General features: G+C 41.9%; 10 protein-coding genes and 1 pseudogene across 12 annotated transcripts; 6 read left to right on the forward strand and 5 right to left on the reverse strand.

Moving 5' to 3' along the window:
• Positions 1–1,242: 1,242 nt before the first annotated feature.
• LOC126076923 (histone H2B type 1-C/E/F/G/I) lies at positions 1,243–2,199 on the forward strand. Its single transcript, XM_049885631.1, has one exon. The coding sequence runs from the start codon at positions 1,285–1,287 to the stop codon at positions 1,663–1,665; it is 381 nt and encodes a 126-aa protein (XP_049741588.1). The 5' UTR covers positions 1,243–1,284; the 3' UTR covers positions 1,666–2,199.
• A 6,188-nt stretch (positions 2,200–8,387) lies between these two features.
• On the reverse strand, positions 8,388–8,784 carry LOC126076945 (histone H4). Its single transcript, XM_049885668.1, has one exon. The coding sequence runs from the start codon at positions 8,760–8,762 to the stop codon at positions 8,451–8,453; it is 312 nt and encodes a 103-aa protein (XP_049741625.1). The 5' UTR covers positions 8,763–8,784; the 3' UTR covers positions 8,388–8,450.
• A 5,813-nt stretch (positions 8,785–14,597) lies between these two features.
• Positions 14,598–16,192, forward strand: LOC126076784 (histone H1.4-like). The gene has a single exon (XM_049885363.1). It carries the CDS (start codon positions 14,664–14,666, stop codon positions 15,303–15,305), a length of 642 nt encoding a protein of 213 aa, XP_049741320.1. The 5' UTR covers positions 14,598–14,663; the 3' UTR covers positions 15,306–16,192.
• On the reverse strand, positions 15,448–15,839 carry LOC126076851 (histone H3.1-like; annotated as a pseudogene).
• Positions 16,193–16,438: 246 nt separating the features above from the next.
• Positions 16,439–17,759, reverse strand: LOC126076825 (histone H2A type 1). The gene has a single exon (XM_049885451.1). The coding sequence runs from the start codon at positions 17,719–17,721 to the stop codon at positions 17,329–17,331; it is 393 nt and encodes a 130-aa protein (XP_049741408.1). The 5' UTR covers positions 17,722–17,759; the 3' UTR covers positions 16,439–17,328.
• Positions 17,760–18,017: 258 nt separating this feature from the next.
• LOC126076880 (histone H2B type 1-C/E/F/G/I) lies at positions 18,018–32,589 on the forward strand. Of its 3 annotated transcripts, none has more exons than XM_049885567.1 (2): positions 18,018–18,438; positions 32,520–32,589. In XM_049885567.1, exon 1 carries the CDS (start codon positions 18,049–18,051, stop codon positions 18,427–18,429), a length of 381 nt encoding a protein of 126 aa, XP_049741524.1. In that variant the 5' UTR covers positions 18,018–18,048; the 3' UTR covers positions 18,430–18,438; positions 32,520–32,589. The 3 variants fall into 3 exon arrangements, with proteins under 3 accessions (XP_049741524.1, XP_049741515.1, XP_049741533.1); XM_049885558.1 differs by lacking the exon at positions 32,520–32,589 and adding an exon at positions 28,186–28,204; XM_049885576.1 differs by lacking the exon at positions 32,520–32,589 and adding an exon at positions 22,707–22,722.
• Positions 26,303–26,824, reverse strand: LOC126076893 (histone H2B type 1-C/E/F/G/I). The gene has a single exon (XM_049885588.1). It carries the CDS (start codon positions 26,775–26,777, stop codon positions 26,397–26,399), a length of 381 nt encoding a protein of 126 aa, XP_049741545.1. The 5' UTR covers positions 26,778–26,824; the 3' UTR covers positions 26,303–26,396.
• On the forward strand, positions 27,054–27,782 carry LOC126076843 (histone H2A type 1-B). The gene has a single exon (XM_049885472.1). It carries the CDS (start codon positions 27,122–27,124, stop codon positions 27,512–27,514), a length of 393 nt encoding a protein of 130 aa, XP_049741429.1. The 5' UTR covers positions 27,054–27,121; the 3' UTR covers positions 27,515–27,782.
• On the forward strand, positions 28,250–42,081 carry LOC126060586 (uncharacterized). Its single transcript, XM_049856827.1, has 6 exons — positions 28,250–28,850; positions 29,434–29,477; positions 36,756–36,895; positions 38,052–38,119; positions 39,782–39,973; positions 41,572–42,081. The coding sequence occupies exons 1-6, from the start codon at positions 28,446–28,448 to the stop codon at positions 41,983–41,985; spliced, it is 1,263 nt and encodes a 420-aa protein (XP_049712784.1). The 5' UTR covers positions 28,250–28,445; the 3' UTR covers positions 41,986–42,081.
• Positions 36,571–36,973, forward strand: LOC126076956 (histone H4-like). Its single transcript, XM_049885695.1, is given in 2 exon segments — positions 36,571–36,763; positions 36,766–36,973. Coding segments are annotated over 2 exon segments (312 nt in total). The 5' UTR covers positions 36,571–36,595; the 3' UTR covers positions 36,910–36,973.
• A 22,392-nt stretch (positions 42,082–64,473) lies between the features above and the next one.
• On the reverse strand, positions 64,474–65,338 carry LOC126076777 (histone H1.3). The gene has a single exon (XM_049885336.1). It carries the CDS (start codon positions 65,264–65,266, stop codon positions 64,601–64,603), a length of 666 nt encoding a protein of 221 aa, XP_049741293.1. The 5' UTR covers positions 65,267–65,338; the 3' UTR covers positions 64,474–64,600.
• Positions 65,339–69,667: the final 4,329 nt, after the last annotated feature.

The raw sequence follows: 69,667 nt of genomic DNA on the forward strand, positions 1-69,667 counted from the left end.
AAACAAATAAGGCTGTGACACAAAGATGAGATAAAACGGGAGTGAGCTCTTGATGGACGCTAACCTGCCATCCATCCATTGAAACCTCAGCGGAAAGATGCTGGCGTGGGGCCTTGTGGCCCTTGGACCGGGGTGGGGCGGGAGGGGTGCGATAGACACTGTCAAAAAAAGAGAGACAGGAATGGAAGAACAGGCTGAAAGCTGGCTTCAGCGCAAGATGATACTACTAATAATAAAGTCGTTAAATACTGGGCTCTACCATTTTAGATTTTTTAAAATATCTTTTCACCATTTACTTTGAAGAGGTATTTCTGATCCTCATTCTGAGTCGGAATCGACTCGACAGCAATGGGTATGGTTTGGGTTTTTTTTTCCTGTGGCTAAACTGGGTGTCATTCGCTCCTTTCCAATACGACAATTGTACCCTTATTGGCAAAGCAATTCTTTCCTTATCACCCCTCGAGCGATGTTATTTTGTTTTCTCTCTAGGGTTAGTTTCCCCTGTCTTTTATCTTCAAGTTATATTTGTGACCTCTGTACACAGCAGGGAGCCCTGGTGGTGCAGTGGTTAAGAGCTCAGGCTGCTAACCAAGAGATCAGCAGTTCGAATCCACCAACCGCTCCTCGGAAACCCCATGGGGCAGTTCTACCCTGTCCCATAGGGTCACTACTAGTCGGAATCGACTCGACGGCAACAGGTTTTGGTACACAGGTCTTATGAATCGGCTATGTCACGAGCATTGCCTTCCTGGCATTTAAAATCACCGGTAAGAGCAACTTCCAGATTTTAAAATTAATAAAAACCTAAATTGTTTGTAAGCCAAAGAACCCACCCACTGCCATAGAGTCGATTCAGACTCACAGCGACCTACAGACCCCTTAGGTCAAAGGAGAACTGCCCCACAGGGTTTCAAAGGCTGTTATCTTTACGGAAGCTGACTGCCACGTCTTTCTCGCGAGGCTTGAAATGTTTGAACTCCAACCTGTAGGTTCGCAGCCGAGCGCTTTAACCACTGCGCCGCCAGGGGTTCCCGCGAGCAAAAGAAACGTATAAAAAGTGTTACCTAGGTTAAAGAAGCTGGTCTGATTGGCGGCAATCGGTTCTCGGTAGCTGGCCAATGGGAGAGTAGATTCAATATCCTTCATTTGCGTACAGGCCCTATGACAAGCGAATCAGTGGTTGTGAAACTAAGTCCTCATTTGCATCACAGTGTCTACAAATAAGCAGGCTCCTCAGTTGCAGACTTCATTTTCTTTTCTAAGGTAGTTTGACAAGCCGTTAGTATGCCAGAACCAGCGAAGTCTGCTCCTGCCCCGAAAAAGGGCTCTAAAAAGGCGGTGACCAAGGCGCAGAAGAAGGATGGCAAGAAGCGCAAGCGCAGCCGCAAGGAGAGCTACTCCGTCTACGTCTACAAGGTGCTCAAGCAGGTCCACCCCGACACCGGAATCTCCTCTAAGGCCATGGGTATCATGAACTCCTTCGTCAACGACATCTTTGAGCGCATCGCTGGTGAGGCGTCTCGCTTGGCGCATTACAACAAGCGCTCGACCATCACGTCCAGGGAGATTCAGACCGCGGTGCGCCTGCTGCTGCCCGGGGAGCTGGCCAAGCACGCCGTGTCCGAGGGCACCAAGGCCGTCACCAAGTACACCAGCTCCAAATGAGCAGCTTTCCCGCTTAGCCATCAAACCAAAGGCTCTTTTCAGAGCCACCCATGTTTTCACGATTGGAGAGTAACACTGTATAATGTGCTTTTTCTGTAGGCTGGGTGTCGATTTAGCGTAACACTAATGAAAGCATCCCCAGTTGCAGTTTCTTGGGTGGTATGTAGGTGCTGCGTGCGATTCTGATCGTTGTGTCACGATCGGGTTATATCCTGCTGCGGGAGGCGAATGTGGGGTGAAGCAAATAGTAACTCGTTCAGAAGCTTGGAACTCGTTGCAGCTGGAGTACTCAACTTTTTTAATTTGCACAGGCCCTACCTGGGCTGGTGGCAGCCCTTCAGGAGGGAGCTAAAATGACCATAGAATTCCTGTTCTCCGTTTTATATCAAGTAGCGTACAAGGCTACGGTAACATTTGGAAATCTTGCTTTCTTAAAAATGTAACAATGTTTACGTGTTGCTGTCGACCTCTACGCCACATTCTTTGTGTCTGCCTAATTCCTTACCCTCCATCCCCAACCCCCATCCCCACCCCCGCCAGCTTTTTGCCTAAAGCTTTTGGTGTCTAGGGAAGACTTTCAATCATTTAAGGTTATTTAAAGACATGTGGGGGCGGGTGGAAGGGGGGCTGAGACTCCACTAAGGGAACAATGTAATACTAATGTTTACTTTTCCTTTATCCCTTTCTTGGAGTAGTTCAAAAAGGCACTTGTCATTGGGTTGTCTTTTGCTTGTTTTTAATGAAGAAGAATAAAATCCGTTTCTCTGTCCGCTCCCCTGTGTCGTTTCACAAACTGTTAGTTGCCCCTGAGTTGATTCAGACTCCTGTCAACCCTATATGTATAAAGTAGAGCTGCTCCGTAATGTTTTCAAAGCTGTGAACTTTCCGAAGCAGATCTCTGGGCCTGTCTCCCCAGATGCTTCTGGGTGGGTACCAACTGCCAACCTTTAAGCACATTAACCGTTTGCTCCACCCAGGATCTCATAATCCTGTCTTTAACCACCTCCATCTCCTCACCAATGTGGTCACAGAATATAAATTGCCTCTGTGGCCTGCTCTCCCTCCTTTTCTGTCCCTGGAAAATTCCCTTCAGAGTCCATCCATCCTGTCCTGTCTTCAGCTTTCTTCCCCAGCTCAGTTTGGAGAAAAAGAAGACAAAAGGACTCAGGACAGGTCAGTGAGCAGCCAGGAAGAGGAAATGTGGAGGTAGGAGATGCTTTTTTATGTTCAAAGGCTGAACCACTGAGGTCTACAAGTCTGCAGTTTTGTAATCACGGAATTCCAAAGAGACAAAAATCAGGAAAATAGTCTACCTTCTCTTCTTGTCTAATTTTCCAGTCAGTGCAAGGTGAGAAAGGGAAAACAGGTGAGGAAGATTTAATCGGGGGCACCTCACTGGTGAGTGGAAATTCCAAATCCACTCATGACGGTCCTTGAGAAACACCCTCGGCAGCCTTCCCAGCCAGTTTATCTGGTCAGCCTTTCTCTCACCAAGGTAAAATAACCACAAAGACACAAACAGTAAGTTATTTTCAGGTTACCTAATTAAGGATTTATTTTATTTTTTTTTTTTAATTAAGGATTGCACTTCCAACTTTGTCGGATCACTTCGATTTTAGCTTGAGATAATACTCCATGGTCATAGTGAATCCAGTTTCCATTCCAGAGCCACTTGATTGTGTCCTGTCCCTGTTCAGAAACCTTCCATGATCTGCCACTGCTTTTAGCACAAAATCAGTAGCCTGTACTATGGTCTCAAGGCCTGCAAGGTCTGCCCCTCACCTAACTCTCCAACCCAATCTCAGTTTTGTTTTGTTTTGTTCTCTCCTCTGCCTCCCTCCACCCCAGTTTCTGAAATTTCCCAAGATCCCTCCAACCTTCATCCAAAAAAAAAGTTGCCCTCGAGTTGATTCTGATGCATGGCAACCCCTTGTGCGTCAGAGTAGAACTGTATTCCATAGCGTTTTCAATAGCTGATTTTTTTTTTTTTTGGAAGTAGATTGCCAGATCTTTCTTCCAAGGTGTCTCTTTGCCTGAAATGCCCAATTCTACATCCAGCCAGAACACACACACTTTATTAATTTATTGATCAGCTACACTCAGCTCAATCATCTTGTCCTGGGGAAGCTGCCCTTTCACTGTTAAAGGCTTTCATAGCCCCAAGGAACTGACTGTATACTCTGTCCTGAACCATCCTTAGTGAGGCACATAATGATTGGTGCGGGGAAATCAGGACTTGACCCCTAAGGCTGGGGGGGGGGGAACTCGTTTTCCCTGGAGCACAAAGCAGAGAAGAAGGGAGGTAACCTGAACAAAATCAAGGTTGTGTCGGAAAGAAAGAAGGGTAATGACCTTTGAGGAGGCACCTGCACTTCTGTCTGCCCAGAAGGCACAACAGCCTTCTGGGCAGACAGAAGGAATACCCAATGGATTGCAAGATAGGGTAGCCATTCATTCACATTCGAGTGTGAACCACTAAATCCTGCACTGAGTATACAGCACAGTGCTTCTCAAGCTTGAGAGTGCATTGGCATCACCTGGAGGGCTTGTTACAGCCTGGGTTGCTGGTCCTATCCCCAGAATTTGTTTCATTAGTCCTGGAGTGGAGTCCAAGAACTAACAATTCTAAAAAGTTCCCAGGGTATGCAGGTGCTGCTGGTCTGGGAACCAGCCTGTGAGTACATCTGATATAAAGAATCACAAAGTTACCAAAGCTCTTGCCTGTGTGGAGCTTTCTTTGTGGTAAAGATGAGGTGGTGATTTAAGATTGTGAAGGGTCTGGATGTCAAACAATGATGTTTTGATTTCTTTTTGCAGACAATGAAAAGTTATAGAAAGTGAGCAGGGACTGGCATGATTGGCTCTAGTTTTAGGAAGACAGCAGGAGATGGAATGGATTGGAGGGAATGGAAGTGAAGAAAGGCAATAAAGGTCCAAGCCAAAGAAATGGCAGCAGGAATGGAGTAGTGGATACGAGAGACAAACCAGAGAGCAGTGGAAGGGATTCCATTCAGTGCCAGGTACTGACATACAGCAATGAATGAGACAGTCAGCTCTGTCTGGACAAGTCCCATTCAGGACAGTCCCCATTATGCTGTTAGCCTTTCCCTTAGGCCATCATATCTGACTGATGCCAGCATCTGCCCAACTGAATCAATCACATTCACTTTCTTAGAAACTGGGAAAGGTATCTGAAGAGAAGGTCAAGTGTGAGTGTTCAGCCGTTCCTGAAATGTGGTCAGCGGCCTTGGTTTTCAAAGAGCTTTTTATTATGCTTAAATTACCTGCAATTGGGTTTGATGTTGTCATCCAGAAGAACCTTAATTAACACACTTGCACCTTTGTAAGAATATAGCTAAACTTGTATTTGTGGAGCATATATTATTGCTGTGTTATTTATTCGACATGATCTCGCTCAGTCCTCACAAAAACATGAAGTTTCCCCTAAATTACAGGTGAGGTAACAGTGGCTACAAATTGTTATTAGAAGCTTGTCGTAGATGGCAAACATAGACAGTGGCAGCCTGGGACTTCAGTTGTAGATCTTCATGGTTCAAATGCCACCCTCTTTTTCTCTGGACCTTTCTTTCTAGTGTCGTGAGGAATAATAATGATAGTAATAACAAAACCACCAAACCAAACCCACTGCCGTTGAGTTGATTCCGACTCATAGTGACCCTATAACAATAGCCAAAACTTAAGAGTGCTCACTCTCTGCCAGGCACTGGCCTAAATGCTGAAAAAATGCTGCATTTTATTCACCCTAAAACCTATGAGGTTGGTGGTACTATTATCTCTATTTTACAGATGAGGCATAGAGAAGTTAAGTAACTTGAAAAAAGACACACTGCAAGTAGGCATCCCTCTCTGCGAGACTTCTGGTGCCTTTTCATCTCCCAGGAAGGGTACTGGGAACATTCATTATAAACTTAATATATACTTTGCTTAATGACACAGACTATCAAATTATAAAAACCAGTTTCTGTCTAGTCTATTCTGACTCATGATGATCCTGTGTGTGTGTCAAAGAACTATGCTCCATAGGGTTTTCAGTGGGTGATTTTTTTTCAGAAGATCACCAGGCCTTTCTTCTGAGGTATGTCTGAGTGAACTTGAATAGCCAGCTATTCAGTTAGCAGGTGAGTGTGTTAATGATTTGCACCACTCAGGGGGTCCATTAAATATATAAGCCTTGTTAAATGTATTTGCTGAGACTGTCAATGGCAGATGACTTTAAAAGAGCCTAGGATAAAATTTATGGATATCTTCCTTAATTGGGCTGATAATATATTCCCCAACAAGTTACACCAATGTTTTTATTTACTCCTGAATCTTGTGAGATTCAATCACTTTGAGCCTTCAGACATTTAAAAATAAAAAAATTCAAAATAGATTATTCTGTATTCTGAATTATAAAATGTTAAGACCTGATCTAACTTCTCAAGCATATACGTGAATAAATGGTCCATAGCACACAGTGAATAAATGGTGACAAAATAAACTTACTCTTGTTCAATGTGTTCTTTCTGTGTAATGACTGCTCTGTCTTCACTGTACTTAAATTTTGAATCTGTAGATCTCAGACCCTGAAATCCTAAACTCCAGGTGGTACACAGGCATCCGTGGAGTCCTGAGAGCCTCAGAGGGTGAATGACCCCATGTAATGTCTATGTCCATATGCATATTTTCCAACAGATTCTCCAAGGAGTTTTTATCCACAGACTGTTAAGAACTGCTGTTCTAAAGAAACACCCAGATTACAACTGCTGAAGACCTATAAACAGCCCACCCATCCATCTCTAACATGAAATAAGCCCTCACTCTGTGTCGCCTAGAATGGAACACAAAGGAGGGACCAGGGAATAAAGCTCATTTGGGATCAGCTTCCCTTAAAAGAGTTTTGGGGCCAATAAAAGAAAAGCCCACATTCCTAAATAAGTCAAGAACACAAAACTGTATTTGGAATGGTAAAAAATAAGCTGGAGCCCTGGTTGCACAGTGGTTAGGTACTCAGCTAACCAAAAGATTGGCAGTTCAGATTCACCAACCACTCCTTGGAAACTATGGGGGCAATTCTAGCCTGTCCTATGGGGTTGCTATGAAATCGCCTCAACGGCAACAGGTTTGGTTTATAACAAAAAGACCGAATGATGAATAGCTTAAAAGAGTTATTTTCGTATCGTAGAACAAATCCATTGTTGATTAGCCCAGCTCTGTGGGGCAGTTCTGCTCCTTATGAATCAGGGATCCTGGTTCTTCCCAAATCATTGCTTTGCCATCTCCTAGGGCTTGATGGGCTACCTGCATAGCATAAATGGTTAAGTGCTCAACTACTAGCCATCAAAAAGTTGGTGGTTTGAATTTATCCAGAGGCACCAAAAGGTCACAGGCTTTGAAACCCTATGAAGCAGTTGCACACTATACTCATGGTCACAAGGAGTTGGAATCAACTTCAAGGCAGCTAACAACAAACAGGGCGTGATGTTCCCTGCTTAGAACTAGATCAACATCATTATAACTGGTGGGAAGAGGGAAGAAGGAAACGTGCAAGGTTTTAAGGCCCAGACCTGGGAGTAACTTCTATCAACTCTCACATTTGTTGGAGAGAATTTAGCAAAGTGCTTACACATGCCAACAGGAGACCAGGAAATGTTGCCTCTGGCTAGGTAGCCACCTGTCCAGCCTTGCCTGTAATTGTTATAAAGTAAACAATACGCCAATAATCCTTAAAGATACTTCACAGAATAAAACCCATTGTGAGGACACCAAAGATGTGGCACGCTGACAATCCCAGGAGGCTGCAGAAGGTTAACAGTGGTTAAGGACAAGGAATAGAGTGACCCATTTGAGAACTGTTTGCTTATCTTTATCTTATTTTCCTATATGTGGAGGAAAAAAGGGTAAAGAATTGAATCAAGATCTGGGTTTGAAAAATCAAGCCCAACACATTTTATCATGTGACCTGAAACTTCATAGCACTATAATTTAAGGTAAGATAGACTTGTAATAAAGTATAAAATCATTCAAGATAAAGCGCCAACATAGTGAAGACTCAGTGAATACAAATTTGTTTATATACTTATATTGACCACTGGTATTTCAATGAAGTCTTTTGCTTTGTTTTTGACTCAACAAGAGAAACTAGCAGCACTGGACAAAGCAGAGTAAAGAAGCAAACGAAGATACAAGTCACTCTGCCTCTTCATTCCATTAAAAACTCTGTATTGTCCTGCTTTTCCCGTAGACCTTCAATGTACTTTAAATTCCACGTAATTTTACATTTGTCAAGCTCCTCACATCATGTGAGCTGTGGGAAGGCTGGCTGCTTTAATATCTACAGCTCATTTAACAGTAACTAGACAGACACTGCAGGCACTTGACACCGCCTTGTACTTCTTTCTTCCATTTTTTTTTTTATAAGCATCATGCTTCCTTTTTCTGTAATACTCTCCAATATCGTCTTGTTTTATAACATTAATAGTTGAGCTACAGTGAAATCATTCCAAATGTCTAATAATGCGGAAAATACAGACCAATTTTGTTTATATACGGACCACTTAAACGTGATCTACAAGGATGACTAAAACTTCAGTGTCGACTGGGAAGGTAACAACAGCTAACACTAAACAATTTTTAACTCGCGGCCGCAATGTACAAGGTTAGACCCAGCACCTGAGTAAAACCCAAAGAAAGCACGATCATTAAGTGACTGGCTCTTTCAAGTGAAAAGATGGATGGCCCTGAAAAGGGCCTTTGTTTTTGCAGTTCTGAAGTTACTTCAGGTTCTAGCCGCCAAAGCCATAAAGGGTGCGCCCCTGGCGTTTAAGAGCATAAACCACGTCCATTGCCGTGACAGTCTTGCGCTTGGCGTGCTCGGTATAGGTGACAGCGTCGCGGATCACGTTCTCCAGGAAAACCTTCAGCACTCCGCGGGTCTCTTCGTAAATGAGGCCGGAGATGCGCTTAACACCACCACGCCGAGCCAGACGACGGATGGCAGGTTTGGTAATGCCCTGGATGTTGTCACGCAAAACCTTTCGGTGGCGCTTAGCGCCTCCCTTCCCCAAGCCCTTTCCGCCTTTACCGCGCCCAGACATGACTAACTAACAGCAGCTAGGTTTGCAGTGCTGTGTTCACAAGCAAGCACCGCAGGCTTTTTATAATTGCATGACGGACCTGTTTGAAAACCGAAAGGACAGGGGCGGCAACTTAACTCAGTTCCCGCCTACCAGCGCCTGTGTCCCTATCGGAGAAACCCACGATCAAGCGGGAGGCCTGAGGCGGTGGATAAGCCTGGGGGTGGAGTTTATTAAGCTGTTCGAACCCATAGGGAAGTGCCTCCAAAAACAGAAAGGCCCTGCGATCAGCTTCCGAAAGGTAACAGCCTAGAAAACCCTACAGAGCAGTTCAACTGTGCATACTTGGTGTCCTCATGAGTTTGAGTGAAGTCGACTGGATGGCAACTAACGAGAACAAATATGATTAGTCGTGCATGTGTCTACATATAGTACCTGCAGCCATTAACTGGTTTTATTCGGTACACCCGTTATCCTGTGCAAATCCTCACTATTTCTTCCTAAGCAACAATTCATATACTTTTTCGCAAAGACGTTTGAAACTTGTTCTTCATATTTTCAAAGTATGAAATAATTAATACATTCTGCAGTTCCGTATCAGCCATTTTAAACGGTTTTAAGCAAATCACATCTTCATTGTTTAAATTGCTAAAATTAGGTTCAGTCAGATTATAAATGTGTAGTTAACTAAGATTTATAAATACATTTATTACAAAATGAGGAGAACCTTGTCCAGCTGTGAGTTGAAAGGCTTATGGGTTGCTTGTATCCTTAATCGTGGACAGGTTGTATCTAGCATTGTATCTGTCACTGCTTTCTATTGCCCCAACGGCTTGGCACTATAGTGCCTAGAGCCAACCTACAGCGACAGCCTGCTCCATAATAGCTCTGTGCCCTTGGCCAAGCTGTGCTAAGTATCATTTTAAAATGCTGTATGATAAAGCCTATATTACAAGAATTTTGTTACGTATTAAAGAATCCATGCAAAGCACGTTGAAAAATATCTGCAAATAAGCACTAACTAACATAATTATGTATCATTGTGGCTGCTTTCCTCCTCCCCTTAGTATGAACCCTCTGAAAGGATGAATGTAAGAGAGTATTCTGATCTGCTACAACCTGGTTTGAGAACTTCTCAAAATAAGAAATTCTGAAAGACTGGGCTCATTGTTAACCCCCCTGAGCAGTGGCAGCTGCCTTTGGGTAAATGATTTGGCTTTTCCTTTCTGGCGTAAGAAGGGCCATTGTTGGATTATAGCCTGATGAGAGGAAGTTTCACACAACTCTTCCAGGCATTTATGGAGGATCTCAGTCTAGGTCCACAGACCGGATTCAGAGGACCTGGGGATGCACACAGAACAAAGAATGCATCTTTACTTCCACTATCTCCAACCCACCTGTAAAATTTGCTTTACTTATGAAGGCAGACAACAAACACAGTAGAACTGGCAGAACTATGCAATATTTGTATCAGACTATGGTAGTCAATATCTCAAAATATCACTTAACTGCATCACTCCTAAAATCTGGTAATTTTTAGTCATTCAGGGAGATCTTGGTAGTAGTACATTACTAAAGAAGCACATAAGTTAATATTTCTCCAATTTGCTTATTTTATAACTTTATAATGGTATATTAAATTAATTTCAAAAATTATATTTGATATAGGGTCACTGTCAGTTGGCATCAACACAATGGCAGTAGGTTTTTTGTTTATTTGTTTGTTTGTTTTAATGGTATATTAGCCCTGGGTAGTATAAATGGTTAAGTGCTTGACTAATAGCCAAGAGGTTGGTGGTTCAAACCCACCCAAAGGCACCTTGGAGAACATGCCTGGTGATCGGCTTTGAAAACCCTATCCTACACACATGGGGTTGCCACGAGTCATAATGGACTGGAAGGCAACTAACAACAAATGGTACATTAATATAATAATTTCTTTTTTCCTATGTATTTTATCTTAAGCATACAAACATTATTCTGAGAAGGGGACCGTAAGCTTCATCAGACATCCAAAGAGGCCCAGGCACAAAAATGGATAAGAATTTCTCTCCCAAAGGATCCTGAAAGCCTTGGAAGACTTTGGGTTTCATAATGTGCAGAGAGCAGCACTGGGAAATTCTATGAATACTGGAATGGAAATCATATGTTAGTAATGATATTCTGATGGAGGTGTGTAAAGGTAAATGCAATGATTTTCTGCATTTATAAAGGGCAAAGAGATCATTTTCCTTTTCTTTTTCTTAGAGAGTTTCCCTGGAGACAGTGAGTCAGAATCCTTACTCCAACCTCCAAATAGAGACAAATCTTTCTAGGGATTAAGCCCAGTCTCCAGTTATTACCATGTAGAGATATCACCATGGCTTTGAACCAAATAACCTCTCACCATGCAAAAAATATGTATATTTCTGGAGTTAGCTTAGAGGTCTCTCACAAGATATACAGAAGATTGTCACAATATGTAGCACCTTTGCCTGTCAAGGAAATAAGAGAAGTTATTGTCTTTTTTCTGCTTTGCTGCATAGGATGTGTGAGATTTTGTCATACATAACTCTGTAGTCACGTCTGTGCTACCTTCCATGCAGGTAAATCTGTTAATGGATACTCAGTAATAAATTGTTTTCTCTCCCTCCCTGCCTCCCTTTCTGTCTCTCTCCGTTTCTCTTCTATGTTAGTACAGAGGGGTATTTTAATTATTTTATTTCCCCAATGTGTAAAGCAGCCCAAAAGCCTCATAGGTTTCACATTTCTTTATTTTATCTTCAGAAATAGGAATTTGCTTGCCGAAACATGAAATCTCTGTCTAAATTGATGTGAAGGTTAAAACTACCCGAGGAGAGGCATAATATGGGCCACTCAGAGCTCAACGGTAGAAATTGGAACAAGCTTCTTAATTCATAATTGCTCTACATCTTCAACGGTGTATAAGACCCCATTGGCCAGGTGTGGCTCTCACTCATTCAATTGGAAATGGTTAAGAAGAGTCAAGCATGTTAACAGTGCTGTGTAGGGCACAGTGATACAGAAAAACAGTCATTTGGGCAATAAGCAGGACAGCAGAATAAAGCCATGGAATGGAATTCAGGACAGTCTAAAGCCCAGTTCCCCATGGACAACCTGTATATTACTGTGCAAGTTGTCCTATATGAATGAATATATGCCATACCTATAAGACCAGTTCCATGCTTTTTTTAATTATTAAGAAGATTTAAAAGTGACAAATATGCAGATGATATGAAGCAGATTGAGGGCAGTGGTGGTTCAGTGGTAGAATTCTTGTCTTCCATGCAAGAGACCTGGGTTTGATTCCCAGACGGTGCTCCTCAAGCATAGCCACCACTTGTCTGTCAGTGGAGGCTTGTGCGTTGCTATCATGCTGAACAGGTTTCAGTGGAGCTTTCAGACTGAGACAACAATGGCAGCAACAGCATGAAGTAGATTCTAAAATATATATAATGGCCATTAAATTATGAGAGAAGTTCACAAGAGGAGTTCAAAAGAGGGATAGATGTCATCTAATTTAAGAGAGGGAATGATAGATATAAACATTTCAAGGTGTGTCACTGTATTAGACTGAATATACTTTGACTTTAAAATGTAGTAGGGGAGATGGGAAGGGGGAGGAAAAATGGAAACAGATACTGTGAAAAGTTGGTTAATTTAACCAAGATTATGCAGCTTACAAACTGCAAAACCAGACTCAAATACAAGTCAGTGTGTTTGCAAAACCTGTTCTTGTTCAAAATTGTGATTTAAAGCCATATAAATCATGCTGAATGACATACTAAAGAGCTTATTGTGGAATTAGAAAGCTACAGGAAGATGGGCCAAAAAATCTGAAACTCAAAGAAAATTTCATTGCGTGCAATGAAGAGGATGAGAGGAAGGAGAGGCCCACAGGGAGGCTATGAGGAGAGCCAGGCCAGGCAAGATACAGAAGAGCCAGAATTACAATCATGGTGGGGGAAATAAAAGAGGAGAGATGAATTCAGGAAAAATTCACCAATCTTGGGGACAGACTGAATTTGGTGGCAAAGGAAAGGAAGGAGGTGACATTTTCACATCAGCTTATTAGAGTGGCGGTATTGTTAATAGCATTTCTGAAGATGTCAATTGGAAGGATCTCTTTTGATTAGATGCTACTGAAATGAGGTTGGTCCTATTTCCAGTATGCTGTAGGTAGATGAAGAAGCAGTTACCCAGCAGACACCTGAAAATGCAGGTTTGACATTTAGGCAAGAGCAAAGGCCTGAGGGTAACTCATGAAGCCCTGAAAGTGAATGAGGCCCTTGGAGAATTCCTACATTTAAATGGCTAGGAGACAACTCTTTGTAGGGGCTACGGAAAACCAGCTACAATGAGTCCAAGTTATTGTTAAAAACAAATAAAAAGGCACACGTGAGTTCATAAAATGTGAGTGCACATTCAAAGCAAACATGATTACTATCAAGCTGGATTCTCACCTCATTCACCCATTTGAATTATGTTTCTAATTTTTAATTCTTATTAACATTTATTAATTTTTATCTGTCCAAGCTGGGAGTGCTACATGAAGTAATCAGTCACCGTTGCTTCGGATGGAATCAACAAGAAGTATGAAACGCTCACCTCTTAGGCTTTGCTCTGTCTATTCCTAGTATTACTCTCTTTCGTAGCTCCGGTGAAACACAGATTGTCCACGTTTCACAATAAATACATAATACCTTAAGGACAAACATAGTTTAAGGAGTGAAGAAGAACATAAAATCAAATCACTTTCTGCCATCAATCTATATTTTACTTAACATTAATCATATGCATGATGAGTTCCCTATAAGCTTACATCCTTGTTTAAATGAAAGATGTAGTACTAAGTATAAGACATGACTGTTTTCAAATTTCTCTCAAGAGGAATACATATAAACATATACATATAAATATATATTCATGTGTCTCATTTATGTATATTCCTTGGTTCTCTACTTGCATACTTTACTAGTTTGACTTCCTCAAGCATGAGACACCTCTATTCTCAAAAGCTCGTGAACATTTTAATAACTGACCCCCCTATTGAAAGCAATGGAAACAAAAAAAAAATTTTTTTTGAGGGGGGGGAACCTATAAGGAGATCCAAGTCTCTCTCTTTTTGAGCTTTTTTTCTAAATGTCTTCTGGGATCAGCTATTGCAACTCAGGCCCAACCATCCTGTCCAGAGGATCATTGATCATTGCATTCGCCCGATTTGCCTAAAGAAATGCTGAATACCTGAACCCCAAAATTAACTAACCTTCCAAATAATCACAAGAAGTCATGATAATGCTCTTTCAGACCAAAATAACGATTTTGGGGGGCAGAAAGGGCCATTATCCCAGGCATCATTAACTGCTGTTCTTGTAGAGAAATCAGGAAAGAGCCTGTGTTACTTCTCCTCATATGAAACAGTTTTTCTTGGTAAATCTTCATGAGATCCGAGCAGTTGTTGAGCGTCTGAGAAGCCAAGGATGTATAGAACATTACTAAAGAAGAAGGACTTGCAGACACAAAAGGGAGAATTTATATTTTAAAGGAAAATCAAGAAGTTGTCTCTCTGACCTTTGAATCTCTCACAGAGTCCGGGGCTTTTGAAAAAAACTGAGGGCGACGTGATAGAAACCGGAGGAAAAAAAAATGACGATCTCAAAGCTTGAGCTGTCTCGGTTCATCCTGGAATAGAACTGGTGTGATTCCTCAAGGGGAATTTTTAATTTTTTGCTTTCCTGAATTGTAACAAACACAATTCCGGGACAGTGCTGAGCCTAGGTTGCTGCCAAGCTGAAAGACTGAGCTGGGAACCAATCAGCGCGCAGCGCCGCTGTCTATATATACACACACTCACTCCCCGGCCTGGCAGCTCAACTCTGAGACTTTTTTTTTTTGTACAGTTAGGTATCAAAACCTACAGTTATGTCGGAAACCGCACCTGCAGCGCCTGCTACAGCTTCCCCTGCGGAGAAGACTCCAGTAAAGAAGAAGGCCCGCAAGCCCGCAGGTGCCGCCAAGCGCAAGGCGTCCGGGCCCCCGGTGTCCGAGCTCATCACCAAGGCGGTGGCCGCCTCCAAGGAGCGCAGCGGCGTGTCCCTGGCCGCGCTGAAGAAGGCGCTGGCGGCCGCTGGCTACGATGTGGAGAAGAACAACAGCCGCATCAAGCTTGGGCTCAAGAGCCTGGTGAGCAAGGGCACCCTGGTGCAGACCAAGGGCACCGGCGCCTCCGGCTCCTTCAAGCTGAACAAGAAGGCAGCCTCTGGGGAAGCCAAGCCCAAAACCAAGAAGGCTGGCGCTGCCAAGGCCAAGAAGCCAGCTGGGGCAAAGAAGCCCAAGAAGTCGTCGGCTGCCACCCCTAAGAAGACCACCAAGAAGACCCCTAAGAAGGCAAAGAAGCCAGCAGCGGCTGCTGGGGTCAAGAAAGTGGCCAAGAGCCCGAAGAAGGTGAAAGCAGCCAAGCCCAAGAAGGCGGCCAAAAGCCCAGCTAAAGCTAAGGCTCCTAAACCCAAGGCAGCCAAGCCCAAAGCAGCCAAGCCCAAAAAGGCAGCTCCCAAAAAGAAGTAAGAGACTAAGAATACTTTAAAAGGCTCTTTTCAGAGCCACCCAATTAATCTTAAAAGAGCTATTAACACTGTGATTATGGGATGTCAGTTGGAGGAGGGTGGGAAGTTACTAAACATTAACAGCATTTTTCACAGAGCCTTGGTTTATGCCCTCTCCCCGCGGATGCAGCAGGCCAGCTGAATATTTTTTGGCGTGGATGGCGCACAGGTTGGTGTCCTCAAACAGCCCCACCAGGTAGGCCTCGCACGCCTCCTGCAGCGCCATGACGGCCGAGCTCTGGAAGCGCAGGTCGGTCTTGAAGTCCTGCGCGATCTCGCGCACCAGCCGCTGGAAAGGCAGCTTGCGGATCAGCAGCTCGGTGGACTTCTGGTAGCGCCTGATCTCGCGCAGCGCCACGGTGCCGGGCCGGTAGCGATGGGGCTTCTTCACGCCGCCGGTGGCCGGGGCGCTCTTGCGGGCAGCTTTGGTGGCCAGCTGCTTGCGGGGCGCCTTGCCGCCGGTGGACTTGCGCGCTGTCTGCTTGGTATGAGCCATTGCAAATTTCCCTAAAGCAGTTTGGCTTACGGAGAAATGGAAGCGGACCAAGTTCTTTATATATAAAGAGTCGCGCTTTGTTTGGACAAGGCAGTTCCACCGTGGCTTTCACTGAATATTGGTGGTGACAGTCACCCCTGAGCATGAGTCTCCCCCGCGTTTGGCCCAAACTTCAACGTCTTCCTCCGCCCCTCCCCTTTAACTGCGTGTGTTTTCAATCCCTTTCTCGTTTGCATAGCCTTTACGCCGTTTATTTTCAATGTTCTTTGGCTATTCTCCACAGACCTCAGTCTAAATTATTCGAATGATGTATGTTGTTTGCTGAATAAAATGTAAAATGTTGGCGCATGAAACGGGCTTTCCAGTCCTCGATTTTTTTGAAAAGACGCGCGCTAGAATATGATTGGGCAAATTATTTTTAACTCATTCCAGGTTAAGAAGGCTAATTTCTCCTCAGTACTATTTGTCTACGTAAAAGGAGTTTAACTTTTAGAGTTTTTATTTTATTATATTTTTCATAAAGACTTCCTAAATGCACCCCGACCATTAACTCTGAAGTGACAACTTCACACTTGATATTAGAAATAAAACATAACATCCTCATAAAACCACTCCACTATCTTTTACAATTTCTACTGAGGTTGTGTGAATTTTAAGAAACACACCCAAAATTTATAGATTAATAAATAAATAAACCTGTTGCTGTTGAGTCGATTCCCACTCACAGCGACCATGTAGAACACAATAGAACTGCCCCCATAGGGTTTCCATAGAATGGCTGGTGGATTGGAATTGCCCTTTGGTTAGCAGCCAACCTCTTAACCACTGCCTCCAGGATGCCAGACTTGTGCATGCTATATGAGTTTTACTGAGTGCATTTTCAAAGTCTTGCTGAATCTTTTAAGTAGCATCCAGGCTGTCATCTGACTACAGATGTTTACAATTCATTAGGGTCCCACTTTGTAGTTGGAAGTTGACATGTAAAAGCTCGAGAATTGCAGATAGTTTTCTCCGCCTGAAGATGCAAAACAACTCTTTTCAGCAAGACACCAAAGGTTGTGGTTTCATTGCTTTGTAGGTCACTAACTTGATCTGCATCTAAATTCTTAGCACTCAATAGGCGGCATTATTCTTTCCACTTTTGGTTTCTTCCAAACCCGTTTAGCAATCCTCAACTCTTCCCTCGTGAATCAGTTTTAATTCTAACACAAACTCAATTTGCTTTACTGTTAAGGCTTTTTAGTTAACAGAGTATTGTATTTACCTTCTTGGAATTTTTGAAACTTAAAATAGATGGTTATATTCAAGTTTCTGACAACTGGTGTCTAAACACTGCCACTTCCATATTGAAAAATTGTGCTACAAAAGATCACTGCACATTACCTGAAAAAAATGTAAGCCCTTTTAATGAATACATGGGTGGCTCTGAAAAGAGCCTTTGATTTAAAGATGGACTCAGCGACCTAAGATTCTGGCTAATTTTCCCAATTTACTTTCCTTTGGCCTTGTGATGGCTCTCGGTCTTCTTGGGCAGCAGCACGGCCTGGATGTTGGGCAGGACGCCACCCTGAGCGATGGTGACTTTGCCCAGCAGCTTGTTGAGCTCCTCGTCGTTGCGGATGGCCAGCTGCAGGTGGCGCGGGATGATGCGCGTCTTCTTGTTGTCACGGGCCGCGTTGCCCGCCAGCTCCAGGATCTCGGCGGTCAGGTACTCCAGCACCGCCGCCAGATACACCGGCGCGCCAGCCCCAACCCGTTCAGCATAGTTCCCCTTGCGGAGCAGGCGATGCACACGGCCCACTGGGAACTGGAGTCCAGCTCTGGAAGACCGCGTCTTAGCTTTAGCACGGGCCTTACCACCTTGCTTTCCGCGTCCAGACATGTTAAGCGTCTGCTATGAGACAGGAAAGAAATGAGGAAAGAAATACGTATACATATCTACACAGCAAATAAGGAACTTTTATACAGGCAAGCGGACTTGTAAATCACGCTGTTTGATTGGCTAGAACAAGCTTTAAGATTACAACCAATTACAAAAGTGAGCTAGAGTCAACTACTTTGCATACCACCCGACTACGTAAGACGATTTATCCAATCAAAACTTTAGTTTTCCTATTCCTCTTTTGCATAGTAGCCCTACAAATATTATGAGTGTTTCAGACAGCACACAAACCCTTTTTCTTTGCTTTGGCTGTCTAGTCTTGTTGTCATGCCTGAGCCAGCAAAATCCGCTCCAGCCCCTAAAAAGGGCTCTAAGAAGGCGGTGACCAAGGCGCAGAAGAAGGACGGCAAGAAGCGCAAGCGCAGCCGCAAGGAGAGCTACTCTGTCTACGTCTACAAGGTGCTGAAGCAGGTCCACCCCGACACTGGCATCTCCTCCAAGGCGATGGGCATCATGAACTCCTTTGTCAACGACATCTTCGAACGCATTGCTGGGGAAGCCTCTCGCCTGGCCCATTACAACAAGCGCTCGACCATCACGTCCAGGGAGATCCAGACGGCTGTGCGCCTGCTGCTGCCTGGGGAGCTGGCCAAGCACGCGGTGTCCGAGGGCACCAAGGCCGTCACCAAGTACACCAGCTCCAAGTAAACCTGACAAGTAAGCGTTTTTTACAGCTAACCACAAAGGCTCTTTTAAGAGCCATCCATTCTTTCAAACTTAAGAGTTGTAATAACTTGTATCTTTTCTGTAACTGCTAGACAGGTTTTATTTTGTTTCACTTTTTGTGCTGAAATTATCTGTTACTGTTGCTGGTTGCTAACCGGTTAAAGTATACCTCCCACGCCAGCTTTTTGGCTGTTTGAAAAGAAAACATTGTACCTCATTGTAGATTGGAGTTAAGAATGTGCGACTTGCCTCCACTGCCCACTTCAGTTACAAAACTGGACGTTGTGGCTGAAGTGCAAATTTCACCTAAACTATTGTGAAATGTCCCTTACACGTTGTTTCCATAAGACGTGAAGAGAACTTAAATTTGGTTATACTCCTTTTGTTGGTATGTTCTGGTAAGAAGAAAATGCAGTTTCTTGGTTCCATTTCAATTATATCTGTACACAACCAGCTTAAAACAGTATCACTTCTGAAAATATTAAGGAGCAACACTGTTCATAAAAATACAAGGAAGTGTGAACATAACTGGCACCAAGATGTGCTCATTTACCTAATAAAAGGTTAGACCTTTGGCAATATGCTACATTGGGGCTTGCTCATGATTCAGGCAGTCCAGGAGAGAAAGATCTTTAAAATGCTTTTGTGCCTCTCCTTAAAAAAAAATTTTTTTCTTCTAACACTGTGGATTTTGTCTCCTTTTTAATGAATTAAGAATCACTTAATTCATACAATTCACACTAACAAAGACTACTACTGCCCTGTCCTATGTAGACATATATATAAGTACTGAAAACACGCATTTTCCCACATAGCTACAAACCTAAATAAGGTGGTGAACAAGCCATGAATGGCATATCAGGTAAAATAAATGCTAAGAATGTATGTTCAAATGTTTTTAGAATTGAACCCAGTCAGGAAAAAAATAATAGTATTCTATGCTCCTGTATAATTCCTTTTATGAATAACCTTCTATACAGCACATGTGCACAGGCAGGCACACAGCACACACAACATACAAACATTCAAACAACAAAATACACAATACAAAAAACAAAAGCAACAAGAAATATCTACAAAGATACAAAACTGAAAATACCAGTAAGTCAGTGCGAGACCATATATTGTTATAGATAATTTTTGCTTTCTGCGGTCCCAGAAGTAAATATCTAAACCAAGGTCTATACAAGCTTTAGAGGAGCTCGTGAACTTCCTGCGATGAAATGCAAAAATGGGTCCATAGGGGCTTTCCTCTCTGTCATGCATTGAATTATGCACCGCGAAAAATGTATCGATTCAGCTGGGCCATAGTTCCCAGTACTGTGTGGTTGTCCTCCATTTTGTGACTGTAATTTTATGTAAAAGAGGATTAGGGTGGAATTGTAACACCCTCAGTAAAGTCACATCCCTGATCTAACTTAAAGGGAGTTTCCCTGGGGTGTGGCCTGCACCACCTTTTATCTTATAAGAGATAAAAGGACAGGGAAGCAAGCAGAGAGTTGGGGACCTCATACCACCAAGAAAGCAGTGCCAGGAGTACAGTGTGTCTTTTGGACCTGGGGTCCCTGCATGGAGAAGCTCCTACTCCAGGGAAAGGTTGATAAGAAGGCGGACAGAGAGAGAAAGCCTTCCTCTGGAGCTGTTGCCCTGTATTTGGACTTTTAGCCTACTTTACTGTGAAGAAATAACTCTCTGTTAAAGCCATTCACTTGTATTTCTGTTACAGCAGCACTAGATAACTAAGACACTGTCCCAGAGCAGAAGGTATATAACTTTCATCAAATTCTCAAAATAAGGGACCTACCAGGAAAAAAAGATTTAGCTTAGTGCCGGGGAGAGGATATAATACACACAAAAATATTTCTTAACATATTGAGAAATATCTATACATGTGAAGTGATTTTGAATTCTATCATCTGTGATGGCAAGGGGTATGGTTTTGGCAGTGGGTGTGGTTTTGTGCAGAGGCTGACCACCTGACCGATGGCCCTCTTTCTTCAAATCCTTCTCTACACACCTTCTCTCTGTTCTGTATTCTGATTTCCTCTTCCAGTTTTAAGGACTGGTTGCCAAGAGTTGGAATAGACTCATTGATAAATCAATCCTCCCCAGACTATGAGATCTTTGAGGGCAGGGACAAAGGAGCATTTGATATCAAAGTGACTGATGTTGACAGGGAGTTCAAATAAGCAAATGCTTTAAAATGCAAAGTAGTAATGGCCATTTAACTCAATGGAGATTTAGCTTCATGTTATCAGTCAAGGTCCAGACAAGAAAACAGAAAACAGTTATTTTAACAAAGACAATTGGATAAAGATTACAACAGTGTTTAAAGAATAAAATAAAATGAAGTTGCCATAGAGTTCATTCCAGCTTATGGCAAGTCCACATTTTGCAGAACTGCGCTCCATAAGATTTTCATGGCTTATAACCTCTCAGAAGCAGATTGCCAGGCCTTTCTTCCAACGTGCCTCTGGGTAGGTTTGAACAGCAACTTTTCAGATAGTAGTGGAGTGCTTAATTATTTGTACCACTCAGAGTGTTAGAAGACTAAAAAAGCAAAAGGGGACCCAAAGGTGTTCTAGAGATAACTGAAGGAAGCAGCAGCCACACATAGGGCTAGGGTGCAAAGACAAAAGCAAAATCATTAGAACCTAGAAGCTTGGTTGGAAGTGGAGCTCAGAACACTGAGTGGGTATAGTGAAGCTAGTTCTGGGACTGTAGGGGAAAAGCTGGGAACGGGAGCCAATTTCTGTGGCGAGGGGGAAACACCATTGCTGGGGTGATTCAGAAACAGAAAGTTCCTTCTGCTACTGTTTTCCTTCCAGCCTTACTATGTCTGCTATTTGCAGAGCCTAGCGGAGATCCATCCCCATCACCTGTTTCAGTTTGTCATACTGTGATGGCTTGTGTGTTGCTATGACACTGGAAGCTATACCACTGACATTTCAAATACCAGTAGGGTCACCCATGGTGGACAGGTATCAGCAGAGCTTCCAGACTAAGACTAGGAAGAAAGACCTGGAAACCTATTTCTGAAAATAACTCAATGAAAACTGTATGGTTCACAACAGAATATTGTCCGATATAGTGCTAGATGATGAACGCTTAAATTGGAAGACACTCAAAATACCAGTGGCCTCAACAATGGACTTGATCATACCAACAGTCATGAAGATGGAACAGGACCAGGCAATTTTTGTTCTGTCATTCATGAGGTCACCATGAGTTAGAGCTGAACTGATGGCAACTAACAAAGACAACAACAACAGGGATCCAGCGGGGAAAAATAACAACCTCGCAAAGTTCTAGAACCTATACTATGGAGAGAGCATAGAAAAGATGTCTGAGGAGAATGGAGGATTGGCAGCTAAGAAATACAGCCTCTGTATAGGGTTGCTCATAACAATGCTGTTAACTCTCTCGAGAGCTAGTGATCCAAAAGGAGAGAACCAAATAGAAACTTCATTGTCTTTTGTGACTAAATCTTGGAAGTGACAGCTTTAACTATATTACCTTGGATGAAGGTATATTACCTTGGATGAAGGCCAGATGCAGATCAGATGAAAGTTTTAAAGCTTTTATTAGACTCACAGTTCCCTGAGGAGAGCATAGGATGCCACAGTGCAAGGTCACGGAAGATATGCACCAGGAGCAAGGTAACAAGTTGGAATCGTAGGAGAGGATTTATGTATGGCGAGCAGGATGAGGTTAGCTAGGTTTCTTTGGTATCCTGGAAATGGAGTATTTTTGAGTAATTCTGCAAGCTCCAAGGCATCAAATCTGTCTCTAGGTGTTGAGTACTTGGCCCCAGGGTAATTAGGGCAGGCGTATAATGTCGCCTAGGAGTCCCTAGGCGGTGCAAATGGTTAGCATGCTCAGCTGCTAACTGAAAGATTAAGGGTTCAAATATCCCCAGAGGCACCTTAGATGAAAGACCTGGTGATCTATTTCAGAAAAATCAGCCATTGAAAACTCTGTGGAGCACAATTCTACTCTGACACACTTGTGGTGGCCATAAGTTGAAGCTGACTTGATGGCAACAAGTTTGGTTTTTTTGGTTTATATTGGATCACGTATGTGAACGCCCAATATGGAGAGTGGTTGGAGAGTGGACTTAGAGAGCTGACAGTCTTCAAACTATCAAGACAGCATTTTGAGAAATGGAAAAAAAAAAACTATTATAATTGATCCCTTGATGTCTTGACATTAGTTTTGAGCTTGATTATTTGGGTTATCATTGTTATTGTTGTTGTTAGGTGCCGTCAAGTTGGTTCCAACTCACAGCAACCCCATGCACGACCGAACGAAACACTGCCTGGTCCTGCACCGTCTTCGCAGTTGTTGCTGTGCTTGACCCATTGTTGCAGCCACTGTCTCAATCCACCTCATTGATGGTCTTCCTCTTTTTCACTGACCCTCTGCTTTACCAGGCATGATGTCCTTCTCCAGGGACTGATCCCTCCTGATAACATGTCCAAAGTATGTGAGACATAGTCTCACCATCCTTGTTTCTAAGAAGCATTCTGGTTGTACTTCTTCCTAGTTTGTCTTAGTCTGGAACCTCAGCTGAAACCTGTCTGCCATGGATGAACCTGCTGGTATTTGAATACCAGTGGCATAGCTTCCAGCATCACAGCAACACGCACACCCCCACAGTACAACAAAATGACAGATGCATGGAGGATTTGGGTTATTCAGATGGCTTTAATTTGGGTTACAAAGGTGGCCTAAATGCTAGAGGAGACTTTCAGGGAATAGAGCATAAGTTGCTCTATGTAATAAAAAAAAAAAAAATTATTATGACGGTAAAAAGGAGTAAGCCAAGTAGAAGTGTAAGAAGTCTTTGTAGGCCGGCCCATAATCAATATCCCCATTTACATGGCATTAGCCAAGAAAACAAATCTTAAGTCTCCAGGATCTCTAATAACATCTTGGTGGAGTTGTAAAATGTGTTAAAAGTGTGAGTTATAGTTTTTATGACAATAACATCTTGGTGTATTTCTAGTGTCAAGGTGGAGGGTCTGGCAGTTATCTTGTTGAAGGGTACCAACCAAAACCAAACCCAGCGCTGTTGAGTCAATTCCGACTCATAGCGACCCTATAGAACAGAGTAGAACTGCCCCATAGAGTTTCCAAGGAGCGCCTCATGGATTCAAACTGCCAACCCTTTGGTTAGCAGACGTAGCACTTAACCACTGCACCACCAGGGTTTCTGTTGAAGGGTAAAAAAACATGTAAAAGCTCCCAAAAGTCCAAACTTTTTTCCAGATGTGTAATGAAAGCTGTTCTGCTACAAGTAGGTTTAGTTGTGTGGTCTGATTTGTGTACACGGAATTAATATGGTTTTAAGCTGATGTCCAATTAAGATAGCTATAGCTGAGGCTGGAGTCTGTTCTGCTGGAATGTGCTATAACTGTAAGACAACACTCCAAATCTGCGTGGTGCTCACAAGATGTACCCAATTTCTCGCTATTCAGGAGGCCATTAGAAAAAAAAGCACCAATAACTAACATGGATAGTTCCATAAACATCATGTCCTTTCGATCAGAGCCTGAACACACACTGACCCGTGGAAGATGGTTTTTTACTTACAAAAATCAGAAAGCATACAACTGGAAAAGTTCCATCATGAAAAGTCCTCCCTCGGAAGCTGTCTGGGAAGAGATGACTTTTCCTTGCACACCTCACTTTGTGCCATGGGTGAGGGGCTTAAATAGGACCCTACCTACTACTGGTATCTCCCTAGCCAGGTAGGTCCACTTAGGTGGGCTGTAAACTTATGTTATGTGTGCCCCACCTACATTGTAGCTGAGGAGACTAAGAAAACTTCCTTCCAGCTATTTTACACCCTCCCAAGTGACTAATTGTATCTTTTTAACCCTGCTAACAAACATGCTATTGCATCAAGTGCCCTGACTTCCTGAGGTGGAAGGTGGTCAGCCCAGAACTGTATCTTTTTAATCTTGCTAACAAACATTGGGCCTCAGTGGGGGTGGTGGTTAGTTCTGAATACAAAAGATGCTAGCAGGGAGAGTATCCAAGAAAACCATGGCCTCCTGGCTTGTCTGAAGGACTTGCTCCTCATAGAGTCCCAGCACCAGCCTGTATGCAGGCCCTCCAATTTAGCCAATAACTATGGGCCGCTTGCCCAGGTTGTCCTCTTGGTCTGGGAGAGGCAAACTGGATTTGCCTTAGCTAAATCCCATGGCATGCAGGTCTTAGCATTTGGTTAATTAAAACAAGGGATTACATGGAGAGTATGGACCACTGGATGACAAACTAATAAAAGCACCTAGACCGATACTAACAAGACCTGTAACCAACAGAATGGTGTACAGCTGTACTTGACAGGCTTTTATTACCTGATGTTGATTTTCCTCCCACATGTATTAGTACCATGGAGGGGGAGTCTGGTTTCATCTTTGTGAGAATAGTGTTGATTTCATTATTACTTCTGAATGAGATTTTTGTTTACTAAGTGGAGTTTTCTCTCTGTTTTTGATAGTTCACACGATATGTGGGAATGACTCTAAAGGAATAATTTCATTTTCCTAGAGTGTATCATCAGACCACAGATTAATTATCCAACCGCTATAACCAAATATTGGGAAGATTTTTTGGGTGGTAGAAATTCAGGCTCAAATAGGTCCCATAAAAAAATGGGCAAGTGCTGGGTCTGTAGGGAAATCTATGGTTAAGGGTCCCAGGACACTATGTGCCCTCTTTTGGCCTTCAGCCCTTATGAGGTGAGGGCAGGAAAAAAAGTCCAGAAAGACGGGGGAGACATTATTAAAGGGCCTCATAAATATAACGAGTCCTTACAGAGGCATGAAACATCCTCCTTCAAATATAGGCAGGGGCGAGGCAAATGTTTTTTCTTAAGGTTGGTATGAGGTGTGAGTCAGCTAAAAGGCCTTAAATTAGAAGACATTAAGGCCTATTGCAAGGGAGAGACACATACGTGGGTCCATTTGCCATTTAGTGATTTAAACAGGAGTTTGAAGAAGCCATTTTATGTGTCTCAATTGAACTATCCTGCCTGGGACCAATCAGGGAGATAAAAGTTCCATTGAATACCTTTTCCAAGAGCCCAGCATTGTGTATTCTGAGAAGTGAATTGTGTGCCTTGGTCACTATCAGTAATATCTGATATTTCTGAACAATTATAGCGCTTATATATGTGGGAATTTTTCTTTTAAGCCACTACAAAAAAAAAAAAAAAAAACATTAGAAAACATAACTGCAAAGTTTGAACGCAGGCAAGAAATGTCATCTCCCCATGAACACCACCAACACACTCAACCCCCAAAAACCAAAACCAAACCCGCTGACATCCAGTCGATTCCGACTTATAGTAGCGACCCTATAGGACAAAGTAGAACTGCCCAATAGTTTCCAAGGAGCGCCTGGCAGTTTCGAACTGCCGACGTCTTGGTTAGCAGCCATAGATAGCACTTAATCACAACGCTACCAGGGGTACTAATAAACCTCCATACCCCACCAAAAAAAACCACGTTTGAGAAACTTGCTTATAGAAGACATTGTACAAAAATTATTTAGTTATGATAATGCCTGCATGAAAACAGTTCCTGTGTGGCAAACGCACAATCTCTAGCTGGTGTCTGGAATACTTTTAAACGTAAAGATACATACAATTATTCGAAGAAATTTGCATGTGAGCTAAATGTTATGTCAACTAACTTAAGACCTAAAATACTTAAATTACAATTACACGAAGTATTCTCAAAAATGCAAAACACTTTTGAGTTCAAGACACTTCGAGATTTATTGAAGTGAACACATTCGATCCCTAAATGCTGTGCTAAAATGCACCAGCTACATCCAAAGGAGCATAAGAAGATAACGAACTGTTGCAACTCTTTAGAAGACAACATAAGTGGCTCTGAAAAGAGCCTTTGGGGTTGACGGTAAGACAGGAGAACTGCTCACTTGGAGCTGGTGTACTTGGTGACAGCCTTGGTGCCCTCGGACACTGCGTGTTTGGCCAGCTCCCCGGGCAGCAGCAGGCGCACCGCGGTCTGAATCTCCCTGGACGTGATGGTCGAGCGCTTGTTGTAATGCGCCAAGCGAGACGCCTCACCAGCGATGCGCTCGAAGATGTCGTTGACGAAGGAGTTCATGATGCCCATGGCCTTAGAGGAGATGCCGGTGTCGGGGTGGACCTGCTTGAGCACCTTGTACACGTAAACCGAGTAGCTCTCTTTGCGGCTGCGTTTACGCTTCTTGCCATCTTTTTTCTGCGCTTTCGTCACTGCCTTCTTAGAGCCCTTTTTAGGAGCTGGAGCGGATTTCGCTGGCTCAGGCATGACGGAAACGAACCAAAACCTCAAATCAAAGCAAAAAAAAAAAAAAAAGAGAGTAAGTGGCGACTTCCGTTTACGTTATCGTCTTTTATAGACCTCCTATGCAAATGAAGGCTTGAAGAATATTCAGATATGATTTGCTAATGTGTTAGCGGATCTAGAGTATGTAAATTTGATTGCATGGCATCTCCTTTCTTATTGGTTACCTAGTTACAAAATGCTTCTAACCAATCAAACCTCGCCTTCTACAAGTCGACCTACCACTATAACAGGCTTCTTAGTGCGCCTTTTGAGACACTTAGTCTGTGGTTTTACCTTCGGCCGTTTCTTACCGCTATCACATCGGCATGTCTGGACGCGGCAAGCAGGGTGGCAAGGCTCGCGCCAAGGCCAAGACTCGATCTTCCCGCGCCGGCCTCCAGTTCCCGGTGGGCAGAGTGCATCGCCTGCTTCGCAAAGGCAACTATTCCGAGCGGGTCGGGGCTGGCGCGCCGGTGTACCTGGCGGCGGTGCTGGAGTACCTGACCGCCGAGATCCTGGAGCTGGCGGGCAACGCGGCCCGTGACAACAAGAAGACGCGCATCATCCCGCGCCACCTGCAGCTGGCCATCCGCAACGACGAGGAGCTCAACAAGCTGCTGGGCCGCGTGACTATCGCGCAGGGCGGCGTCCTGCCCAACATCCAGGCCGTGCTGCTGCCCAAGAAGACTGAGAGCCATCATAAGGCCAAGGGCAAGTAAAACGCTTTCCTGCTCACCCGAGAACAGCTCTGTAAGAAATCAAAGGCTCTTTTCAGAGCCACCCAAGTTTTCTGAAAAGTGCTGAAATACATTGGAATCCTTGTTAGTACAATACTCTACAAAGGTGCTTCTTAATCCTGGTTTAAGCAGTCACAAAGTTTCAGGCTTCACTGAAGATGTTAGCCCCCTTCCTCGATCTAGTTGTCAGTTGTTAAAACTTGCTCACATTTTATGCAACATAAACCATACCTTTCTAAAAAAAAAAAAAAAACATGTAATTAAAATTTCTAGCACCCACATTAACTGGAAAAACTAAAATGAACGCAGTAGAAACCAGCTCTGATATGAACTTGCTAATCTGTCAGCATAAATTAGGGCGGTAGGCTATGTATTAAAAAAAGTAGTATCAAAACGATGCTTTGTTTTGTGTAAATGTGCGTGTGTATATGCACATATATTTATGGATAATTGTGTGTATACAGTACATTCATATCAACTTGCAGTCAAAAAGCCTAAAATGTGAGAAAAAGAAGTGAGAACAAAGAAGGATAGTTGGCCAATCAGATTTCAGGGCGGGCCTTTTGAATTTGGAGATGACGGCATTCCTACTAATGAGTTGTTTCGGTTTTTGTTTTTTTTTTTTTTTAATGTCTTTGTTAATTTTCTTTAAGGAAAAAAGACTACGAATGAAGTCCACTAAAATCAACCTTAAACAAAACTTGGCTTCTACGGGCTAAACTTAAAAGTGAACTACGCTCCAAAGAAAAGAGTCAATCTTTAATGGTAATCCAATCACATTGCTCCAGAAAGCCATCAGAACCAATGAGATCACAGGGCGGGACGTATGAAAGGGACTAATGTGTTGCTATAAATAAGGCCAGAAACTGCAGTGTACTGCTCTGCAACCAACCCCGTCCTCACTTTAGTCCTCATGGCTCGTACCAAGCAGACAGCCCGCAAGTCCACCGGCGGCAAGGCGCCCCGCAAGCAGCTGGCCACCAAAGCTGCCCGCAAGAGCGCCCCGGCCACCGGCGGCGTGAAGAAGCCCCACCGCTACCGGCCTGGCACCGTGGCGCTGCGCGAGATCAGGCGCTACCAGAAGTCCACCGAGCTGCTGATCCGCAAGCTGCCTTTCCAGCGGCTGGTGCGCGAGATCGCGCAGGACTTCAAGACCGACCTGCGCTTCCAGAGCTCGGCCGTCATGGCGCTGCAGGAGGCGTGCGAGGCCTACCTGGTGGGGCTGTTTGAGGACACCAACCTGTGCGCCATCCATGCCAAGCGCGTCACCATCATGCCCAAGGACATCCAGCTGGCCCGCCGCATCCGCGGCGAGAGGGCCTAAACAAGGTTTTTAATGACCTGAGTTGGAAAAGGCTCTTTTCAGAGCCACCCACTCTGTCAACAAAAGGTGTTGTAATGCATTCACTAATTTTACCCATGCTGGTGAAAACGGATTATTTTTCAAAATTTTTTAAGCCAGAATTGTAAGTACACGCTTTAATATTTTTGTAACACGAAATCTTTCCTGTAAATTAAATGTAATGTTTTCCTTATTTAACTTTAGGAGGTAACTTCACTTTTCATTGTCCGTAGATGCCTTTCAAACTGGAGAGCTGTATTTTAGGGAATGTGTCCTAGGTATTTCTGGTCAAAAGAAAGGGTGCCAGTTGCTGATGAAGGGACTTGTACCTTAACATACAGCTTTATCTCCTTACATTGTGTTTGTAAGGACAGGGTCTTTACACTCAGAAAAATGACATTTATAATTGTTTTCTTAATAACGTGTTTCTGATAAAGCTTACACAGCAAATTAGGTTCCCATTCAACAATTTCTATGCATACTCTTCAGTGACAATAGTTACATTTTTCACGATGTGTCAGTGTTCACATTTCCCCTTGTTCTGTTTCCATTAATCTAGATCCCCATCCCCTCTGCCCCTTACCTTCTCATCTTCGCTTTAGGGTAAAATTTTACTGGTCTCATATAGATGACTTTTTAAAAGAGCACAGTACCCACAGGTAATATTTTTTATGAGCCGATCTATTACTTGGCTGAAAGTTGACCTCTGGGAGTGGCTTTAGTTTAAAGTTTAAAAGGCATCTCAAGGCAATAGTCTCGAGGATTCCTCTGGTCTGTATGGATCCAGTGACTGGGCTCTTTTAGAAATTTGAGTTTGGCTCTGCATTTTTCTCCCATTCTTTCCAGGACCATCTATTATGTCCCTGGTCAAAACTGTCCGCAGTGTTGGCTGGGCATCATCCAGTTCTTCTGGTCTCAGATTAGAAGAGGCCATGGTTCTACTGGGCTATTTGTCCTGTAGACTAGTTTTCTTGCTTGAGTCATTGGTTTCCTTCTTACTGTTTTGCTCCAGATGAGTACAGACCAACAGTTGTATCTTATACGATTGCTCGAAAGCTTTTGGGACCCCAGATGCTACTCCCCAAACCAGGATGTAGAACATTATCTTTATGAACTGTTATGCCCATTGACCGAGTTGTGCCGGGAGACTATGGTCCTAAATCTTCAAATCCAGTAAACCAATCCTTTGAGGTCTCTCCTTATGTCTAGGAAGTATCCATAACTGTGCCCCTCTATACTTTATTACATATATGAACATAGAAGCAGCACACACAAACACGTATATACATATGCCTACAGACGCACCTTGGAAACCCTGGTGGCATAGTCGTTAAGTGCTACGGCCGCTAACCAAAGGGTCGGCAGTTCGAATCAGCCAGGCGCTCCCTGGAAACCCAAAGGGCAGTTCTATTCTGTCCTATAGGGTCACTATGGGTCGGAGTCGACTCTGAGTCACTCGTCGGCACTGGGTTTCGTTTTGGTTTCACAGATGCACCTATGCATGTACACCCATACACTTACATGTGCCTTCCTATACACATATATACATACATATCTACATATTTAACAGCATGCATATTTTTTCATTGTTATTACAATTAAATGTTGAAGTCTAGAGTCAAGGCTAAGGAAACCAAATGAGATTAGTAGTTTTACAATAAGCATTATCTCCCCTGGATGAGCCTTAAGAGCTAAAACCAGATTTTTTTTTTTTTCAGGTGGAGAAATTGGTCTTGCTATGTAACCTTGGGAAACCCTGGTGGCATAGTGGTTAAGTGCTACGGCTGCTAACCAAAGGGTCTGCAGTTCGAATCCGCCAGGCGCTCCTTGGAAACTCTAAGGGGCAGTTCTGCTCTGTCCTATAGGGTCGCTATGGGTCGGAATCGACTTGAGGGCACTGGGTTTGGTTTGGTTTGGTTATGTAACCTTGTAGCCTCTCAGTGGCACCAGTGGTTTGCAATTGGCTACTAACCTAAAGCTCTGTGGTTCAAAAGCACCGGGCAGTGCCAGGAAGAAAGGCCCAAAATGATCTGCTTCCGTAAAAGATGACAGTCAAGAAAACCCTATGGAGCAGTTCTACTCTGTAACACATCGGTCAGAAAGGACTCTATGGCAACGGGTTTGGGTTTTCTGCAACCTTACCACAGTTGTCAAAGAGTTAAATTCAAAATTATAAAATAATCCTCATATAATGAAATGTTTCAAATATTTACTTTGTCAGGAGAGAACCTGCAGGAAGCTAAACCTGGTTTACACAGGATATTTGATATAACAAGAATACATAGTTTATAAAAGAAAAAAGATTGAAATAAGATAAAAAGGGCAAATTTAGATCAAAAAGGATTAATGTACTATGAGGCAATTATATTGTAAATTTCATGTTCTTTTTTAATGGATAGAGACAATTTTTATCTGTAATGGATAAAACTCATTGCAATTTATGAATATCCTATAAGTTAACCTCACAGATGCTGGGCCCTACCTAACAAATAACTGAACATAAGAACGTTCTCTAGAATATTAAAAAAACAACTTGGGCAGGCTTGTTTGACTATGCTGTCATCTGACATCTAACACTCAGTTATCCTTAATTACAAGTTTTGGATAATTCTTAACAGATTTCGGAGTTGTTCTTTTGTGACCAGAGTCCTTCCTTTGATGTCTTCAGTGACCTCATTGCCTGATGAGGAATCTGCTTTCCTGTTGGCACTTTCTACTTTCTCATCCTGTATTAGCAATGATGATTTGCCATGACTTTGGGGGACTTGTACTCAATATCCCAGGCCTAAAGAAGAATGCAAGGAGCCTTGGTGGAGCAATGGTTAAAGCACTCGACCCCTAACCAAAAGGTTGATGGAGAAAAGACCTGGCAGTTGGCTCCAGTAAAGATTACATCCTAGGAAGCCCTATGGCGTCACTTTGAGCTGAAATCGACTCAGCAGGATACAACAACAAAAAAGAAGAATGCTAAAGGACCAACTCCTCTCCTGGCCCTTCTATTCTCCCAGCCAAGGCACATGACATCTTGTGTACCTTGTTCACCTTCTGCTTTCGAAAAAGTAAAATCATGATTCAGCAAATACAGAGTATACTCATGTCAAAGAGTTTTAGCTTATCAATGAATGAGACAATGGTACAATGTTACTATATGTTCAAAGGGCACTTAAGAAATGGGTATTTATAGACAATTTAACAAAAAAAAAGTTAGGATAAAATTGCTAAATTAAAACAAAATTGATGCCCAAGAGGCCATAAATCTGTAGAATGATATCTCTGTATTGGACAGAAATTATTTGCTTCTTTACCAGACAAAAATCTACATGTTAACAAATAACTTCATTAAATTTGATTCCTTTCATCCAGAGTTAACAGTGAGATGAACAAAGTACATTTCCCTACAATCCTTGGGTGACTTTAACCCTTTATGATATTGGTTGTCATGCCTTTGTCTTTTTTTCTTTCTAGAAAAAATAAAAATATAGCACCTTAAATATAAATTACCAAGAAACCTCACAATGTAACTGCTCTAACATCTTTACTATGCTCATTAATCAAATAGACACTCTAATTAACATTTAGCTCTTTCTAGACTCCAAAGTAATTGATATGATTTTCTCATCTCAGGATTTATTGGTTTTTACCTAGGTTCGGAAGAACAAAGAAGAATTGCTGCCTTTGCATTATGGTGTTGGCAAAGAATATTGAATATACCATGGACTTCCAGAAAAATGAACAAAACTGTCTTGGAAGAAGTACAGCCAGAATGCTCCTTAGAAGAATGGCAAGACTACATCTCACATACTTTGGACATGTTATCAGGAAGGATCAGTCCCTAGAGAAGGACATCAGGCTTGGTAAAGTAGAGAGCGGAAAAAGAGGAAGTCTCTCAGAATTGGCTCCAACAATGAGATCTAATACAGCAATGATTATGAGGATGGCACAGGACTGGGCAGTGTTTCCTTCTATTATACATAGGGTCACTATGAGTCAGAACCAACTCGAGGGCACCTAACAACAACAACCTAGCATTCAAGAATAATAAAACACTTTCTACTCAATTTTTTTTTTTTTTTTTTCTGTTTCTAAAATGCCTGTATGCTTCCACAATGTTTTGTTCTCTTTTTTTTTAACCACCAAAATGTAAGTTTTATTGTCTGGAAGTTTACCCTTTGGGGGGCACTAATTGTTTTAAGACCATTTTGGATTTTCTCCCTGGGAAAAAAAAAAAAAAAGAACTTTGAGAAAAAATATTAGCATAGAATTTGAGATTGTCTCCATCTCCTCCTGCTTGACTTCAATTGAGGAATTCCAACTCCAATAATTTTTTTATTCATCTATCTTTTCCTATCTTGTTAAGCAACATGATTTATTTGACAAGGCTCTCCTACTTCTCTAACATGGTTTTTTGGGTTTTATGGTGCTTCACTCTTGCTTGAGTCCAGTCTCTATAACTGGGTTCCTTAGAATGACCACCTTATTCCAAAGCCCATGCTATCAAAGTTTGTGAGGGAATTTTAAAAATTAGAAAGGGTAAAAGCTGAATCCTGAGGCTGTGATGTGTTAATACTGAATTTTACCTGGACTCTGCTAATGGCTGAAAAAAGCAATGGCTAAAGAAATCTCCCTGTCTTCAGGAAAATGCCTTGCTGGAAGTAATCACCCTTCTCCATCTGACTGACCTAAAACTCATGAGTGGGCCTTGGTTTACCTACAACAAGACAGACACAGACCCTCCGAATCCCCATTCCTTGCCTCATAAATGAGTAACTGAATTCCTTGTCCCCACTGATCAATCAGAAAGAAAGTACTTGTTAACCAAACCTTGATTAAGCTTCTCTCCTTCCCCCAAGGCCCTGAACTGTAGCCCACACTCAGCCTGAGCCAATATATTATCCCCTTTAAGGGTCTCCTCTGTGAGAACAGGCTGGCCATAGTGTAAAACATTCTGATTTACTGAGCAGGTCACCCACTCATTCCCCTTCCTCACACCCAGATTTTTGTATTCTTGCTTACTCTCATCTCAGTCTCTGTTAAAAAAAAAGTTTTCTCCTCTTTCAGATGTTTGCAGATCTTATGCCCAGAATTCTCTCCCTATTGAAGTTGTCCCCCTCCCTGACTATTACAATAATCTCCTTTTTGCCCCTTTTCTTTCTGAATAACACTTCTCCTTATCAAAGTCTGCATGTGATTTTTAATTGGCAGCCACCTATAGAAAATAATGCAAGCAACATATGTGAATTAAAAGTTTTCGGTGACCATATTATGGCACTGGGTTTTTTTGTTTATATTACGGCAAGTAAAAAGGCAGTTGAAATTATTTTAAGAATGTATTTAAAAACCAAAACATCTAAAATATTACCATTTCCACATATAATCAATATAAAAACATTAATGCAATACTGTACATTCCTTTTTTTATACTAAGTCTTTGAAATTGGGTGTATGTTGTATTCAATTTCGTGCTAAATTTTTATTGGTATATTTGATCTGTATATAGATTCCATAAACTTTACAGTTGAAAAAATAAATTCACATGCCCAAATTGTTCAAACATAACTAAAAGCTTTTAGATTTAAAATAACACAAAATTAAAAATTCAGTTTCTCAGAAGCACCAGCCATATTTCAAATACTCAGTAGCAACATGTGGCTTTTGACTACCATAGTGGACAATGTGACCCTAAGGGCAAGATTACTGTTGGGGTGATTGAGATTTCTGGATAAATTGGAACATTGTTGTTAATTGTATGGAGTCTCACTGCAACACCATGGGTGCAGAGTAGAACTGCTCCATAGGGTTTCCAAGGCTGTGACCTTTCAGAAGCAGATCCCTAGGCCTGTCTTCCTCAGGATGGGTTTGAACCACCAAAGTTTTGGCTAATAGTCAAGGTCTCAACCATTTCCACCACCCAAACCAAAAAACAAACAAACAAACCTGTTGCTGAAGAGTCCATTTCTACTCACAGCAACCCTACTTAGGACAGAGTAGAACTGCCCATAAGGTTTCCAAGGCTGTAACCTTTATGGAAGCTGTGTGAGAACCTCCCCAAACTTAGGTGATTGACCCTAATAAATGGAGTCCAGACTCCATTTTAACTTTCGCTAACCATTATTTACCTTTTAACAGATTTCAGGCCTGTAAGTAGACATGTAACTAAGGAAATGCTCTTCTCTGTGCATAAGCTAAGGATGTGAAAAGACTGTTCCCAAAGCAAGTCTTAGTGTAAACGGCTTATCAGAAATCTCCTGCATAAGCAGCCCTTAGGAAACATCTTGCTCAAGAAGCTATTTTAACAGAATATTCTCAGAAAGAATGCCCTGTGATTATCTTATGCCAATCCTGCATACTCCCTTGTCATGTACTTTCTCAATTTAAGAAAATGATCTATCCAGATAACTCACATATGTACTTTGTACCAATACCCTTCGATTCCCCTCCTCCTAAGATGTACTGCCTCCCACTGCCCTAAAATTGTAAGCCTCAATCAGAAATACTGTACTGTAGGTAAGTTCCTGATTTCCCAATGTAAATGTACCTGTTCACCTTCAGTTCTTCGGAGCACTTGTCTTCCTTCTGTGAACTCAGCATGTCCCAGCTTCAAACAGTTTCTCGGCCTCCAATAAGTCTGTTTGCTTTTACTGTAGCCGAGTTGCTCTTTGACAAAGGCTGCTGCCACATCTTCCTCCCGCCCAGCGGGCGGAGGGCTCGAACCGCCGACCTTGGGGGTTACCAGCAGAGCGCTTAACCACTGCACAAACAGGGATCCTTTTGTGCCACCCAGGGACTCCTAACTTGGATATATTTAAATGGGATCACGTAAATTTAGCACTAACTTCCAAAACCAAAGGACTTATACAAGGACCTGGATTATGCAACATAGATCGAGAGGGATACCGGGAGGGAGAGTCTGAGAGGCAGGGGGATGAGATTTCCTCAGGTAATTAAAATAGTTATCAATTACTGTGTTGAACATTTGATGCCAATTTTAGCTTGTGATTCTCAAAGCACCTTTCTGATATATAGACTAACGTTTCTATTCAAAAGATGAAGACACTAACGTTAAAGTAAGAAAATCCAGCTTATGTCACAAAATACATCCTACACCTCTGAAGGTGAGATATAGAAGTCTGGAGAGGACAAACAAGGGGCGCCGTACATGCCTGGTTTTAACAGACACCCAGCTTATTCACTCATTTTGCACATTAGATTTCAATTCTCTCCTCTCTCCCCAAGACCATTCTACCAATTTCACTGGCCATTTCAATTTGATTTAAAGTGCACAAAAAGGTTTCTCTGGGAGGAAAAACGACTAATTTATATTTCAGTTATGGCGTATAAAATGCGTGGCAATGTATAATTTTGGCCACCGTGGGCAAGAATCTAAAATAAAACTCAAAACATAAATGCTAGCTTAATAGGTGCAATCATTTCAGACCCTGAATAAACAGAATTTTTCTTAGTGCCCTTAAACAGGGCTTACTGCAAAAAATCCTGGGCAAGAGCATGAAAACAAAGGAAGATAGCCTGCTGCCCACTAAAACCCATAGACTTAGTTTGCCTTTATGGGAGGAGATAAATTACGCTCCCATCTTTGCCCCTCCCACCTTCCTACCACTTCCGCATATGTGGTTCCCAACAAGGTCCGCTCCGGGGCTATAAATAAAAATCTCAGTTCTTTCCCCAGCACTTTGCTGTGTCCTTTGTTCTCGACTAAAGCAGAGATGTCTGGTCGTGGTAAAGGCGGAAAGGGCTTGGGAAAGGGCGGCGCAAAACGCCATCGTAAGGTTTTACGAGATAACATCCAAGGCATCACGAAACCGGCCATCCGACGCCTCGCTCGGCGTGGCGGAGTTAAACGTATTTCCGGACTCATCTACGAAGAGACTCGAGCGGGGTCCTGAAAGTGTTTTTGGAAAACGTGATTCGCGACGCGGTCACCTATACGGAGCATGCTAAGCGCAAGACCGTCACGGCCATGGACGTCGTCTATGCGCTTAAGCGCCAGGGGCGCACTCTTTACGGTTTCGGCGGCTAAATCTAAATTCATAGTTAAGTTTCAATGGCAATGCTAAAGGCCCTTTTCAGGGCCACCTATCTACTCACTGAAAAGAGCTAACCACTTAACTACTGTTTTTTTTTTTCTGCTATCTTTAATATATCTAAACTAATGGCCCCTATAGTTTCCAAGGCTTAAGTAGTATCTTAGCTCTCTTGGTGGCGTAGTAGTTGACACAATAGCTGCAAACCAAAGGTCGGTGATCTAAACCCACCGTCAGCAACACAGGACAGATGTGGCAGTTTAACTTTCATAAATATTTCGGCCTTGGTTGCCCTATAGACCATTCTGTCACATAAGAGGAAACCCGGGTCGCGTAGTGGTTAAGTGCTACAGCTGCTAACCAAGAGGTCTGCAGTTCAAATCCACCAGGCGCTCCTTGAAAACGATGGGGCAGTTCTACTCTGTCCTATAGGGTCCCTATGAGTCGAAATTGACTCGACGGCAGTGGGTTTTTTTTTTTTTTTTTTTTTTTTTGTCACATTAGATCGCTATAAATCGGAATCACTGACTAGCAATGGGTTTTTTAAGCTTCCAAAATATTGGAAATAAATGTTAAATTTAAGCAATGTAGTGTTGGGGATTTTATATCTTATTTGTCGAGCAAGAAATAGTCCCTCGTGTTTTTTGCAATATATACATTCTTCGTAAAGTCATCGATCTTGGTAACAGTTTCTTTCCTGGTTGTTTAGGTTCTCCTTAAACCGGTTACGGAGTTGGTTCTGACTGACGGCGACTCCATGTATAAGAATACAGCTGCTCCATAGCCTTTTCACGGGCTGATTTTTCAAACATCAAGAGCGCCGTTCCTTTCTTCAGATGTGCCTTTGCTAGACTCGAATGACCAACCTTTTCGTTAGCACCCAGGTGTGCTAACCGTTTGCACCACTCAGGGATTCCACAGAATTCTTTACCCTCACCTCACATAAATACAATCCAGTGAATTTTATTTTCTTTCTACTAATCTATTAGTTGCATGCATTAAAAGATGTGGCGTACTTCCATTTTTCTCAAAATTTGAATATTCTACTGGGAAACAATTTTGGGGTAATAACTGATCCATTAGAGGCTATTCAACTGTCACTTAATAAAAAACATTTAAACAAGTGTTTGTCCTCCAGGTGGGCAGCCCAAGGGAAAGGGGGAGAATGAGAGAAGCTCAGAAGGACTGTGGAAAGTGATGGCCACCGTGAGCAGGCCTCGCTGGCACATACAGGCTTATCTTCTCTCCCTCTCCCTTAAAGCATTAATAGTTACATAATCTAAGATGACTAATATTATTTTTTAATCCACAAAGAATTAGGGGTTTGTCTAGTCTTATCACATCTGGTCTCATAATCCATTATAAAAGCAAAGGCTTTAATCATTCATCTCTCAAACTTGGTTTATGATGCTCAGTTATAAACACAGAAAAAGAGCTACACAGACATTGAGCCCTGTCCTGGGACTCAGCCACACTGAAGAATTTCTCATCAGTCACTACTTGCAAAGAAAAAGAAAAAAGGCACTAAAGTACTGACCAGACTGTCCTCAGTGTCTTGGCTTCTATATGAGGTCACAGGCAGCAGCTTACTTAAAATCAGGTCAAGGTATTCGCCCTGCTCTTACCTCTAACAAAGATTTCTGACCGAAGGTTAATCAGTCAAGGTACTGTGGGAGAAAGCAGTTATATAGGTTAACTTTCTTTTTAGTCTTTAGGTGTCTTACTTTTCCTGATGGTTAGAGTGGTGGACACACTTTTAGGATGGCTCTCATGATCCATACCTCCTGGTGGTCACCCTTAATGTGATGCCGGCTCCCTGAATGTGGACAGGACCTGTAACTTGCTTCTAACCCAGAAAATGCAGGAGCGATGATATTATGTAAATGATGTGTATATGATTGTTACCTTAGATTGTAGCACGTGTCTTGCCTTAAACTCTCTCCTTGCTGATTTTGATAGAATAAATGCCCATGTTGGAAGGTCTAAATGACAAGAAACTCAAAGTCCCCTTTAGGAACTTAGAAAGGTCTCCAGCCAACAGCCTGCAAGGGCCTCCAGCTAATAAAAAAAAATAGCCAGCAAGAAAATTAGACCCTCAGCCCTCCTAAAACCTCAAAGAAACAAATCCTGCCAACATCCTTAGAATGGAAGCTGATGCTTCCTCAGTCACATGTACAAGAGACCTCCGCCTTGACTGACACTGTTTTGCATCCTTGCACAGGAGCCTGCTAAGCTATGCCCAGACTCCCAGATGTGTTTTATTTGAAGCCACTATAGGATAATCTGTTATACAGCAATAGATAACTAATACAGTTCGATAAATCACTGGGCATCTAGAACAATCCAGGGCCAACCTAAAACATAGGATGAAATGAAACTGCAATCTTTATCTAAGTGGGTTATATTTTTCTTTCTTTTCACTAACTGCAGGCAGGAAATACATAAATGAAATACAAAACTGTATGTCAAAATTAAGGTTTCAGAGAGTATTCCAGCACAATCTAGGGTTGGTTATAATCAAAAACCTCGAGGAAGCACAAGTTAAAGGAAATAATAAACTTTCTTAATAAAAATCTGCAGAATAACGTGGGATAAAGCTGACTGCAGTAGTTAAAAAAAAAAAAAAGCAAGCTTTATTTAACACAGTATTATTTGCTGTGCAAAAACATCCTTTACTAATGGGAAACAAAAGCCCAAATAAAGAGTCCTGAGGAGTCTCAAACAATTTAGAACAGGTTGAATTTGAAAATGTAAAGCATGACTGCAGTACCACTTTAAATATTTAGGTATTAGAACTCTCATTGTTAAATGGAGCGGCTCTGAAAACAGCCTTTGAAAAGTAAATTCCAGAAAAACTTTTACTTGTAGCTGGTGTTCTTGGTGACAGCCTTGGTGCCCTTCGACACAGCATGTTTGTCCAGCTCCCCAAGCCAGCAGCAGACACACGACCTTCTGGGTCTAGCGTTTGTTGTATTGCGCCAGGAGCGACATGTGCTTGGAGATATCATTGATAATGATGCCCACAGCCTTGGACATGATGCTGGTGTTGGGGTGCACCTGGTCCAGCACTCTATAGACATATATGGAATAGCTCTTCTTGAGGCCTCTTTTAAACGTTTCTTGCCATCTTTCTTCTGCACCTTGGGAACCACCTTTTTGGAGCCCTCTTTAGGTGCCGGAGCAGACTTGGTAGGTTCTGGTATTGTAAACAATCACACTAACAAAAACGCTGCACTACTTGAAATTTCAAGACAAGAAAATTCTGTAGTATTTACATTGTGCATAAACAAACAAACAAACAAAAACCCACTGCCATAGAGTCAATTCCGACTCATAGCGACACCATAGAGTTTCCAAGGCTGTAAACATGTACCACCCTAGAAGAGGAACCTCTGGTGGTTATCAACAGGCGACCTCTTGGTTAGCAATCTGTCACATTAACTACTGCACCACGAGAGCTCTTTATATTGAGTATAGGCAAACAAAACACTCAAAAACCCATTCCCCGAAAGTAGATCCCAATTCATATCGACCAAGCATTTACAAATCTAAACATAGATTGGCCAAAATTAGCCAATACATTAAAAGTATGTAAATGAAGAATTCCAAAACCGCTTTTTTTATTGGCTGTAATCTGAAACACCTTGTCGCAAGTCCCGTAGGTTGATTTATAATATTTTTCTTACTTTATTCACTAAGGAAATAGACAAAGAAAAAAAATTCTTTTATTCTTCAATTAGCTGTGAAGTGTCACATTTGGAAACAAAAACCAAAGAAAGACATCCGTTTATCAGGCCGAGCCAATTGAGTTTTTCATTAGAGATCGGCTCGGGTCTCCCGTCAGAATGCCGAGTTCCTAAACCACTATGGTATTCTAAATAAATATATCCTAAATAAATATATTCTCATAGTACATAGGATCGCCGCCATCTTCTCGAAGTTCCCACATTGTGAAGGTTCTCTTGACATTAAACAGGGCAGATATTCTATAATGCAACAATGAAGAGACGGACAATAGTGTTAAATTGTCAGTTTGAATCAAACTCGATATTGAAGACCCTGGGATTCCAGCACCTTAAAATTTGCTGCATGTACCCTGAACAGTAGGTATATCGTGGGAGATCAGCCTTGAGTGAATTAAATATATAACTAAAAATGTAAAGAAACCGGGGTTCATGACAAGATGCTTTGACAATGGAGGTTGAAACACCGGAATGAGGAAGGGGAATTAGTTCCGGATGAGAACGGGTTAATGAAGGAGCTTAAAAAAGCGCGGGTGATTTTGAAAAAAGTAAAATTCAAAAGAACTTTCTCTTTCTAGCATATTCTATTTCGTATATCCAAACAGGAGAAAGCTACAAGGATATTAGATTAATATGAATTATTAGACTTGCGGGTCATAGTTTTATGTGTGAAGTGTTAACAAAGAAACTAGTATGCAGACAATTATTTTCGAAAGGAGACTGGGGGGGGCGGGTGTTACTATGTAAAGTTAACGAATCAGAAACTGCCATGCGCTGGATAAACCAATCCTGAACTGCTCAGGCATTTCCGGAAGTCAACAGCCAGGAATTGCCCTTAATCCAATCAGAGAGATTCTGTCACTGTATAAATAGGGGAGCAAGCGTGCAGCTTTACCACGGTTATTTCGGAGATAAAACATGGCCCGAACCAAGCAGACAGCCCGCAAGTCCACCGGCGGCAAGGCGCCCCGCAAGCAGCTGGCCACTAAAGCTGCCCGCAAGAGCGCCCCGGCCACCGGCGGCGTGAAGAAGCCCCACCGCTACCGGCCCGGCACCGTGGCGCTGCGCGAGATCAGGCGCTACCAGAAGTCCACCGAGCTGCTGATCCGCAAGCTGCCTTTCCAGCGGCTGGTGCGCGAGATCGCGCAGGACTTCAAGACCGACCTGCGCTTCCAGAGCTCGGCCGTCATGGCGCTGCAGGAGGCGTGCGAGGCCTACCTGGTGGGGCTGTTTGAGGATACCAACCTGTGCGCCATCCATGCCAAGCGCGTCACCATCATGCCCAAGGACATCCAGCTGGCCCGCCGCATCCGCGGGGAGAGGGCGTAAATTGTCTTCCCAAGTGACTACTGACTTTGAAACCAAAGGCTCTTCTCAGAGCCAACTATATTTTCTGTGAAAGATGCTGTGATTGGTGATAAGAAACGAACTTAACGTGCTCAACTGGCAAGCTTTTGGTGGCTTTCTTTGAATTCTCCATTTTTGTGTGCCCCAGGAAAGGCTGGAGTTTATGAAGACCTAAGCTGTCTCCACGCAGCTTACGCCCTGCTTTTTTTTTTTTTTTTTTTTTTTTGCGCTGGTAGCCTTTGCTTGTCGCTCTGCCTTAACTACCTTTTCGACTTTCTTGGCTCCCACAAGCTCTCCTGGCTGCCTCTCCGCGGTTTAGTCGTAAGTTTGGTGTGACCTTCCTCATCTTTTTCTTACTTGGCGTGCCACGTTTCTGGGCCTTACGGCCTTAGGTTTTCCCCGAGCCTTCCTAGAACTTGAAGGAGACCGAGGTTCCCGTGACTTTGGTCTCCTAAAATTAGGTTGCCTTTGCTCACCAGATTTCTTAGGCCCAGCTTGATGGCTTACTCTTGTTGCTGGCGGTCTCCAGCTCCTACCTTCGACAGGAAATCCCCCTGCGCCAACATTTAGGTCTCTGACACTGGGGGACCGGTCTTGGGCCCTCCCTCCCCCACCCGCCCCCCACCCCCGCGTATTTGGCGGCCTTATTTACCCGGGTTTTCTTTGCAAGGTTGGAACCCTGGTGGGGCAGTGGTTAAGCAGTCAGCTGTTAACAGAAAGGTCAGCAGTTCGAATCCACCAGCGGTTCCATAAAGATGTGGCAGTCGGCTTCCTTAAAGATGTACAGCCTTGGAAATCCTAGGAAGAGATTGTACATGTCGTGCAGGGTCGCCAGGGTCGCTATGAGTCGGAATTGACACAGTTGGGCTTTTTGTTTGTTTTTGTTTTTTGAGGGGGGAGGGGGAGTTCTTTGCAAGGGCAGAGGCTGCAGATGTCAAAAACAGGCCTGAGTGTGGATGAAGAACGCAGGAATCATAAGCCCAACTTCTTAGCTGACACCCTCCAGGGAAACTAAACTTTCCCAAATACCCCCATTTTAATCCCTAAATCAGGTGACATTAAAAAAAAAAAAAAAATTGCCTCGAGTCCAACTCATAGTGACCCTATAAGACAAGGTAGAACTGCCCCACAGGGCTTCACAAAGAGCACGTGCTAGATTCAAACAGCCGGCCTCTTAGAAGCCGGAGCACTTAACCGCTACACCACCCGGATTTCCAGATCAAGACCCCTGAAAGCCCGTAATTCTCATTAAAAGACACGTAAATCCTTTCTGTTAAAAGTTCTCCCTAATAGAAAATACCGTTTTCATTTTCCTGTCCACAAAAAAAAAAAAAAAAAAGCTATTTCTATCCTGTTTTAGGCAGATAATGCCTTCACAAGGGAGTAACCTTCCTTAAGATTAATGGGTGGCAGCTGACAGAATTCTGTTCTGTTCTGAGGCTGGTATTTGGGAATGTGGAAGGATAAATGAGGGTGTTCACTATTTGGGATATGAGTCGGAATCGACTCAATGGCACGGGGAATATGCTTTTTGGAAGAATTTTGTCTATTTAAACACTTCAGCAAATTCCTCAGTTTCAGGATGAGGCGATATACCCTTAACTGCATAATTGAAAGGCTTCTATTAATTTTTTAAAATAGGCTGTTTACCCTCAGCATCACTAAGAAAAGAGGTTACTTAAGTGATGAATTCAGTGAGGACAAAAGCTGTACACAGGCCAGTTACCCATAGTGAAAATTCCTGGGGTGTTTTAGAAGAAATTTTAGTTTTTAGAAGTGTGTCAGACATTAGGTCTTGGATGTGGAGAACTCAGAAGTCTGGCTTCGTGTCTAAAACAGATGAACTATGTAGAGTTAATAACTGGAGTCTCAGATAACTTGTAATGTGCTGACCTCCTAATATGTTTTGTAAAGGCATTCCATATTAAGCTATGGTTTCCTGTATCCTGTACTTTGTAATTGCAGCACAACTCTTTTAGCGTGTGTTTCTGTCTCACCAGATGTTGACTGTAGAGACATGGGTATCTAGTCAGCACAGAAAACATCCTGTTAAATCCACTAAGACGTCTAGTGGATGATCCTTTGCCCAAAACAAACCCTCAAGAAATTAGTCAAATTGAAATTTCACATATGAAATTACTGAATAAACAGAAGTAGTACATACCTGGTTACAGGAATAAACATCAGAGAGTTCATATAATTTTAAAATATATTAAAATTTTAATATATAGGTTGGCTAAATGCAAACAATAACCAACATTTCTTGAATGGTTGTCATGGGCCAGAAATCATGTATTATCCTATAAAAAAATTTAAAAATGTATATTTTTTTAAGCCTCCAAAAATTCCATAAGGTAAATTCCACAGTTATCTACTAATATTATCAATTATACACAATTATTATTCTATTACTACTTTACAGACAAGGAAACTGAACCTAAGAAAGTTTTAGATTATAATTGGTAGAGCCAAAAACTTTTCTTTCTTAAATTAACAGCATCAGTATAATCCTTATCATTGGCCCCTAAGGGTTTTATTACCTGGGGAGCTCTCAAAGGAAGAGTGACTTGTCTATGTGGACACAATATTACTTCTTTCATATACGTATATAAAAGCAATGAATGGGTTTTGTAATTTACAAGGCCCTGCATTGGGTTTTGTTATAGGGTCGTTATCAGTTGGAATCAACTCAACAGCAATGGACTTCTGTGATTGTGAAGTTGTATTCTACTATAATCGTTACATTCTATTGCATAGAAATCCAACCAGTGTACTTGTTAATGGACTGAACTGTATCTCAGAAAAAATATGTATTGTAAATCATAACCTCAATGCCTATGGTTATAATACAATTTGGGAAAGGGTTGTCTTTGTTATGTTAATAAGGCAGGATTAGTGTACGGTGTGTTTTGAGTTAATCTCTTTTGAAATAAAAGAAAAATTAAACAGTGGGAATGAAGGGATTGAAGCAGAGACGGGAGTAAGAGAGATCCCAAGCCACATGAAGACTGCTCAGGAGCAGAAGTTCAAAAAGTCAAGGGCCTTCCTCCATAGTCATCAGAGAGAGAAAGCCTTCCCCTAGAGCAACCACCCTGAATTCAGAATTCTAGCCTCCTAAACTGTGAGAAAATAAATTTTTGTTTGTTAAAGCAGTTCTACTCCGTCCTATAAGGTCGCTATGAGTCGGAATCGACTCAATGGCACTGGGTTGGATTAAAGCTACCCATTTGTTATTTCTATTATATATAAGCACTAGAGAACTAAGACAGTACCCAAATAAAAATACAGCTTCAGCATGGACAATTTTTTACCTTTCTGCCTATACCACTCAAGTAGTTATCTATATAGTTAAGCCATTTTCAAGGAATATAACAAAAATTTTAAATGCGTACGCTGTAGTAGTGTTTAAAATCAGATGTCATTTTAAATGGATTTAATTATAGTGAAGGAAGAGAGCCCTGGTGGCATAGTGTCTTAGTATCATACCTGTTGGTGCACGAACTAACTTGCATGGTTTCCTGTGAGCATATACAATTCAAAAAACAAGTATGCAATCCCTAAATAACCAGTAGTTTTGTCTTAAGGATTTAATACCTAAAAATCAAGACGATTCAGAAATGTCATTTCATTCTTTACCCATACCTTCTTTACCCCTTCTGCCCTCTGGTAAATTTGGATATTTTACATCTGGGAGTTGTTAATGCAAAGATATTGTAAATATTTTGTGTACATGTGTATGTGCACATTGCACTATTATACAGTTAGAACTTTACTAGGACAGTGTTGCCCCAATACTCCAGAATGACATACTCCAGAAGGTAAGGGAGATTTTTGGTAAAGCAGGCCATGGAGAAGTTCACAAAATGGGAACCCTTGGCTTCCTAGCCAGAAAAACAGAAAACTAAATAACTGAATCTGATTAATATCTGGATATAATCCCACCCATTTGAAGACATTAAAACAGTCAGTTTAAAAAAAAAAAAAAAGCAAAGAACAAGTATTTATTTTTCTCTTAGTTGGTCTCTTAATTACGTTTTTTCTTTATTTTATTTCATTTTATTTTTGGTAACAATATGCACATCAAAAGTATACTCCCATTTAACGATGCCTACACTTAAAAAAAATTTTTTTTTTTAAATTTACACTTAGTGTTTAGAGACATTGGTTGCATTTTTCACATTGTATCAACATTATTGTTATTTCTGTTCCAGTTATTTCACCCCATTAATTTAAACTCACTGCCCCCTAAACATGGCATATATGTTTTAGAGTTACTATTTTCGCTTTGGAGTCCTGGTGGTATAGTGGCTAAGAGCTTGGCTACTAACCCAAAAGTCTTCATATCTGCACCCAATCCTTGGAAACCCTATGAGGCAGTTGTACTCTGTCCTATAGAGTCACTATGAGTTGGAATCAACTCTGCAGTGGGTTTGGTTTATTTGGTTTATTGTCACTTTGGTCTCATATAATTTTTTTTTTTTTTTAAGCACAGTACTTAAGTATGACATTCTTTACTTTGAGCTAAACTTTTTTTGTTTTGTTTTCTTTAACTATGACCTCAGTAGTTAGTTTCATTTCAAGGTTTGAGGAGTATCGCAGGATAATAGTCTCAGGAGTTCCTCCATCCTCAGTGGATCCAGTAAATCTGGATTCTTTGGGAATTTGAAGTTCTGTTCCACAATTTTTTCTCTCTCTGTCAGGATCCAACTACGGTGTCCCCAACTGAAATGTTCAGTAATGGTAGCTGGGCAACATTCAGTTCTTCTTTTCTCAAAGCAGAGGAAGCAGTGGTTGATGGAAGCTATTAGTACTGTGTAGTTCGGTTGCTTTTCTGGTTCTTGGGCTTCCTTCTTCCTCTGATGCTCTAGAAGAATAACCCCAAAACCCAAACCCACTGCAGTTGAGTCGATTCCGACTCATAGCAACCCTATAGGACAGAGTGGAACTCCCCCATAGAGTTTCCAAGGAGTTCCTGGAGGATTTGAACTGCCAACCTCTTGGTTAGCAGCCATAGCACTTTACCACTAGGCCACCAGGGTTATCTCCAGATGAACAGAGACCAATTATATCCTGGATGGCTGCTCACAAGCTGTTAAGACCACAGACAGTGCTCACCAAACTGGAAGGTAGAACAGAACCTTTAAGAACAGTAGTGTGCTGTTGTTCTGTAAGCCTTCATCTAAAGGACAACAACAAAAAAAGTAACTTGCTAAATGACTGGATTCTCCCTCGAGACATGACCCTAATCCTTCAAACCAGGAAAACTAGTTTCATGAGGTGTTTGGTTATGTCTAAGTAGTATCAGCAGCTATAGCCTTATTTTAATGTCAAATTTATTTTATTTTTGCTGTTATTGTTGAGAATATACACAGCAGAATTTCTACATGTACAATTTGGTGTCAAAGATCACATTTTCTGAGTTGTACAACCATTCTCACCCTCCTTTTTGGGTTGTTCTTCCCCCACTAAAGTAAACACACTGCCCTCTAAATTTCTTATCTTTCATGTTGCTGTTGTCAAATTGATTCCATATAGATAGATCTTGAAAGAGCGCAATGCTCAAGGTAGACATTCTTCACTAGTTAAAATAAACTATTGTTTGGTTTTTTGAAGACTTCAGGGGATATTTTTGGTTTGAAGATTGAAGATTATCCCAGGGCACTAGTTTCAGGGGTCCATCCAGCCTCCATGGCTTCAGCAAGTTTGTATTCCATGAGATGTTGAGATGTTGGTCTGCATGTAGCTTTTTTCTTTGAGAGTAGGAGAGAATTGTTGTTGTTCCAAAATTATATGTAACATAACATTTGCAAATTTGCCCTCTTTCTATGTACAGTTTAGTAATGTCACTTACATTTTGCTCCTTTGATGTGACCTCTTCATGTAACCTTAACCCTTTGAGTTCTAGAATGTCCTTCATTACCCTCAAAATCTCTGTACAAATATTGTAGTGCTCAAAATGCACGTGAAAATCATTGGAAGTAGTAATGGATTGAATTGTGTCCCCCAAAAATATGTGTCAATGTGGTTAGGCCACTTGTGGTTGTCCTCCATTTTGTGATTTTCCTATGTATTATAAATCATAATCTCTGCCTGGGGTTAAAGAGGATTACAGTGGGATGTAACACCCTTGCTCAGGTCACATCCCTGATCCAATGTAAAAGGATTTTCCCTGGGGTGTGGCCTGCACCACCTTTTAAAAGGAAAGGGAAGCAAGCAGAGAGTTGAGGACCCCATACCACCAAGAAAGCAGCACCAGGAGCAGAGTATGTCCTTTGGACATGGAGTGCCTGTGCCTGAGAAGCTCCTCAACCAGGGGAAGTTTGAGGACAAGGACCTTCCTTCAGAGCTGACAGAGAGAGAAAGCCTTCCCCTGAAGCTGATGCCCTGAATTTGGACTTGTAACCTACTAGACTGTGAGAGAATAACTTTCTCTTTGCTAAAGCCATCCACTTGTGGTATTTCTATTATAGCGGTACTAGATGACTAAAACAGAAGTTCAATAAAAATCTGAATAATTTTGTCATAAATAAACATTGCTAGTCAGAAAAATTACATGTTAATTCACAGGTTTTAGGAAACCAATCTTGGTTTTAATCTTGTCATTTGTATTAGCCATTTGACATTGGATAAGTTATTTAGTTTCTCTATTTCCTCAAATATTGAACAGAAAAGTAGATTTATAGTATAAAGCTCTGAGCACAGAGCCTGACACATTGACATTTTAATGGATGTTTGACTTCTTCTTTTTGACCAACTAGGCCTATGGTTTGGGGACATTTTCCATGTTGTAACTGTTGACTGACAGCAATCGCTACTTCCCATCACAGCGGTTGGCAGTGTTCGTTGCTTGCAGGACTGGATTAAGGCAGGTGAGGGCCCCAAGTACTGATATCTTGTGGTGCCCCCTCTTCTGCTTACTCATGCATTGGAATGGCATATGTGAGTTATATATATACACATATACATGTGTGTGTGTGTTTGCATGTCTTGACCTTAATGTAACTATCCGTAGTGTAACTTCTTTTTCATGCAACTATATTAGTGATTGAATGTAAAAGTAGAGTGTGCAGTTTTATCAGAACGAGATGAGCTGGATTATAAAAATTTTAGTTGATGCAGAGTACTAAGAATTTTACTATATACCACATTTTCTAAAAAAAAGAATGTTCCACATAACTACAACAAAGAAAATAAGTCATTGAACTTAGTTGTTTCAAAAGTCGATATAAAATTCTGTTTATCTCCCACACCAAAAAATTGACTCTGACCCATTTTGCTTTGAATGAAACAAACATCTGATACTTCATTTTTGATTCTTGTTTCATAATAAATCCTATAATTGTAAATGAAAAAGGTATCATAAAAAAATGTAATGGTCAGAAAACAAATGTTACAAATTATGATATTTTATTTTTACGTAGATCTATCATCTCTAAAATGTTATAAACATTTCTTTCTATTCTTTGCTTTTACAAATTCTTCACTGATTTTGTTACAATTAAGTTGCCCAAAAAATATCAGCTTCTATGGCTCTCCTTGGAAACTCTACGGGGCAGTTCTACTCTGTCCTATAGGGTTGCTACGATTCGGAATAGACTTGATGGCAGTGGGTTTGGTTTTCATTTTATGCATAATAAGGAGCCCTGGCAGCTCTGTGGTTAGGAGCTATGGCTGCTAACCAAAAGGTTGGCAGTTGGAACCCACCAACCACTGCTTGGAAACCTTGTGGACAGTTCTACTCTGTCCTATAAGGTCACTGTGAAGCAGAATTGACTTGATGGCAATGGGTTTTTTGTATATTATAAAGGTAACGAATTGAGTCTTTCTTGAATCATTGTACGCTGAGGGTTTTAGAATGTCTTTAGGGACAAAAATGAGCATTCCGTTGTGCAGTTTGTGATCATTAAATTTAGGAATATGCGTAAAGCAATTTCAACATTAGGAAATACGCATTGTATTTTATCTTCTATTATGGAATCGTACATGTCTAAATGAGTAAATTTGTCTTTCCTGAATCTGTAAACTTTGTTCTCATATCAGAATGAAATTGTTGCACTTCTCCGTAAAGGTTTGTATTTGAGTCACCTGGATAAGCCTGCACTAATTCCTTCCATGAATCAGGCATTCTATTCAGATATAGCCACATTCTTCAAAAAGGAAAATGTCTTTGTTAGAACTGCACACTCTTTTGCCCTTCTTTTCATGCAAGATTCAAGTGTGTCAATGGGTATAGTATGTCATTACTAGAAATCGGTCTCTGGCATTCAATACTTCTGGGAGCACTTCTGTCATTTACTTGTGTCTTTCTAATGCTTCTCTGATGGTAAACTGCTTGATAATCAGTATTTGGCGGTGTCTTACTCATCTAATGCTGCTATAACAGAAATGCCACAAGTGCATGGATTTAACAAAGAGAAATTTATTTTCTTTCAGTAAAAGTAGGCTAAAACTCCAAACTCAGGGTGTCAGCTTCAGGGGAAGGCTTTCTCTCTCTCTGCTGGCCTTCTCATCAATCTTCCCCCAGACTAGGAGCTTCTCTTTGCAGGCACCCTGGGTCCGAAGGACATGCTTTGCTCCCAGCACTGCTTTCTTGGTGGTATGAAGTCCCACTGTCTCTGTGCTTCTCTCTTTTAAATCTCAAAAGATTGCCTCAAGTCACAGTCCAATCCTGTAGGTTGACTCCCGCCTCACTAAGACAACTGCCGCCCATTTTCCCTCATTAACATCATAGAGGCAGGATTTACAACATATAGGAAAATCACACAACACCCAGAATCATGGCCCAGCCAAATTAACACATTTTTGAGGGGACATAATTCAATTCATGACAGGCAGCATTTGTTTGGTTGTGTTTTAAAATTTTTCAAAACCTTCTCTTAAGTTACGTAAATACCCTGTTAATGACTGGTGCAGATGCATGCATATCTTTAAATTTACTTCTGAATCTTGAAGAGCTTCACTCACTTAATGAAAATGCTGCGATATATTATTCCACATAAATAAATACGTACTCTAATGTTTGCATTTTGTTGATGATGTTTTCAGCTTCTCTTTTGGTATCCCCTTTTTGTGTCTGGTCTTCAGCAATATTTTCTAAGGCATCCAGAATCTGAGTGTACGATTCCAGGATTGTACTCCTTGCTAGATTGTATCTGTGTACATGCCAAACATATTTTAAAGTTAAAGTTATAAATATTATTGTTTACAAAATTTTGGACATAACTCTGTACATAAATGCTATACAGTTAAAAAGTAACTTGACTGAATTCTTTGCAGTGGTGGGCATACACGAGTTCCCTCACCTTTTCACATCATCCAGGACTGGAGTTCCCATTGGGACATACACGAGTTCCCTCACCTTTTCACATTATCCAGGACTGGAGTTCCCATTGGTTCTCTACCAGGATGTGTGCAAGAGCAGGGCCAGATTACCCAATAAGCAAGATATGAAGGGTTTTCTTGTGCTTATTTATTAATTTGTAGTGATCAATTTCATCTGTTTTTTACATCAAAGATGCGGTGAGACCCACTACAGATTAGTGAGTGTCATGGATTGAATTGTATCCCCCGAAAATATCTGTCATCTTGGCTAGGTCATGATTCCCTTGTATGATTGTATGTCTACCATTTTCTCTTCTGATGTGATTTCCTTATATGTTGTAAATCCTATCACTACGATGTACTAAGATGGATTGGCAGCAGTTATGGTTGATGAGGTCTACAAGATTAGATAGTGCCTTAAGCCAATCTCTTTTGAGATGTAAAAGAGAGAACCGAGCAGAGAGACAAGGGGACCTCATACTACCAAGAAAATAGTGCCCAGAGCAGAGCATGTTCTTTGGACATGAGGTTCCTGTGCTGAGATGCTCCCGGACCAAGGGTCGACTGATGACAAGGACCTTCCACCAGAGTGAACAGAGAGAGAAAGCCTTCCCCTGGAGCCTGTGCCCTGAATTCAGACTTGTAGCCTACTGGACTGTGAGAGAATAAACTTCTCTTTGTTAAAGCCATCCACTTGTGGTATTTCTGTTATAGCAGTACTAGATGACTAAGAGGGGTTTTGCTTGCTCTAGATCCTACATATGGCTTGTCATCATCTGACCTCTGGTTTTGGGGACTTGAGGCAGTGGCCTGCCATATTGCCTGCCAATCATGGGTTTTCTGGGCCTTAGCAGCCTGTGAGTCAGCAGCCTGCTGTCTTACCTGCCGACCTTGCATTCATCAGTCCCTGCAGCTACGTGAGTTAGGAAAAGCCTCTAGCGTGATGCCTGACCCATGGATTTGGGACTTGCCAGCCTTTACAACTGTATAAGCCATTTCCTTGAGATAAAGCTCTCTTTCTTCTTCTTCTCTCTCTCACTCTGTACATATATACACACTTCTATGGTTTTGTTTTTCTACAGAACCCAGCCTGAGACAGTATTTTTGTGTATGTCTGGTGTGAGAAGGGGATTACAATTTTTTCCTTCACATGGGTATCCAGTTGACCTGGCACTATTTATTTAGAAGACTTTCCTTTCCCCACTGCACTGCAGAGTCACCTTTGTCATAAATCAAGCCTCCTCTCTTTCTAGTTCATATGTGTTTCAATTTTTTACTTTTCTGAATTACTATAATCTTTTTTAAACTTAATTAATTCATCTGGACAATCAACTGTATATGGTTCAAACATTTATTCATTTGTTTCTTCTTTTTGGAAACACATACTGATTGCCTACTATAGCCCATATACTGGACGAGGCATAATCTAGGCAAATATAAACAGGTGTTCGTTTGGCTAAGATTTAATTGGATATAATACACTCTGATAAATTTTAAGAAACAGGCATGGACATGATCCTATGCAAAAAGATATGGAGTACCCATATATCGCCTAGGCTTTGGGAGAAGGGTAGAGAGAGCAGACAGGCTTCCTGGAAGAGGTGATACTTGGGACTGTCTTGAAAAATAATTAAGAGTAGCAGGTGTATTACGGATTGAATTGTGTCCCCCAAAATGTGTGTCAACTTGGCTAGGCTGTGATTTCCAATATTGTGTGATTGTCTACCATTTTGTCATCTGATGTGATTTTCCTGTGTGTTGTAAATCCTACCTCTATGATGTTAACGAAGCAGGATTAGAGCCAGTTATGTTAATGAGGCCCTCACTTGTCTGTCAGTTGGTCATACTGTGGGGGCTTGTGTGTTGCTGTGATGCTGGAAGCAATGCCACTGGTATTCAGATACCAGCAGGATCACCCATGGAGGAGAGGTTTCAGCTGAGCTTCCATACTAAGACAGACTAGGAAGAAGGAACTGGCAGTCTACTTCTAAAAAGCATTAGCCAGTGAAAACCTTAGGAATAGCAGCAGAACATTGTCTGATACAGTGCTGGAAGATGAGCCCCCCAGGTTGGAAGGCACTCAAAAGATAACTGGGGAAGAGCTGTCTCCTCAAAGTAGAGTCGACCTTAATGATGTGGATGGAGTAAAGCTTTCGGGACCTTCATTTGCTGATGTGGCACGACTCAAAATGAGAAGAAAGAGCTGCAAACATCCATTAATAATCGGAACCTGGAATGTAAGAAGTATGAATCTGGGAAAATTGGAAATCGTCAGAAATGAAATGGGATGCATAAACATCGATATCCTAGACATTAGTGAGCTGAAATGGACCGGTATTGGCCATTTTGAATCAGACAATCATATAGTCTACTATACTGGGAATGACAACTCGAAGAGGAATGGTGTTGCCTTCATCGTCAAAAAGAACGTTTCAAGATCTATCTTGAAGTACAACGCTGTCAGTGACAGGATAATATCCATACGCCTACAAGGAAGACCAGTTAATATGACTATTATTCAGATTTACACACCAACCACTAGGGCCAAAGATGAAGAAATAGAAGATTTTTATCAGCTGCTGCAGTCTGAAATTGATCGAACATACAATCAAGATACATTGATAGTTAATGGCGATAGGAATGCGAGTGTTGGAAACAAAGAAGAAGGATCAGTAGTTGGAAAATATGGCCTTGGTAATAGAAACAACGCTGGAGATCGAATGATAGAATTTTGCAAGACCAACGAATTCTTCATTGCAAATACCTTCTTTCACCAACATAAATGGCAACTATACACATGGACCTCACCAGATGGAACACACAGAAATCAAACTGACTACATCTGTGAAAAGAGACAATGGAAAAGCTCAATATGATCAGTCAGAACAAGGCCAGGGGCCGACTGTGGAACAGACCATCAATTGCTCATATGCAAGTTCAAGCTGAAACTGAGGAAAATCAGAGCAAGTCCACGAGAGCCAAAACATGACCCTGAGTACATCCCACCTGAATTTAGGGACCATCTCAAGAATAGATTTGATGCATTGAACACTAGTGACCGAAGACCAGATGAGTTGTGGAATGACATCAAGGACATCATCCACGAAGAAAGCAAGAGGTCACTGAAGAGACTCTGAAACTTGCTCTTGAGCGTCGAGCAGATAAAGCAAAAGGAAGAATTGATGAAGTAAAAGAACCGAAGATTTCAAAGGGCCTCTCGAGAAGACAAAATAAAGTATTACAATGACATGTGCAAAGAGCTAGAGATGGAAAACCAAAAGGGAAGAACATGCTCGGCATTTCTCAAGCTGAAAGAACTGAAGAAAAAATTCAAGCCTCGAGTTAGAATAGTGAAGGACTCCATGGGGAAAATATTAAATGATGCAGGAAGCATCAAAAGAAGATGGAAGGAATACACAGAGTCATTATACCAAAAAGAATTAGTTGATATTCAACCATTTCAAGAGGTGGCATATGATCAGGAACCGATGGTACCGAAGGAAGAAGTCCAAGCTGCTCTGAAGGCATTGGCGAAAAACAAGGCTCCGGGAATTGATGGAATATCAATTGAGATGTTTCAACAAACAGACGCAGCGCTAGAGGTGCTCACTCGTCTATGCCAAGAAATACGGAAGACAGCTTCCTGGCCAACTGATTGGAAGAGATCCATATTTATGCCTATTCCAAAGAAATGTGGTCCAGCCGAATGTGGAAATTATAGAACAATATCATTAATATCACACGCAAGCAAAATTTTGCTGAAGATCATTCAAAAACAGCTGCAGCAGTATATCGACAGGGAACTGCCAGAAATTCAGGCTGGTTTCAGAAGAGGAAGTGGAACCGGGGATATCATTGTTGATGTCAGATGGACCCTTGCTGAAAGCAGAGAATACCAGAAGGATGTTTACCTGTGTTTTATTGACTATGCAAAGGCATTTGACTGTGTGCATCGTAACAAACTATGGATAACACCGTGAAGAGTGGGAATTCCAGAACACTTAATTGTGCTCATGAGGAACTTTTACATAGATCGAGAGGCAGTTGTTCGGACAGAACAAGGGGATACTGATTGGTTTAAAGTCAGGAAAGGTGTGCAGTAGGGTTGTATTCTTTCACCATGCCTATTTATTCTGTATGCTGAACAAATAATATGAGAAGCTGGACTATATGAAGAAGAACAAGGCATCAGGATTGGAGGAAGACTCATTAACAACCTGCGTTATGCAGATGAGACAACCTTGCTCGCTGAAAGTGAAGAGGACTTGAAGCACTTACTAATGAAGATCAAACACCACAGGCCTCAGTATGGATTACACCTCAACATAAAGAAAACAAAAATCCTCACAACTGGACCAATGAGCAACATGATGATAAACGGAGAAAAGATTGAAGTTGTCAAGGATTTCATTTTACTTGGATCTGCAATCAACACCCTTGGAAGCAGCAGTCAAGAAATCCAAAGACACATTGCATTGGGCAAATCTGCTGCAAAGGACCTCTTCAAAGTGTTGAAGAGCAAAGATGTCACCTTGAAGACTAAGGTGCGCCTGACCCAAGCCATGGTATTTTCAATCGCATCATATACATGTGAAAGCTGGCCAATGAATAAGGAAGACCGAAGAAGATGCCTTTGAATTGTGGTGTTGGTGAAGAATATTGAATATACCATGGACTGCCAAAAGAACGAACAAATCTATTTTAGAAGAAGTACAACCAGAATGCTTCTTAGAGGCAAGGATGGCGAAACTGTGTCTTACGTACTTTGGACATGTTGTCAGGAGGGATCAGTCCCTGGAGAAGGACATCATGCTTGGCAGAGTACAGGGTCAACGGAAAAGAGGAAGACCCTCAACGAGGTGGATTGACACAGTGGCTGCAACAATGAGCTCAAGCATAACAACTATTTTAAGGATGGTGCAGGACCCGGCAGTGTTTCATTCTGTTGTGCATATGGTCAGTATGATTCGGAGCTGACTCAATGGCACCTAACAAGAACAACAGATGACTACGACAGTGAGTAAACACAAGTAAACCCGTGCATACCTTGCTTAATGTAATCCAGTGTGTACCTTGCTAACTAGTTAATCCACCCCTGTGCAGGAGCATACTATTGTGCTTGTATAACAGCAAAGAGCATTACTGACCCTCCTGATTGGAGTTGCTGGATCAGAAGGTGTACGTGTACAAGACGGTTCTCTCAAAATGGATCAGAGACCCATTAATGGTTAACATAATCCATCCTTGCCCAGTAACTGCTCATGTTGGATCCAGTTGCATATTGGGTGACTATAACAAGAGTTAGACTCGATAGCTCACCCCCACCTCTTGTTTATTAGAAATAGTATACTACCAAGAGACCCACCTAGATAGGGAGTTTCAGTTACACTGGAGGGGACTATAGCAGACAAATGTCAATGAAAATATTGAAGTGGTGGGGGCTTCATAGATTAAACAACCTTGTGTGTGGTGATCTTTATTTCTGGCTGGCATATTCTCACACACCGGAGCTGGTATCAGTTTCATTTAGTGCCCTGCCAGTTCTCTTCCATTGCAGCACTTGCTTTTCCTTGTGTCCTGTCTGCTTGACATACATGGATCTTTGCTTTGGGTGACTAATGTCCCTGTTTTGTTGATGCCCTAAGCATGTGCTTACCTTGCTTATTGGGACATCCATCCCTGGTTGCTTGCATCTCTAGCCTCCATTACAACCAGGACACAAACTTGGGACCCAAGCTCTATCCATTAGGTGCACTATGGCAACTGGGGCAGAGGAGGTGCTGGCAGATAAAGCTGAGAAATAAGGAAAATCATTTCTCAGGTATTATATAAAGAACAGGAACACAGGAACAGATCCATTACCAGAAACAGTTTGGAGGTAGTATTATTTCAAAGATTTGTGCTAGCCAGTACTTACTAGTATGTTTGCACTGGTCATTAAAATCAGGATGGGACACTGTTCGTACTGCTTAGTACCTGATGTAGTTCCCAGCATTCCTAATGATTCTGTAAGCTTCCCAGTATACTCTTAATAAACTCCCTTTCTGCTCAACCCAGCAAGGACTGCTTCAAATGCTTGCAAAGAATATCCTCTGATGCAGAATGTGGTTACTGAATATTAATTACTGTTTCCTTATAATGTGGAGTAAATAGCTTATAGGATTTACCCACTGGACATCTGAAAATCTTTCATTTTTACAAGAATGGGGTATACTGGGTGGCACTAACCTTACACCTAACTGTTGCTGTCGTTGGTTGGCGTCAATTCTGGCTCCTGGTATCCCCATGTGTTGCAAAGTAGAACTGTGTTCCATAGGATTTTCAGTGCTGTGGGCTTTCAGAAGCAGATCTCCAGGCCTGTCTTCCAAGGTGCCTCTGCGTGGGTTCAAATCACCAACCTTCTGGCTGGTAGTTGAGTGCTTAACCATTTTTTGCCACCCAGAGACTCTTATCTATCCATCTCTATCTATATATGTCACTTGTGCACAATGAATTTGGAATACTGGCGCTAGCACACTACTGAAGGTATGACTGTATTGATCTCAGGTTCTAGTCATATCAAGAAGAGGAGATTTCCAAGTTTCCTCACTCACTTTATTATATCCATTCTAAGTGAATGATAACAAAAGAGTTAAATATCCTTGTACAGTCACAAAGAGGAAGGGGGCAGAATGACAAACGGAAGCTTAATTTTGAGTTTTGGTAAGTAAACATGGCATACAAAAGTTCAGTAATGTGTATTAATGATATCTAGCACTTCACAGGTATAGTTTCTTTCAAAATTCAAAACATTCAAAAAAGCAAAAAACACTTGGGGTAGTGGAAAAATGCAATACAAAGAAGAATAATGCCCTAGAGTTTAGTTTAATTAATGAGAGAAAAAAAAAATTTTTGCTATTGATAATAATGGTACCCAAATATTAAATGTCATGAAAGTTCATTATCAGAGATAACTGTAAATTTAAAAATTAGGGGGATTTGAAGCATTGGAAAGATTGTCATAGGTAGAGAGGGGAAACAGGGAATTCCAGGTGAGGAAAGTTGACAAAACAAATATATATATATGTGTCAAAATAAATATACATATATACATAGTAAAGGAATAAAAAGGTAAGCTCGCAGCCCTGGTGACACAGTGGTTAAACACTTGGCTGTTAACCAAAGGATCGATGGTTCGAACCCACCAGCTGCACCAAGGAGAAAGATGTGGCTATGAGGTAATTCTAGTTTTTCCTAAAGGGTCACTGTGAGTCAGAATCTACTGCGTTGCAATTTTTGGGGGGTGCAGAAGAGGCAAGGAGGGTCAGTGTGAGCAGAAGACTATTATGAAAAGCCCCAAACACCAGGTCATAAAGCCCTCACTTGAACCTGAGGCAATGGGGAGTCTGCAAGCCTTTTCATAAGGCATGTAATAGTATGACTGGAATTTAGAAATTGTAGGCTGGAAAAACTAGAGTTAGGAAATGGACTAAGAAGCAGTGGAATCATCCCAAGTATGAGGAGATGAGGAAAGAATGTAGAAAGGGAAAATGTCAGCTTCACTGAGAATTCTTTAAAAATCAACCTGACTTAGTAACTAAGTTAATACGGTAACAGAAATGGTTGAGGCCTCCATACAGTGACATGAACTCAATCAGCTCCTTCTCTAGTTAAAAGGAGCCAAGCAATCTGTAAATAGGAGGGAGAAAGTAGTAACTTCAGGCTGATCCTAAAAATTACTTTCAGCATTAACACAAGGCATATGCATAGGCGCTCTCCAGCAGGAAAGAAAAAACGAAAATACGGACACCTTCCATGCTCATGCTGAGACATCCTTAGTCTCCTTTACCCATCGAGATAGAGGAGCCCTGGTGATACAATGGGGAAGCACTCGGCTGCTAACCAAAAGGTCAGCGGTTCAGCACACAGCACCACCACCCATCAAGACGTTCATTTTAGGTCCCTAGGTGGCTAAAACAGTTTGCACTGGACTACTTACCTAAGGAGCCCAGGTGGCGTAGTGGTTAAGAGGTCACCTGCTAACTAAAAGGTCAGCAGTTTGAATCCACCAGGTGCTCCTTGGAAACTGTATGGGGCAGTTCTACTCTGTCCTATAGGGTTGCTATGAGTTGGACTCCACTCCATGGCAACAGGTTTGACTTACCTAAAGGTTGGTGGTTAGAACCCACCCAGCGGTACTGCTTCTGTAAAGATTGTTGTTGTTGATTGCCAACAAGTCAATCTCAACTCATGGCAACCCCATGTGTATCAGAGTAAAACCATGCTCCACAAGGTTTTCAAGACTGTGACATTTCGGAAGCAGATCATGTGCCTCTGGGTCGTTCCAGTCACCAACTTTTGCCCAGTAGTCTGAGTGCTTAAGCATTTGCACAACCCAGGGACTTCTCCATAAAAATTACAGCCAGGAAAACCCTACAGAACGACTCTACTCTGTAACACATGGGATCAACATGAGTAGAAGTCAACTAGTAGCCAATAGGCTTTAAGATGTTCATTTTAACCTGATTTAACCTTTACAAAAAAATTTGAAGATGGGCAAAGAAGACCCTCATGATTTAAGAAAACTCTACTTTGAAAGCTAGAGACTGTTCCAGGTAGGGAATACAATTAAAAAAATTTACGCAAGAGTAATTGATTTGTCATGTCTAATTGTTTCTGTGACATTTCAATTGGATACCTCACAACGGGCCAAACATAGAAATAAATGCTCTCTATGCCTTTCTCAGGAAACCCGGGTGGCATAGTGGTTAAGCGCTACCGCCGCTAACCAAAGGGTTGGCAGTTCAAATCCACCAGGTGCTCCTTGGAAACTATGGGGCAGTTCTACTCTGTCCTATAGGGTCGCTATGAGTCGGAATCGACTCGACAGCACTGGGTTTGGCTTTTGGGTTTATGCCTTTCTCAATTAGCCTAAAATACAGAGAACTCTATTTTTTTCTAGTTGATATAATGGATGTGGGGCACTGTAAAGTGAATAAGACTAGGAATCAAGAAATGCGTGACCCAGGTTCAGAATTAGCAAGGGAATTGTGTTCATTGCATCTTTCTAAACTACATTTTTCTTAACCATAAAAGAAGCATCTTAACAATAAGTAATACAAATGTTTTGTGGTGGGGCCGAAGTGAGGCAGTCTTAGAAGTGCTTTATTCACCCTGTAGAACTACAGAAGTATGTCACAGACATTTTAACAGCCCTTGTTTCACACCACATTCCCATATAATTCTCTTATTCCTCAACACTCTTCATCAAAAGCCTCTGTCATTTTGGGTGTGGAAGACCTCTCGGGTCTTTTCCCCCTTATCTTTCTCAATCTGTGATTCAGTTTCCTATTTTTAAAAAGATTCTCTGGAGTAACTCTTCCAAATTCTCCATTTATCGATATCTCCTTATCTATTAATCTACTGTTATAAAGGGGTAGGATTTTTTACTTTCTGTGCAAAGAATAAATTACAGGACGCAACTGTGATTCAAAAAACTTGAATTTCTGCTTGGAATAACTAGAAACATAATTACAGGCCATATCCCTTAATTTAGACGTTTCAGTGGAATGTAAAATGTAATGAACTATAAACGAATAAGGGGTTAGTGCTATAAACAAAGAAATAAGATCAATAGACATTTCAATCATGAGGAATTCATGGGAGCTGGTCCCACTGATAACATGCTCAGGAGTTTATGACTTGTTTTCGGCTGTGGACAGTGGGTTGTCTGAGAAAACCTATGGATGCCTTAAAAACCATGTTTTTAAATACTTCAAGGGTACAGAAATAAGAAAGGTAGCAACATTAGAATATCATTGTTAGCTGACATTAAGTCAGCCCCAGATTCTTGGAGACCACATGCACAGTGGGATCGGACCTTTGTGATCCATGGCATTTTCACTGGCTGAAACCAAGCCTTTCTCCCTGGTCTATCTTAGTCTGGAAGGTACACTGAAACCTATTTGCAGTCATAGAATATGACTGACTGGTGGTAGCTGTGCATGGTGTGAATTAGCTGGTATCAAACCCAGGTTTCCTACGTAATAGGTGAGAATTGTTGTAGTGGGAAAAGTCACAAAGTTTACTAAAGCGAAAAGAAAGTTTTAATCAGCATATATTCAAAAAGGTGGTAAGTGGACAAGCATGCTGCCAGAGCTAATGTCTGCTCAAGTCCAAGGAAATATTACAGAGTAAACAAGAATGGGAAAATGGACAAGCACGTTTCACAGCCATGTGTGCTGGAGTCCAAGGAACATTGCAGAATAAACGAGAATGGGAAAACAAACAAGCACATTTCACAGTGTTGTCTGCCCAAGTCCAGAGAATATTACAGAATAAACAAGAATGGGAAAACGGACAAGCACACTGCCACAGCCATGCCTGTCCGAGTCTAAGGGATACTACAGAATAGACAGAAGTGGGAAAATGGGCAACCATGTTGCCACAGCCATGTCACCCCAAGTCCAAGGAAGATTACAGAGTCATCAGTATATATTAACATTACAAATGGGCAAAACAATTGAAAGCTTCACCTTTTCACAGATTGGCTAGAAACTGTCATCTTATATATTGAATTGTCTTTCTTAACAATCATTGGTACAGGTTTCAGTAACAACAGTCAGGAGGGTCTTCATTGGTCCAGTAAATTTTTATTCACTAAATGTTAATGGAAAAAGGTAAGAGCGGAAAGTCTTTTGTGTTCTGGCTTATGTGAAAGTTTCCCTACAAGACATTTTCTAGAATTATTCTAGCTATTGTCTTTATACGTCAAGGCCCAGTTGATGTGTCTTTGTGAGTCCTTGTGAGCCCTTGGGACCCTTGTGATCCCTTGTGAGGCCAGCTCCAGCTGGGTCACATTCTGTATGCTCGAGGACAGGGAATAATGACTCTAATATTATTTCCTAAATCAGAATTCTACCACTGAACTACCCCCTCTCCAACATTATCAAAATGTGTTAAAAAAAAAAAATACTAAGTATATATAGGAAACCCTGGTGGCATAGTGGTTAAGTGCAACAGCTGCTAACCAAAGGGCCCGCAGTTCGAATCCACCAGGCGCTCCTTGGCAACTCTACGGGGCAGTTCTACCCTGTTGCTATGAGTCGGAATCGACTCAACGGCACTGGGTTTGGGTTTTTTTTTGTTTATGTATAATAACATATATACTTGTTCAGTAACACATTAAATAACAAGGTCTAGTAGCGGGTGTAATAACGGATCAGTTTGAAAGACTCACAATGAGTAAGCTATATTTCCAGATACCTGTAATAATAGCAACCATTGCCAACGAGTGGATTCCGACACTCACACTGACCCAATAGGACAGAGTTTCCAAGGCTGTAATCTTTACGGAAGCTGACTGCCACATCTTCCTCCCGTGGAGCAACTGGCTGGTTCCAAACGCGAACCTTTTCATTAACACCCGACCTTTCCATTAGCAGCAGCGCGGTTAATCCGTAGCCGTTCAGTCGATTCTGACCCATACAGACACTACAGGACGAGTAGAACTGCCCCCATGGGGTTTCCAAGGAGCAGCTGGTGGATTCGAACTGCCGATCTTTTGTATAGCAGCCGAGGTCTTGACCACTACGCCACCAGGGCTCCTCTATGACACCAGTGCTCCGTAAAAACTGCAGTCATACGAAAATCTCTGTGATTTCCATTGATGAAAAAGTCACAGATATTGCTAAATCCATTGGTCATAGTTCCCTGCACTTGTAATTGATGGAAAAGATAAATTACGTTTACGGTTTGTGAAAATAAAAGTGTAATTTATACCCATCCAAATCGACAGTCCCCATAAAGGTCTGTAGAAATCAGATTCTTTCAGGGTTTGTCAGGTGCGCTATTCACACACACAAAAAAACTTAGAGCCCTGGTGGAGCAGTGGTTAAGCATTGGGCCAGCCACTCTTTGGAAACCTTATGGGGGCAGTTCAACTCTGTCCTATAGGGTAGCTATGAGTCTGAATAGGCTCAGCGGCAAAGAGTTTTTGGTATCCCAAAATGAAAAACAAAAAACCCACCTCAGCCCTAGGGATAAAATATGAAATGCAAATGGTGGGATGTCCAGGTCAAGGCATCTTCCTACAGTCCATTTTGTTGCCCTGGTAACTAACCCTAGCTTCAGGAGATCCCTCAACAATCGGGCAGTCCTCCCAAAAGGTTGGTTTTATTTTGTTTCCCTTCACTCTCACATGCCTGGGAGATCCTGGACAGCCAGCTATGGCTCCCTAGGCCATCTCAACAATCTATGGGGTAGGAATCTGGGGAAGAGGGGGCCAAACCAAAAAAAACATTGAATTGCCAGAGGCACCTTTTACACTTACTAGCACTTAGCACCAGGTGGCAGCAATAATTATGAGACTTTTGGCAAAATGACAATAGCCCCCTCAAAGAGGATTCCACTGTTGGGGGAGAGGGGTGCAGGACTTTACACTGCTTCACAGTATATAGGAATTCTAGTACCTAAAACTCTGATTGGTACAGTATTTCCTCGGGGCCCACGTAAGTAAGTCAGAGACACTTTCTGATTGGCTGACTTTCGTCTCCAACGGCTGCAAGCCAATAGGAAAGCAGACTTTACGAACCGCCTAGAGACTATAATAACTCCTTCTTCAGTTTGGGTCGTGAAATTGAACTCCACTCATTCTGGCTTAACAGTCCTGGGCGAGCTAAACAAGCAGGCAAAGCTCGCGCTGACACTAAAACTAGCTCTTAATGGCTCCCGTTGCGGGTGGGTAGAGTACAGCGCCTGAGGAGTTTCTCCGAGCGAGTCCGGGTGGCGAGCCGGTGTACCTGGCCGCCGTGGGAGCACTTGACTGCCGAGATCCTGAAGGTGACGGGACAACGCCGCCCGGGACAAGAAGCGCATCTTCCTGCGCCACTTGCACTGGCCATCCGCAAGGACGAGGTCAACCTGCTGGGTAGTCACTAAACAAGGCGGTGCCCCCCAAATGCAGTGTAGTGCTGCTGCCCAAGGCCAACTAACTGGGTTAGGGTTACTACATAAGCTGAGCTGTTCAGAGCCATCCCCGACCGTGTGACCAGTCAAATTACACAAACCCTGCCTCCTACGCAGTACGGGGCATAAGCATATGGCCGGACGGGCCAATCACACCAGCGCGGGAATTTTTGAAAGTAAAAATGTAATTATTACTTCTACCGCGCTCCTACCGTTGACATGGCATAATTGTGGATTCACAATGGCTCAGCTCTTTTGATTTGAGATATGTGGGTGGCTCTGAAAAGAGCCTTTGAGGTTTGAAGCAGGAGGACGTACTTCTCCATACTTTTTACTTTTTCTTGGACGCAGCCTTCTTTGCCTTTGCAACCTTCGGTTTGGCAGTTTTCGGCTTGGCTGCCTTGGGTTTAGGAGCCTTAGCCTTAGCTGGGCTCTTGGCGGCCTTCTTGGGTTTGGTTGCTTTCACCTTCTTCGGGCTCTTGACCACTTTCTTAGTCTTAGAAGCTGCTGCCGGTTTCTTTGCCTTTTTGGGGGTCTTTTTAGCACTCTTCTTTGGGGTGACCGCCCCTGTCGCCTTCTTTGGCTTCTTGGCAGCTCCGGAAGCCTTCTTCGGCTTGGCCGAACCAGCTTTCTTGGTTTTGGGCTTGGCTTCCCCAGAGGCCGCCTTCTTGTTGAGTTTGAAGGAGCCGGAGGCGCCAGTGCCCTTGGTCTGCACCAGGGTGCCCTTGCTCACCAGGCTCTTGAGCCCCAGCTTGATACGGCTGTTATTCTTCTCCACATCGTAGCCAGCGGCTGCCAGCGCCTTCTTGAGCGCAGCCAGGGACACGCCGCTGCGCTCCTTGGAGGCGGCCACCGCCTTGGTGATGAGCTCGGACACCGGGGGCCCGGACGCCTTGCGTTTTCCTGCAGCTGCGCCCGTTTTCTTCGCCTTTTTCTTCACAGGTGTTTTCTCCGCAGGTGCGGGAGCAGCAGGAGCAACTGGAGCAGTTTCTGACATGTTTTTGTTTTGCCAGTAAAGCCAAAAACTAAACTCAAAACTGTCAGAACGGCGTGTTCCCGGCTCCGGAGGCTGGGGGTTTATATAGAGAGAAGCTGAGTGATGATTGGTTCCCTGCTCTGCGCGCCGCGCTGCTGGAGCAGGGCTCCTCGGCTCCGCTGCATGGCTGTGTTTCTTGCCCCTTAAAAAAGAAGAAAAATGTAAGAAATCTGGGCACGGAGCTATTAGGGATTTGGGGGAAACTGATCCCAGAGGCTTCAGGCTTCATTGCTACCTTTTTTGCTATACCTAGTTTCTAAACCGGCACTCTGAAACTTTCCTGATTCCCCCAACTCTCTTCATAACTTAGGTCAAATAGAGACAACTTTCAGGTTTTCCTTAAAAATACTATTTCCCCACGTTACGTTTGTAATGCTTTCTTCCAAGACCTTGTTCCGGACATTCTTTTCTTCTCAACTGTATGTAAATAAACTTATTTTTCCTAAAATGTGTAAGGAAAATCGGTTTCTCCGCGGGAGCAATAGCACAGGCTCTCCCGTGAGTTGTTTGCACCAAGCTCTAGAAATTGGCGCTGGGGTAAAACGTTTTATGCAGAACTGGGATGGTTATTTTGGAAAAGATCATTTTTTAAAAGGTATTTGAGGGACCAGTATGTAAACTGGGTTTGATCCCTTGTGTTTTGGTGATATAAACACTTTAGGAAGGATGGGGGTGGGGCTGCTCCAGGTGTCTTCTAGATCAACTGGTCTAAATAGAGTCACCAGCCTTCTGGAAAAAATCAGTATCATAGACTTTTCAGACATGGAATGAATGTTACAAATTAAGCACGGCGTCTACAAAGAAGAAAAGTGAATCCTGAAGCGATGGAACGGCAGGTCTTGTCATTTTACTATCTGTGAGCTGAAGGGCAATATGAGCGGCCATATGTTTATATCCTATCTCTTTAAAATTGTGCCTCATTTTAGTGACAGACACACTACTTATAAGGTTTTTTCTCCAGTATTTAGCAAAGAGCTCAGTAATTATTTCTTATATTTCCAAATGGTAATTAAAATACAAATTTGATTTGACTTTTTTTTTCCAACATTGCAATACGGACACAGAATTATTACAAAGAAACAATTTCTCATTTAAACTACTTAATGAATTTTTGTAATTCTCCCTGGGCTTTTTACTAACAAAATGTGAACTAGACTGTGTTAACTAAAGTAATTGACTGAATGTGTCCACCCAGGGACCACTGAAGGAACATTTCATAGCAAAAAGTAGTGATCTTCCTACTCCATCTCTTTTCGTTGGTGACACGACAGAGCTGGAGGAATTAAGTAAATATTGGATAGTTAAGCACCAAATTAGTAATCACCACAAAATAAACAGATAATGAAATTAAACCTATGTTTGTTAAAATAAATAAACAAGAAAAATATTTTGATGTTTCTTCTAAAGCTATTCCTGTTTCCACAGATCTAGTTACTCTGGCTCATATTCAATGGTGATTTGAGGATTTTCTCATATAAATGCAAGATACAACAATCAACTTTAAAGATGTTGTCTCCCCACACTTAACCAACGAAAGAGAGAGAAAGCTCACAGGGTGCATGGAGGCTCAATAACCACCAGTGGCTCCGAGGGAGAAAGACGTGGCAATCTTCTTCCATAAAGATTTACAGCCTTGGAAACCCTATGGGGTCACTATGAGTCAGAATCCACTCAATGGCAGTGGGTTTGGCTTTTGGTATACATGTAAGTGTGTGTGTATAAAACTTGGCTTGGCTTTTTTTTTTTTTTTTTTAATAGTCATTCGCTGGGCGTCATAGAATGAAATGAAGTCTCCGGAACTTAAAATCATGTTATACGCAGTAAACAAACTACAAATATTGTGAATGAAGGAGGTAAGCTTATAGGATTGGATCTGCAGCACTCTGCTTCCACTAGGGAGATATTTTATGGGTGTCTGGAGAAAGGAGCTATTTGTCATCATCTACAGCATCGTTGTCAATAGCAATGGGCACAAGTTTCTGTCGTTGTTGTTCCATATATTTATATTATCTAAAGACTCAATGGTAATGGGTTAAAGACAATTAAAATTTAGATTTTAAAAACTTTATTACTTTGATTATTTTCATAGTTGTACTATCAGTTATTGAACAATTGTTGAAATTGTTACACGCATAAATTCAAATTATATACATAAATTCAATTTAAGATAGGTGAAAAGTTCTTTCTACAATAGATGTCACCATTTCATTCTTGTGTAACTCTTAATGGTTCCTACGGCTATTTAGGTCCCAAGTAAGTGAGAAGATATTGGGGCTAAGGGCCATTTCCTTAGTTGTTCATAGGTAATCTCTGGTCTTCCTGGAGAGCAATAACGGAGACCTGACTCGATTTCACCCTGCACTTTTATAAACGAAAGAGGCAGTACTGTGCTGCATGTAGTTACTCTGTTATTTTCTTGCCTGGGATCCAGTTGCTTATCTTCTCTGTAACTGTGTCATGTACAAGGTTCCCGAAAGCAGAATAAACCCTATGGGACTGTAAATTTTAGATCACAAAAAGTTTCCTGTAAATTTTAGATCACAAAAAGTTTCCTTTGCTACTTTGGTAGCAAGCAAAAAAAAAAATTGTTTTTTACTTTTGAATCTTCAATCTGTACATATCCTAAAATGGTAGATTGCCCAAGGCTTGAACCATTTATTGTAAAACATATGCAATAAGAAACACAACAGTTTAGTAAGTGATGGGTAGTTAATGTATGACTTCATGTTTTCTCAATATTTTGGTGGTAAAATCCCTCTCACCATAGTAAATGCCCCTAAGTGGTTTAGGTAATTGCCACCAGGTCAATCCACAGAGGCTGTGCTTAAGGAAAAAAGTGACTAAGTTTTTAAGGAAAAAAATGGCTAAGGAGAATAACTTCCAAAAAGGATAAAGAAAAAATAAGGTCTACATTTCAGACAGTCCTGATGGTACAGTTAACAGTTCTAACCCACTGGCCCACCTCACAGGAGGAAGATCTGGTTGGTAATCTGCCTCCATAAAGATTACAGCCTTGGAAACCCTATGGGGCAGTTCTACTCTGTCCTATAGGAATCAACTCAACAGTAGCAGGGTTGGGTCAGATTGCGTTTATGGCAGACAGGGCATTGTGTTAGCATTATATGTTCAGAAGGACCATGAGAAATCATATCTACTTTAACTTCCTATCAGATGACCTCACCTAAGGATGCTCTTCCATTTGAAACCGCCCTCTAAACAAAACTGTTTATTACTTTTCTTTCCTAAAAGGGAAATTGCTCTCTCAAGTTTCTGATTTCCTTTTTATTATATGTCCCTTTTTATCTCTATCAGGAAGTCCTGGTGGCATAGTGGCCAAGAGCTCAGGAAGTCCTGGTGGCATAGTGGTTAAGAGCTATGGCTACTAACCAGAAGGTCAGCAGTTCAAAGCCACCAGGTGCTCCTTGGAAACCATATGAGGCCATTCTACCCTGTCCCATAGGGTTGCTGTGAGTTGGAATGGACTCGACCGCAAGGGACTTTGTTTTCTTTTGGTCTCTCTATCAGTGATACCTTGTATACCCAGAAATTGGCTAATTCCATTATACTTCAAAAATATTCCAATTCTCACTTCCTGCAGTAAGCCTCCTTCTCGAATACCCACCACACTCCCTTCCTCAGTCTAGATTAGAATTGATTCAAAAAGAATTCCCTACAATAGCACAGCACAACAGAGTTTTCTGCAATGCTGGAAATGTTCTATATCTGCACTGTGCAATAGATGGCCACTAACTATATGTGATAGGGTTCCTGGGTGGTGCAAATGGCTAAGCGCTGGACTACTAACTGAAAGGTTGTTGGTTTGAGCCCACCCAGAGAGAGGCACCTTGGAAAAAAGGTCACAGGCTCAAAAACCATGTAGAGCACTACTACTCTACACACACAGGATCTTGATGAGTTGGAATCCACCTGATGGCAACTAACAACAACAGTAGCTATATGTGGCTATTGAGCACTTAAGAGTGGACAGAATGACTGAGGAAATCAACTTTTAATTGTACTTAATTTCTTAAAACCTTAAATTTAAATAGGCACACGTAGCTAGGGCTAATATAGGCAGCACAGGTTTAGGAAAACGCTTCTCAAACGTAAATGAGCATACCATTTACTTGGAGGCTTTGTTAAAAATACCGCATAAATTCAGTAGATTTTGAGGAAAAAAAAAAAAGTAGAACCTGAAATTATCCTTCTAGCAAGCGTGCAGATGAAAGTAATGCTGCTGGAGTACTACTTGTAAACCCACCCCAACTAGTCCGAAATTAAGAGCACGCTTGAGTTAGAATCGACTCAATGGTAAATAGTTACTGATCTGTATGTCAGACCTCTCACCCTGAGTGAACTTTT

Source organism: Elephas maximus, chromosome 1 (assembly GCF_024166365.1).
Source record: "Elephas maximus indicus isolate mEleMax1 chromosome 1, mEleMax1 primary haplotype, whole genome shotgun sequence".
In the NCBI taxonomy this organism is placed as follows: Eukaryota; Metazoa; Chordata; class Mammalia; order Proboscidea; family Elephantidae; genus Elephas; species Elephas maximus.

What these genes read in the sequence shown, in the direction of transcription:
- LOC126076923 (XM_049885631.1), top strand. Translation starts at nt 1,285, where the DNA reads ATGCCAGAACCAGCGAAGTCTGCTCCTGCCCCGAAAAAGGGCTCTAAA.
- LOC126076880 (XM_049885567.1), top strand. Translation starts at nt 18,049, where the DNA reads ATGCCTGAGCCAGCAAAATCCGCTCCAGCCCCTAAAAAGGGCTCTAAG.
- LOC126076777 (XM_049885336.1), bottom strand. Translation starts at nt 65,266, where the DNA reads ATGTCAGAAACTGCTCCAGTTGCTCCTGCTGCTCCCGCACCTGCGGAG.
- LOC126076945 (XM_049885668.1), bottom strand. Translation starts at nt 8,762, where the DNA reads ATGTCTGGGCGCGGTAAAGGCGGAAAGGGCTTGGGGAAGGGAGGCGCT.
- LOC126076893 (XM_049885588.1), bottom strand. Translation starts at nt 26,777, where the DNA reads ATGCCTGAGCCAGCGAAATCCGCTCCAGCTCCTAAAAAGGGCTCTAAG.
- LOC126076784 (XM_049885363.1), top strand. Translation starts at nt 14,664, where the DNA reads ATGTCGGAAACCGCACCTGCAGCGCCTGCTACAGCTTCCCCTGCGGAG.
- LOC126060586 (XM_049856827.1), top strand. Translation starts at nt 28,446, where the DNA reads ATGGCTCGTACCAAGCAGACAGCCCGCAAGTCCACCGGCGGCAAGGCG. An exon ending in CCAGGGGCGCACTCTTTACG is followed by an intron (nt 36,896 to 38,051) that starts GTTTCGGCGGCT and finishes TTTGTCCTCCAG; the next exon opens with GTGGGCAGCCCAAGGGAAAG. An exon ending in TGTGGAAAGTGATGGCCACC is followed by an intron (nt 38,120 to 39,781) that starts GTGAGCAGGCCT and finishes TTTTACTTGTAG; the next exon opens with CTGGTGTTCTTGGTGACAGC.
- LOC126076843 (XM_049885472.1), top strand. Translation starts at nt 27,122, where the DNA reads ATGTCTGGACGCGGCAAGCAGGGTGGCAAGGCTCGCGCCAAGGCCAAG.
- LOC126076825 (XM_049885451.1), bottom strand. Translation starts at nt 17,721, where the DNA reads ATGTCTGGACGCGGAAAGCAAGGTGGTAAGGCCCGTGCTAAAGCTAAG.